Source organism: Protopterus annectens, chromosome 9.part0 (genome assembly GCF_019279795.1).
Source record: "Protopterus annectens isolate FY-2018-M chromosome 9.part0, PAN1.0, whole genome shotgun sequence".
Classification (NCBI taxonomy): domain Eukaryota; kingdom Metazoa; phylum Chordata; order Ceratodontiformes; family Protopteridae; genus Protopterus; species Protopterus annectens.
The window spans coordinates 408264569-408336657 of NC_056743.1; positions in this window are offsets into that span (position 1 = coordinate 408264569).

Below are 72089 nucleotides of genomic sequence, written 5' to 3' on the forward strand. Positions count from 1 at the left end.
GGCCAAAAATAACTGGTCAGATTTATGAAAGGGTTTAGTCCTGTGTAAGTAAAAACGGATTTGCCTATGGATATCTAGGGTATGTAGGCAATACTCTCCTCTGTTTGAATGATTGGGAAAGAAAACTGGCAATCCAATGGCTTGATTAATGGACATTTTCAGAAATCACTTTAGGCAGAAATGACGGATTAGTTCTCAGAGACACTATCTCTATGAAAAATCAAGTATGGACTCTTGATACATAAAGCTTGAAGCTCAGAAATACGTCTGGCAGAAGTAATGGTGACCAAAAACAAGGTTTTCCATGACAAATACTTGAGGTCGCAAGAAGAGGCTGGTTCAAAAGGTGACATTGTCAGAGCTTGTAAAACTAATGATAAATCCCATGGTTGAATAGGTTCTCTAAAAGGTGGCTTCAGATGATTCACACCTTTTATGAAGGTCTTACACAATTTATGGAACATAAGAGAGGAATCTTGGACACCCTCATGAAAATTAGAAATTGCAGCCAAATGAACTCTAATGGTAGAGGCCGATAGACCCGATTGAAAATGGTCGGCCAGATAGTCTAGTATTATCGACACTGGTGCTGAAAAGGGGTCTACTTGTTTATCTTTCAGCCAACAGGTAAATCTTTTCCACTTGCTCAGATAAGTAATTCTAGAGGAAGACTTATGAGAAGCAATGAGAATATCATGTACTGGTAAAGAAAGATCATTCTGCCTGGCAATCAAGGGAATTGGAGGAGCCAAGCTGTGAGCTTCAGGCTGTTCAGGTTGGGATGAATAAGGTTCTGTGGATGAGAGATCAACTCCAGGGTTGGATGGAGAATCCATGGTCGATCTAGTAGGTGAGGCCAAAGGAAGGGGAACCAAATCTGTCGAGGCCAATATGGTGCTCTGAGGAACATCTTTCTGTTCAACTGATGGGCTTTCTTCAGAAATTGGGGAATGAGGGGAAAGGGTGGAAATGTGTAAAGAAGACACGAGGGCCAATCGTGGACTAGAGCGTCCCTGGGTGACTGTCCCAGAGGGGGAATCAGGGCGAAGTAGTTGCTGCATTTGTAGTTGGTTGGGGATGCAAAGAGGTCGCAGCAAGGACAACCCCAGCGGTGGAAGATCTCTGCCGCTATCAAGGGATTCATGTACCACTCATGAGGTTGAAGAATGCACCTGCTGAGTCTGTCTGATATCATGTTGGAACTCCCGGGAATGTGCGTTGCTAGAAGAAAATGGTTGGTAGCCATCACCCATTGCCATATCCTCATGGCCTCTCGACAAAGGGGTTAAGATTTGGTTCCACCTTGTTTGTTGATATACCAGAACGCTGCCATGTTGTCTGATTGAATCGCAATTGTCCCAGACAGCAGCAGGGGATGGAATGCTTGCAACGCCAGAAGCACCGCCCTCAGCTCTAGAACATTTATATGCAGATGGGCCTCCAGTTCGGACCAAGTGCCTTAGACTGTCTGTCCCTGACAAAGCCCCCCACACCCACCCCATCACTGTGGCCTTGGGTTGCTGCGGGGAGAAGGGGCGAGACCATTGTGAGAGATTGTGTGTCATCCACCAAATTTAAATCCTGTTTGCACCTGTGGGTTACTCGAATCATGGCTGAAAGAGGATGCTGAAAAGGATACCATTGGGTGAGCAGTAGCCATTGTAGAAGCCTCATGTGAAACCTGGCCAGAGGAACAATGGTGATGGAGGCTGCCATGGAACCCAACAGCTGTAGATCCAAGTGAGCTGTGGATTTTTCCCTTGAAAGGATTGGAATTAGTTGTTGCTTTATCCTTAGAATTCTGTGCTCTGGAATAGCAGCTCTGCAGTTTTTTGTGTCCAAGATAACCCCTATGAATTCTGTCAACTGAGATGGGGTGAGATTGGATTTTTGCCAGTTTATGGTTATGCCTAGCCTTTGAGCAGCGAAGAGAGAGTATGCTGGGGCTTTTCCAATAGATGTCTGGTGGGGGCGGAAATGAACTCAATAAAACAATGGTGCTACTGCCAACTGCATGTAGTACACAACGATAACACACCAAAAGAATTTATTCCATAAAGCTTTCGGGTCTACACACTTCATCAGTACAAAGCAATAACATTACTACAACATTTAAATAGGAGAGATCATATAGTCACATGCTTCAGCCCATCCCACCACCTAATAAACAGCCAAATCTTAAAAGGACAATACATCATTTAAAATCATACTAAAATTCTATCTATCTAACTATAATATTACAAAAAATATAATACTTAATCAATAAATCAGTATTTAAATACCATACTAAAAATATCTTACAATTATATTGCAAGTGGTTATAGTGTATTATAATAAATATATAAATACACATATAAACATGTATAAAAAACATATATAGAAAAACCTTGCAACCACCATCATATACATACATACATATAAGTACCATTATACACTTTTACACAACATTTCATAACTATTACATAAACATATACTTTATGCATTATATGTATCTCATAATCTTTCCCTTTGCCTCTTTACTAGTAGGGGCTTTAGGCTGACGGCATTATTTAGACCAGGGAACACATCTGCCTGAAGTCTAATAATCCATTCTAATTCTTTTAATTCTAGACAATTATTAATATCCCCCTTCCTTAAACTAATATCTATTGTAGCCAATACCCTAAATCTAAAAACATGCTTTTCGCCTTTATCTATAACGTGTTTACTCAAAGCATTTGTCAATACTTTCCTCCTAATCTCCGATTTATGCTCAGTTATTCTCTCTTTTAATTTTCTAATTCTTTTGGTGTGTTATCGTTGTGTACTATATGCAGTTGGCAGTAGCACCATTGTTTTATTGAGTTCGAGTTACTGTGGTGTATACTGTCTGCACCTGTTCGTTAAGGAGAGCTTCAGCCCTTGGTGAATGTGATATTTAGTTGGATGTTTGGAAGTTTTATCTAGGATTAATCCAGTGTTTTTGCAGTTATACCATGGAAGTGGTAAGACAAGAATCAAATGACTCAATTAAGAAATTATGGAGACTTCAAGAAAATCCTTTACTGAAAGTAATTTTTGATACAGTTCCTGAACAGCAAATAATGAACAATGAAGTAAAAGAATTTAAGGAGCAGCTTTTGTCTTTGGAGAAGAAAGTACAAATTTATAAGCAGCTTCAGTGGCAGAGGCTGAGTTTTCAGGCATACTTGGAGTTGGGTATTGTGCCAAGAGGTTTAAGAATATTAAAAATGCCCTCTTATGGCAATACCTACAATGAACTGTTGATGCAATGGCAGCAGTTAAATCTCAAATTAAGTGCAGACTATATGAAGTTAATGAACACTTTCTTTGAACCAGTAGAAAATAAACTCATAAAAGAAATTGAGCTGCTGGAATATAAAATCACGAGTATGTCCTGTTTTAATGATTCATTGGAACTCTATCAGAACTTTTTGACCCGTATTCAAGCTTTAGATATGAAGCTGCAGCAGAGGAAAAAGAATAAACTGCAGAGAGATATGTATGATTTTAAGCAAAATCACATTTTCTCTTGGCCGAGAGAAGAGAATAGTACTTCATCTCAAAAAAGAATGCAGCGCCCTATTAATGATAATAAAAATAAGAAGTCGAATCTTTTAGATCAACTTGATACCTTCGAGCAGCAGGGGAGAGTAATGGGGCCTGATGCACATAAGAATAATCATATAGCAGCAACTGCCGTGGCTAATACCAGTCCTGCTCCTTCAAATGACAAAGAAAATGAAGTACGTGAATTACCACTAACTGATGGTGAGACTGACGTCAGAAAAAATGACGCTGTGCGCCCGAAAACGAGAACCAACATGGCGCCGAGTGGTATGGATATGAGCAAAAGAGCATTGCAAAGGGAAATAACATCTTTTTCCCCTTTTCACCTGAAACAACCAGAGAAGGTTGTTTTACAGATACAACAGAAGGATTCTTATTCATCGCTACAGCAGCAGCAACAGAATGCGTCTGGGAAGAGAAAAAACAGCAGTCCACTGGTACACAGCAAATTAAGCAGACGATAAGGAAATTTGCTAAAGGTACTTTGAATTTGTCAACAGTTGAGCTAACAGATGCTCAACTCCCACTTTTGAGTAAAGGTCTTAAATTTATCCCCAATATGAGGGATGGTATAGTTCAAGCAATACTGGATTTAAAAATGTTTTTACGTAGTGTTAGTCTTAAATTAATATTTATAAATGATGAGTCCCATGCACCAATATGCAAGAGACTGAGTGTATTTATGCTTATACTATGCCCTGTATTAATCGCTTTCTCTAATATAGTTGAACGTGAGTTACGTTCATACTATAAAGGAAATGTAGCCAATAAGAAAGTATATAATATAACTTATTTAGAATATCTAGCTTTGAAAGAACTGCAAACTAATGATAAAATAATAATTAAACAAGCGGATAAAGGGGGAGCAGTTATTTTCATGGAAAAGGACTTTTACCTTAAGAAGTTTAATGAAATGTTGAATGATGTTTATACCTTCAAAAAAATTTCATATATGGAAGTACAGAAAGTAATCGCTGAGGTAAACATGGCAATTTATGAGCTACAATTAGTAAATGATTTGAGCTTGGAATTGTTTAATTATTTGAGTGTTCCCTGTCCAAGAATAACTCAAATTTATGGTATTCCAAAAATACATAAAGATGTTATTAATCCACCCCTAAGACCTATTGTCTCAGGTGGTGGATGGATAACAGAACCTATTTCGAAATATCTTCAGAATGTGTTGGGGCAATATATGTGCATCTGTAGTACTGTATTAAAAGATACAAGTGATTTTTTGAACAGTCTTTATGTATGGCAGTTAGATTATGATGTAGATGAATACATCATGGTCACTTTAGATATTACTTCACTGTTTACAGTTATACCTAATGTTTATGGAATTAATGCAATACGGAATTTTTTAAACAGTGAAGTGAGAATGTATGGAAGGGAAATTTAAACTATATGTGCCCTTCTGGAAGTGGTCCTAACGCACAATGTTTTCATTTTTGAAGGGAATTTGTTTTTGCAGCTCACGGGTGTTGCAATGGGAACACCAGTTGCAAACACCTATGCTAATTTGGTGTTATATGAATGGGAGAAAAAAGTGATATTAAATAAAAACAATCATCTTAATGAAAAAGTGGTATTTTATAAAAGGTTTGTGGATGATTGTTTTTTATTATGGAAAGGCTCCCGTACAGAGTTAGAAAGTTATATACAATATTTAAATAAGTCAACTGATTTTTTAAAATTTAAAATGGAGTTGTCTTCTGAAAGTATACATTTTTTAGATGTAACCCTATTCAAGAATAATAATAAATTTGAGTCAAAAGTGTATAGAAAAGAAGTAGATGCGTTGAGGTATATAAGTAAAGACAGCATGCATGCCCCCCATATATTTAGAGGAGTTTTGAAAGCACAGTTTACTAGATTAAGTAGGCTTAATACAGATGAAAGTATATTTAGTGAACAGGTTAAAATTATGGCCCAAGAGTTTGAGAATAGTGGCTATTCGAAACAACTTATTAATAAAGCGGTTGAGGAAGTGAAAAGGGAGAGGCAGACTAAATTTAAACCAGTCTTGCAGGGAGGTATGACAATGCATGAAGATGGCCCACGTGAAGATAGTTAGATATTTAACAACTTATAATTTAAATACGCGTGGAGTGAGCACTATAATAGAGAAGAACTGGCCCATTTTATTAGCTATGTCTGAAGTTAGATCTATAGTGGGGGACAAACCTAGTTTTGGATTTAGAAGTGCCGAAACATTAAAACGAAAATTTTGTTATAAAGATTTCCGAGAGAAAACTAAGACCAAAGACAGGATAATAGGCACAAGGAAATGTTACAATTGTTCTTGTTGTAATGACCTATATGAAGGAGAGAATATTTTTAAGCACCCCACTAATGATGAAGTATTCACATTGATAACAATGACCACTTGTAATGAGGAAAGAGTGGTCTGTTTGGCTACATGCACATTATGTGCATCTTTCTAGATAGGCAAAACTATTAGAAAATTAAAAGAGAGAATAACTGAGCATAAATCGGAGATTAGGAGGAAAGTATTGACAAATGCTTTGAGTAAACACGTTATAGATAAAGGCGAAAAGCATGTTTTTAGATTTAGGGTATTGGCTACAATAGATATTAGTTTAAGGAAGGGGGATATTAATAATTGTCTACAATTAAAAGAATTAGAATGGATTATTAGACTTCAGGCAGATGTGTTCCCTGGTCTAAATAATGCCATCAGCCTAAAGCCCCTACTAGTAAAGAGGCAAAGGGAAAGGTTATGAAATACATATAATGCATAAAGTATATGTTTATGTAATAGTTATGAAATGTTGTGTAAAAGTGTATAATGGTACTTATATGTATGTATGTATATGATGGTGGTTGCAAGGTTTTTCTATATATGTTTTTTATACATGTTTATATGTGTATTTATATATTTATTATAATACACTATAACCACTTGCAACAGAATTGTAAGATATTTTTAGTATGGTAGTTAAATACTGATTTACTGATTAAGTATTATATTTTTTGTAATATTATAGTTAGATAGAATTTTAGTATGATTTTAAATGATGTATTGTCTATTTAAATGTTGTAGTAATGTTATTGCTTTGTACTGATGAAGGGTGTAGACCCGAAAGCTTTATGGAATAAATTATTTTGGTGTGTTATCGTTGAGGGCAGAAATGAGCCAGTCGTCTAGTTATGGAAACACCTGGAATCCTTGAACTCATAAGTGAGCTGTGACAACTGCCATGCACTTTGTGAACACTCTTGGGGCTGTAGAGAGTCCAAAGGGCAGCACTCTGAACTGGTAGTGACTGGCTCCTGCACGGAAGCGCAGAAATATTCTTGATGGCCTGTCCACCTTTATGTGGTAGTACGCATCTTGAAGATCTATAGAGCACATCCAATCATCTTTTTCCAAAAGTGGGAGGACAGACTGTATTGTGACCATCCGGAATTTTTGTACTCTCACAAACTTGTTCAATACACTGAGATCCAAAATTGGTCTCCAGTCCCCGGTTTTCTTTGGCACCAAAATAGTCTTGAGTAGAATCCGGATCCTATCTGGTATGGAGGGACTATTTGGATGACTCTCTTTCTTAGCAGCTTTTCTATCTCTAGTGCTGCTTCTTCCCTTTGACTGGGTGGAATGTCTGCAAGATTTTTTGAAGGGACAGGACAAAGATCGAAGGGGATATGATAACCTCTGGTTATAATCCTTTGTACCCAAGAATCGGTGGTGATGGTTAGCCAGGCAGAAGGATACAAGGAGAAATGTCCCCCAACCACCTCCAGAGGAAAGGAGTTGGGCCGCTCTTCAAGAGCGCTGGTAGAAATGACCAGGGAAAGAATCCCTGGAACCCTGGTTACGCGGACCCCCTCTGCCCTGAAAGGAGCATCTTCCCTGTGAGTTTCCCCCTCTGCCTCTGGGGGAGAACTCGGCCTGTGCGTCATGGAAAGGACCCTGAGATTTCTTGAACCATATCTTCCCACTCATTTGGTTTTGAGAGAAAGCACGTTGAGGGGAAGAATAACGGACACCTATGACAGAAAGGGTCTTACCGTCCTGTTCACATCTGGCCAGTGCGCTTTTAACTTTGGGCCCAAACAACGAGGAGGCCTCAATGGGGGCATTAAGAAAGGAAGACTTAAAGGGGTCCGCGAAGTTGCACAAGCGCATCCAGGCGTGTCGTCTCAAGACCGCAGCTGAACCCGCTGCTCTAGCTGCTCCTTCTGATGGGTGAGATATCAGTCGCATAGTGGAGTTAGATATAGATTCAATGGTGGCCAGCTGAGAGGCCACTTTGTCACGGACCTCATCAGACATGACACCAGCCAAGGTTTCAGAGAGCTCAGACACCTGATCCCTTTGAAGCCTGGTAAAATGTGCCATATAATTTAGGGACCTGATAGCAAAGGTCGCTGAAGTAAAGGTGTGCTTCCCTATCCTGTCCAGGGCCTGGGACTCTCTGTTAGGCGGATGGACAGTCTGGCTTTCTTCTTCTGCCAGATACTTTTTTGTTGCAGCCGCCACCACCAAAGCATCCACAGGAAGACCTTTGGACCAATGAGGATCTGAAGCAGGAGGGGACAAGATCTTATCTGACCTCTGGGGAATAGCTTCGATGGTATCAGGAGCCTTCCAAGCACGCTGCACGATGAGCTGGACAAGTTCAGCGGCAGGTGCAGTAACCCAGGATGTAGGGGGCCGGGTGCAAAAGGCCTGCAGGAACACAGATTCCTCAGAGGTCGGATTAGAGGACTGCCAGTCACCTTTCTGTTTCAGGATTTCGAGGATATCACCAAAGGATACCTCAGAGGGTGACTGAGGGGATCCTTCCCCCTCATCAAAATCTGTGTCTTCGGTGAGGGACTCCTCTGTGGAGTCAATGTGCTTCCTCTTACACAAACTTTTCCGGTGGACCTCCTCAGCTGGAGAAGACAGTGGAAAAAGGGATTTTTGAGGGAATATGTCCTGCGGCCCTTGCACCCGGTGTCCACTAGGTGCGAATTGTGGAACCAGTGTACCAGAGGAGGATGGAGGTCTAGACAGTCCGGTATCGCCAGCAGCAGTGAAAGCCTTCTCCATCAGCTGTAAGGCTGGTCCACCCGAAGAGGAGTGCATGTCAAGGACAGGGGTCACCCCTCCCCTAAGTGGCTCAGCCTGCCAACCCAGAGTCCCTGGATGGCTGTGGAGCAGCAAACTATGCGTGTCACAACTGACATCCTGGGTCATAGCAAAACTTTCCTGCCATGAAGGCAACTGTGGTTCCTTAGTGAGATCCATAAAGGGAACCGTAGAAGGGGAAGACTATGCTATATCCATGGACTTCAAAGGCAATGAAGGAGGAGAATAAGAAGGGGTCTTTGCAGATGGGTGATCACCTCCCAAGGAAGGATAGTTCCTGAGGGGTGGGATACCTCTGGCCAAGAGTACCTGGTCCACAAGACGCAGCACATCATGTTCGGAAAGGCTTCTAGTGGACCTCACGGAGACTAAGGGAGAAACGGGCCTGTCCACAGAAGAGGCAGACTCGGTGCCCATCTCATTTGACTGCACCGAGGACAATGGTGCAGAGAGTGACTGAACTACTGTTGTCTGCACTGAAGAAGTCATCTGTGCCACGGTCATGGTCTGCACCGACACAGGGAATGGTGCCAAAGTGGTTGTCTGTGCAGAAGCTGGAACCGAGAAAGCTGGAGTCAACAATATAGGCATCAGTTTTGAGGAAGATCTCAGAACCGACACGGTCAAGGTCTGCGCCGACTGAACAGTCGGTGCCAATACAGTGGTAACGGTCTGAACTGAGGAGCCCCTCAGTGCCGATATATAGAAGGCTGCAGGAGAAGATGGAGCCGAAATCACTAATAGAGCCAAAGGTCTAGGCACCAAAAGCACTGGGGCTGATTGAGTGAGCTCTGGAGCCGAAACTTTAGCCTTTTTAGGTTTTGGTTGGCGGGAGTCCCCAGCCGGGGATGAAGGCAAGGATTTAGCCTTAGTAGGAACATCCAAGGTTTTCTTATGGGCTCTAGGAGGGGTTGAGGCCTCCGACCCAGAAATAGCCTCTGAAAAGGGAGATTTTAGAAGTCCCTTCAGTAACAGCTTGTTTTTCCTTTTCAACAAGGTCCTATTAGAAAAGTTCTCACAAATAGTACAGGGTGGGTCAGACAAATGGGAATCTCCCAAACAATAAACACACAAAGAGTGTGCATCAGAAGTAGGCAGTTTGTGTCCACAATCAGAACACTGCTTAAATCCCGGACTACCTTTCTTATCTGCCATGACAGCAAATTAAATAATAGAAAAAGTACCAGCAATGGTACAAGAGAGTACCCGAAGGTATGAGAGAATAGGGAAAAGATTACCAATGATGGTAAAGAGAGAATACCTCGCGGTAAAAGTGGTAAAGAAAAAAGCAGAAAAACCTGAAGAAATTATGAACGCTAGATGCGATAGGGTAAAAGACAATAAAATATTAACTTTTCTGACAGAAAAGTAATCTGTAAAACTATTAAACAACAATTGACTGTACTTAGCTCAAGAGAAGTAGCTTGACACGGCCAAATGGCAACGTGGCAAATGAAATCTGAGGTAACAGGGAGAGGGGGATTGTGAGTAAGAGTTTAGCTCGAGAGTTTGAAGCTGACGCGAGCTTGGAACCGATACCCATGGTTATGGAATGACCGAGGATTAACAATATCAGATTTTATGTTATGTACTGAGCTTCAAGAATGTAACCACAGTGTACCCTACTGGAAAAGAACAAAAATGTGTATAGACTATATACCTGTGCAAATGTATGCTTTAATAGAAGTTGGAACAAACAGAGTTAACTTGCAAACTCTAAAAAAATAAGTTAAAAGTGTTTTACGATGTGTATAAAAGCTAGTTTCAAGGCAGCAAAGAGACAGGATATCTAGAGCTAGGAGTTTCTTTCTATTGTCTTGAAACAGAAATAATTACGAGGTTTCAAATGTAAAAGTGTTTAACTGTTTTATGACTTCCAGTTCTAGGCAAACTTCTGAGAGATATGTACCTCTGACACACAGGTGCTAAATTCTAAGTTTCTTTTAACCTGGGAATTGAAGGCAGGTGACAAAGAGTGATGTCATCCCAGCTAACCCAGCAGTAACGTGTGCTATTAATTTAACTTATTCACTCCAATGCAGCTAAGGAAGTTTGCACTGTAACTTTCAATGGGTGGAGCCTTAACCTTTTGACAGAATCAAATTATGTCTTGAAATTTCAAACAAATGTTCATATCTCTGGAACCATAGGGGTTATGAAAGAAGTATAAATGGCAAACTCTTCAGCGTAAACATTTTTTTAATATAATGGTAGTATTCTTTAGGTTCTAGGTTATAAACAAAATTTTATAAGTCACAGTAAACACAGTAACAATTGCATTTGTTATATTTTGTAAACAACTTACAATATCTCAGCAACCAGTCAAGTTACACACATACTGTCAACAGCATTTTATTCATTTAGCTGAGAGCTATCACATGAGGCTAAGGAGTTCTGTCTGTGTTACTTGTTTGTTGAGATATTTAGAAAAATGTGAAAATTGTATCTATATAAATTAATATCATAAAAACACCAGTTAATATCAATTTACCTGCACTAGACAGAGGTCATATATTAATGCAGTTGAGTTTGCCATTCTGAAAGCTTTAAGATGAAATCTTTTAAAATATTGTACATATCATGGTTTTGGAATTATTGATGCAAAAATGAACAAGCAATATTTGAAGCCTAGAGGCATCAGTGGGAGTTAACTGTAGATGCACCTGGAGGTGTCACTCGGATGTAATGAGTTAAGAACTGTCTCAGAGGGTGAGTCTGTGCATTTTGCATCTTGTCTTGGATCTAGAAAAATCCATTCAGCACTTCTCATCTGCATTTGCCTTGCTCTGTAAGTTATTTAGGCCAGAGTATCTTTTAGATATAGATAGGAATATAGTAAAGATTAGTTTCGATGTTTTCTGCATTTATATGAGACTGTCATGCAATGTTGTTTTAAAATATTTCCTGTGATTCTGAACTCCGTAGTCACGGTGTTGAGTTATTGAATATTGTCTGGTTCTTTTATTGTTTATTATTAAATATATTTAAACCTTTTAATCGTGGCTGGTTTGTTTACAGATATTTAAACTCTTAAGAGTACTTGCATATGTATTTGGTGACACTGTATAGGCCACTCCTAAATAGGCTTGGTCTTGGTCACACTTACCATTTGGATAACATAACAAAGTAAGATTATTCACCCTTTGAGAAGGGCCTTATAGTAGCTGATAAAGAGCTGGTTGGTGGCAGTGATGGCTACCTTTTAGTCTGGGCAGAAGGAGACATGGCTAGTGGGCCTGTGCCAGCCTTTCCCAGGAATGTGTGTGTGTTTTATATAAATTAAATCTCAAAGAGTGTGTGTCAGCTACTTGGGCAGGGACACGGAGCACTGGTTGGACAGAAAGGGTGCTGGAGATTTTGGCTGACCGCTTGGCTCAGATCTTAACCCTACAGCTGTGCCAGTGGGGAGTCTTTTTGGGGATCTGGACAGAGAGAGGTAGAAGCCAGCCCCAGACTGACTTATCTCTGCGTGTACTTAAGGAAAATTGTACTTTACTGTGTTTTGTACTTGTCATCCTCCCAATGTGCACATCCCTCATTGGTGCTAGTGATGAGGATTGAGGTTCCTTGATTACTGGGCCAGTGCAGGGGCATGACATATACTGTAAAGATTTTATTTCACAGGCCTGAATGCAGCCACAGACTCAATGTCTGGGCTGGGACCCTGGTCTTATTGTCCTTAGTGGTGAACTAATTGCTACCCTGGGGTGCCACAGAATGGCTTGTTAGTCTCTGCAGGAAGGGTGGAAGGAGTGAAATTGTTTTACAGTCTCTAGATGCTGGAATCAACCTTAGCAAAGCTCTGTTTGTGAACTGTGACGCATCTGTGCTAGATTCTGTCTCAGTTTCTAGTCACATGGGTAGTGTTGGAACCACAGAATTAGGTGACCAGATGTGATATCATTCTGTAGTCGGCACTGAAATTGCATTTAGATACTAGTGAGAGATGTGACAGATGACACTCAGCACTCTGTTTAGGAACTGGCAAGACCACTCACTCACTTCATCTTGCCTTGCTTTAGTAATTAACTTAACTAGGGAAAATATAGTGAGATTAGTTAAAAGATATCTGTCTAAGTATTTCCTTCTGTGTTATTTTTCATATTTCCTGTCAACTAAAACTCTAGTGTTTATTGTAAATAAGACATTCAGTATTTTCACGTTTTCTACTTTACTATTTATTATTAAATATATATATAACTTTCATTGTGGCTAATCTTTTAGAAAAATATTTGAACCTCTTGAGAGTACATGCTTTTATTTGGTGGCACCTGTAGCATCATGCTCCTAAAAGTCTTGCTGATTGGTTAACACTTCCATTTGTACAAGTGTTAATTTTACAGAGAGTAATTGGGTACCCTGGTAAGAGCCTTAAAGTAGCTGGATGGTGGCAGTGGATCTACCTTATAGTCTGGGTGGAGGTGGCAGAGCAGGTAAATCTGTATCAGCCTTTTCCAGGTGTGTGTGTGTGTGTGTGTGTGTGTGTCAGCTACATAGAACAAGGACATAGAGCACCAATTTCTGACTTATTTGGAGCCTGGAGAGAAAATCCAGCTCCAGGATTGGAGTGTGCTCCCTGTGTGCTCTTAATGGACGTAGTGCTTGGTGCAGAGATGCATCTGAAAATGCTGTCCGTATCCTTGATTACTAGTCCACAGCAGGGATGTCACAGGGGCATTCTGGCTTAGTGCCATAATATGGATGAGAGAAGTGGAATCTAATTTTGCTACTGTCTGATGACATTATGCAGCATTCTGGAATTACAGAAAGTTAGGGATAGACTGTCTTCAGACAGCTGCACATCTCTAGGATGAGTAGCTTCTAGTGTTATAGCAGATTTTTCCCCTAAAACAGTGACAATAGTGGGGGGTAGGGTTCGAGCAACTATCCAAATCTAGACTTCCTGATGACAGCATGCATACAACTTGCTGGCTAGAGAATTATTCAGGTGCACTAGGCCTGCTTAATTGTTACAGCTAGCTTCATTCAGATAACTCAGTTCCCTGGCCTCAGTTTTTCTCTGTTTGTTCCAGGATCTTCTGAAGTACCACCCACATAAAAACTTCCAGCTATCCACTACACTATCGGCAGAGCAGCATTTTTTTCCACATGGAAGTTTAACTTTGACCCTTCAATCTTCCTATTCTTTTCCCTCGTTTTTTGTATTGACTTGCTCATGTATGCAAGCACAACTCACTGTTTCAGTCACAGAGAAGCTTTTATTTGATTGGCAGCCATCAAAGCAAACCTATGTGTAACTAAAACAACCATCAAAGGAAACCATTATGCAAATGAAGTATCAAAATAAAGTACAGCCAGTCAGAACACTTCATTATTTATATTAACGAAGCAGCACATATTGTAGTAATATCTTGAAAGCAAAATTGGTGCCATTTTTCCCTTTTTAAAAATCCCATCCCCCTTTCTTCTAATCAGGTGTACAATGCTGCATGCTGCTTTTTCAAATTCATTTAAAAATTCTTTGTATTATTCCTCTACTATCATAAAATGCAAAGTAAAATGTTTCAACAAAGCCCTAGTACAGCAATGGTGAACTATGACAGGCATGTCAAAGGTGACGCATGCCATGACGTTTTGGATGACACGCCAGTGATCGCCAACAACCGAGTTACCAAAGACACAGCTTTTGCATTCATTGCTCGTGTGAAGTGTACTGAATTATTTTGTGCCAGGAGCTTTTGACATGAGAAACCCAAAAGACTCGCCATCATTGCTCTATTATAATAAATTTCCCATTCAACAACTGTATTACTTTGACCACTTACACAATAACACTAAGACTATAATAATTCAGTTATACGTAGAACAATTTATTTGAGGATATTTTACCTTTTCACAGCAATGCTGACCCATCATTTTTTTTTAAAGTGCAGTGGGCTATTTCCCACTCCTGCAATGATTTTAAATGCGATATATACTGTTTCCTTACCATCACAAGGTGCAAAGTATTTCAGCCAAACTTGGGTAAAACTAGTTTATATACTCAACTGTATTAATTCTACCACATACAGAACAACATCTGGAGGCAGTATCAATTTAACTGCATATAATACTGGTTATTGGCTGGTGGCTGTATTAATTTAACCATTCACAAAGCACTTTACCCACATGTATACAACTACTGCATACACCCTTTCTCTACATATCAGTATAATGTTGTTTTTCCACTATTATTTTAGAATGCTGTATGATGCGTCCCATGATCATAAAATACACTAGAAAATGTTTCATCTTATCTCACATAAAACTACATTCCTGTCTCCTGGCTATATTAATTCTACTTTTCACAAGCTAGCATTTGTGGGCTGCATTAACTCTTTCAGCATACTTTAGCTTATATGTGGAGGTTGTAGTAATATAATCAAACAGAGCACCTTACCTGAGGCCATCTTACTTCAGCTGTACATTAACATGACCTTGATTGTTAATCACACAATACAACCTGATGAACAATCAGCACCATGTCTCCATGATCAGCTTTGTTAACAAGTGCAGTAAACAATAAAAATAATACAGCCTCTATATGTTTTGTTTTACTACACCTCCAATGATATTCATATCGTGCAAATAAAGTGAACATTTTGTTTTCTATATTTTATATTACTCTTCATTACTGGCTAATGGACAGATCTAGCAATTAAAGCCGTTCTGCAACTATTTTAGATTTCCGAGTGTATTTTATGTAAGCAGAACAGAACAAGGATTAATCTAGGAGACCTGCTGCCCAAAGCTACCCCGTGGTTGTTTTCAGTTCTTGCTTTAGAGCTTGCTTACTTACATTGTTTCTTTCCTTTTCATGTTGTTTTACAGACATTTGTTTTATCTATAATTTGCTTCTGACTTGATGATTTAAAAGAAAGATTTTGTTTAGGGTCTGTTTGCAAACACAACTGTATTCTTAACCAACTAAAGGCTTATCACTATATGAATTCCTGAAGTTGAGAAGTAACATTTTTACTTAAGCAATACAAAATAATGTTTCAGCACTGAAACCTGCCAGCTAAGGTGCCTTTGACCATTTTGGATTTCTTGGTTTATAGTTTACATACTTGCATTTTTTTCTTGACTTTTTATCCTGTTTTATTGCAGTTGGTTTTACCTTTCATTTGGTTTTCTTTGAGTTTTTAAAGACTGCAAAAGGATTAGCCTTATCTGATTTGTGGGAAGAGTCAAGTAGTAACATTTTTATTTCAAAAAAGTGGAATGAGATGGAGTATAATCTTTGAAACTAGCCAGCTAAAGCTACTGTATGACTATTTTGGATTTCTTGGTTTCTTGTCTATACATAATTTCTTATCTTTTTCTATTGCTTTAGTGCACCCTGGTTTACTTTATGTTTTTTTCTTGGTTAGGGGCAGTTAGCAAACATTTGTGCTTCATTCCTGGATTGCAAAATGTTCAACTGAAAAATGCTAAGCAAATATTTAATCTAACAGCCCTTTCTAGTGCTACTTGAAGGACTCAGTGAAGCAATATATGTACCTAAAATTTGGAAACAAGCCTACATTATATACCTTCATAAAAAAGAAGTCTCAGCTGACATATGGAATTTCAGGGTTGGTGCTATATTTCCTCATTAATGGCCCTCAGAAAACATATACATAACCAGTACAAATCACCTAATTAAAAATAATCTACTTTCTCCCAGTCAGTATGGCATCTAACAAGAATACAGAACTGAAACAGTACAACATATTGTCCAATATACAAAAAACTAACAAAGCAAGGAGGGGAAACTTAATATTAATCACCTTTTCCGGACTTGTCTAAAGTGTTTGACACCATGTCACATCAAATACTCATAAAAAAGGATCAACTACCATTATCAACAATCTGTAAAACTGGTAAAAGTCCTAGTCCTCCTTCATGTCCGTATCAAAGACCACATACTCCTCCTTCATGTCCGTATCAAAGACATACTCCTCCTTCATGTCCGTATCAAAGACCTACTCCTCCTTCATGTCCGTATCAAAGACCTACTCCTCCTTCATGTCCGTATTAGTGTTTCACAAGGGTCAGTTCTAAGTACAGTGTAGTAAAGGGAATCTTCCCTTTCTGCACTGTACTGCATTATAGTGCAGTCTTGGAGTTGGTATATTTAAAGTGTGGGGGGTGGGGGGCTTGCCCCCCTGCTTAAAACAGTCAGGAAAGTTTTTTTTTTAAATCTTTTCGAAGTTTTACAACTTTGAACATATGGGTTCGACCATATGGTTTTCGAAGTTGTAAAATTTGGACAACATAATAGGAACCCTAAAAATCCTTCTAAATTGTGGATATCATCACATTTATGATTCAAGTATTTCACATGGCTTAATTTGCTGATACCTGGTTTATCATATTCAGGATCGAAAAAGTTAGAACAAGAGTGTACGACAAAGAACCGGTACCGAATGGGATGCCTATCAGTCCATACAGTCGTACACATGCACACACGTACAGTCTCTGTGAGGAAGCAGCTCTGTACCACCTATTTTTGTATTTGTGATCCAAGCCAGATGGCTAAAAAGAAGAAACCAGCAGAACTTTTAAAGGTTTACTTTGTCACGAAATAAACCTTTAAAAGTTCTGCTGGTCTCTTCTTTTTAGCCATCTGGCTTGGATTACAGTTCTGCAGTTTGTTGTGCTGCTTAGTTTTTTCTATTTATGCATTTATTTAATTATCTGAGCTGTTGGCTGCATAATCCCAGTAAACATGGAGCCCTTTTGTAAGGGATGCTTGGAAATTAAGAACCACATCATACTAAATAAGCAAAATGCAGTCTCTCTATATAAACTGAGGGATAACCATGGCAAAGTTGGCATTGTAAGATGTAGTACAATGCAGGAACCTATTTCATATTAGGTCTATAACTATTAATAATAATATAAGTTATGTCATCTGGTATGGCAAGCTAGGAGAAAGATCCTGGGCAAAGTTAAGTAGCAGAATCAAGAACAATGACATCATAGACAGAGTACAGTGACATGCTGAAGCAAAAGGTACAAGTCACAAATGCAGATTAAATTCTCTGTTTAAAATATATAGGGTCATCTTGTTCTGTAAAGCTGTGTGCACAGTACATATAGAATGCAAGGTACAAATACACCACCCTATATCCTATGGTGGGCTGACCAACTAGAGCTACACTAATTGTTTTGTAAAAATAGCTAAAATGTGGTCAAGGACTATTAATATAATATATACAATTCAAAAGTGTGAAAGGTACAGACATGCAGTTTACGTATGACTGGTCATCACAGAAAAATATGCAGACCTGGGAACCATGAGTTCTTCACAGCAAGACACATCCAAAGTCAAGGGTCAAATGATAGCACATTACTCTGGGAGCGTGTAATGATAGCACATTACTCTGGGAGCGTGTAATGATAGCACATTACTCTGGGAGCGTGTAATGATAGCATATTACTCTGGGAGCGTGTAATGATAGCACATTACTCTGGGAGCGTGTAATGATAGCACATTACTCTGGGAGCGTGTAATGATAGCACATTACTCTGGGAGCGTGTAATGATAGCACATTACTCTGGGAGCGTGTAATGATAGCACATTACTCTGGGAGCGTGTAATGATAGCACATTACTCTGGGAGCGTGTAATGATAGCACATTACGCTGGGAGCGTGTAATGGTAGCACATTACTCTGGGAGCGTGTAATGATAGCACATTACTCTGGGAGCGTGTAATGATAGCACATTACTCTGGGAGCGTGTAATGATGGCACATTACTCTGGGAGCGTGTAATGATGGCACATTACTCTGGGAGCGTGTAATGATGGCACATTACTCTGGGAGCGTGTAATGATGGCACATTACTCTGGGAGCGTGTAATGATGGCACATTACTCTGGGAGCGTGTAATGATGGCACATTACTCTGGGAGCGTGTAATGATGGCACATTACTCTGGGAGCGTGTAATGATGGCACATTACTCTGGGAGCGTGTAATGATGGCACATTACTCTGGGAGCGTGTAATGATAGCACATTACTCTGGGAGCGTGTAATGATAGCACATTACTCTGGGAGCGTGTAATGATGGCACATTACTCTGGGAGCGTGTAATGATGGCACATTACTCTGGGAGCGTGTAATGATGGCACATTACTCTGGGAGTGTGTAATGATGGCACATTACTCTGGGAGCGTGTAATGATGGCACATTACTCTGGGAGCGTGTAATGATGGCACATTACTCTGGGAGCGTGTAATGATGGCACATTACTCTGGGAGCGTGTAATGATAGCACATTACTCTGGGAGCGTGTAATGATAGCACATTACTCTGGGAGCGTGTAATGATAGCACATTACTCTGGGAGCGTGTAATGATAGCACATTACTCTGGGAGCGTGTAATGATAGCACATTACTCTGGGAGCGTGTAATGATAGCACATTACTCTGGGAGCGTGTAATGATAGCACATTACTCTGGGAGCGTGTAATGATAGCATATTACTCTGGGAGCGTGTAATGATAGCACATTACTCTGGGAGCGTGTTTCTTGATGCAGTCTGTTACCAGACAAGCTTCATGATAAAAAGACTCAGATCTGAGTTAGTCATCAGAAACTACACTTTACATTGCATGACAGGTGATGAAATGTTTAACGAGGCACTGTTAACAGTATGATTTTGAAAGCTGGACAAATGACAAAAGGAATGAAAACTTATCATAAAGCAGCTTTCTTTTTTTCCAGGACGACAGAAGCATAACTTCATAATTACTGTGATGTTACAAAGTGTCTGAAGTCAGTAAAATATCAGTTCTCATTCTGCTGTGTGCAATGTATGTTAAATCTGAAGCCAAAGTGATTCTGCATTTCTTGCATCAAATAAGATACGCATTTTCTATTCACTATCATCTAGTTAAGCCCACTGGACATGTGAATTACTTTCCAGGGGCAATCCAGGGCATCATCTGTTTAAGTGACTTGCTCAGTCACACAGTAGACAGACAGAGATGCAGGGAATCAAACCCTGTATCCTGGACTACATAAAGCAGCTTGCTATACACTCAGAGCCTTAATGTTCTACACTGACAGATATTTATTTATTTTGCAGTCTGAAAATGACAGTAGAAAGGTGAAGTCGGTATAGAGAGGTTTGCATTAGTATAACCATCAATACAGAAACAACTAGGTGTGTGTACACTGAAAACGTAAACGATTTAAACAAACCTTTCTCTGCAGCAGATGCTCTGAAAATAAACCATTTTTAAACAAGATTACGCTTATACATTATTGTGTAATACTGAACATTATTTTTCTTTCACTCTAAGGAGGAACCCAGATATTGGGATCTGAAAAAGGACTACTGCTACTGCGTCTTCAAGACACTATGATGGTTTTATATTACTTCATTCACAGTTACATCATCAGTACCTGTTGGGCTGTGCATTCTGTAAACTTTTAACCTGCATCTAACAAAATGCCAAGCATTGCTGCTTCTTGAATTTTGTTGAGATTTGGTTTGTTATGTCTGTTTTTACTCTGGATATTCTGTAATGTAATTGTATATCAGCTCTAACATGTTTTGCCTGATTTCCTCTTGACCCTTATAATTTCCTTACTCTTTGACTGTTATGTTTTTTGCATTATTCCTGCTGCAGTACTTTATTTGGAGGTGTAATCTCTCCTGGGCTCTCAATGCTGTTTCAGTGGCGACATCTAATTATCAAGCTATAAGTCAAGTCAAAGTAAACGATATTATTGTTATTGTTATTTAGACGCCTCAAGTGAAGTCTAAACAACATTATGTGCATCATGCTCAAACTGAGAAGACAAATACATACATACAGTACACATGCTTAGAAGAGAGATATGCATACATACAGCAATATGCGTATCAGTCCTAACATTAAACTTTCTCTTAGTTATATCATTACTACAATTATTCTATATTATTCTATAGCAACTGATTGTGCAATAAGTACAGGTGCAATAAGGAACCAGTGTAACTCTCATGTTCTCTATATTATGAGAATATCTAGCGGTTGTATTGCACATGATTTTCTTGTAAACTGATAGGTTGGTTGTGTTGTCTTATTTTTGTTGCACTATTGTTTGGTTATCACAAGATGTGTCATCCCTGAGATTAATACTAGAGTTCAAGAGTCTAATCACTTGAGGGAAGAAACAGTTTTTGTTAATTACATCATGAGATATAAATAAGGAAATGAATGCAATTTCAATTTAAGACTGAATCATGTGACTTAATTGTGCTTGAGGATGATCTAATTTCCAGAACACTGCTGCATGCAAAAGCATAATTAGCAACTAGTGCACAGACCGCACAGACGTGTTTGACATCATGCTTTACAGGAAGTAGTGCACAGACCGCATAGCTTTGCTTATGATATCACGCTTCACAGTAACTAATGCATAGTCCGCACAACTGTTTATGATATCACACTTTGCAGTAACTAGTGCACAGACTGCACAGCTGTGTTTATGACATCACGCTTTGCAGTAACTAGTGCACAGCTGTGTTTATGACATCACGCTTTACAGTAACTAGTGCACAGACCGCACAGCTGTTGATGACATCACGCTTTGCAGTAACTAGTGCACAGACTGCACAGCTGTGTTTATGACATCACACTTTGCAGTAACTAGTGCACAGACCGCACAGATGTGTTTATGACATCACGCTTAAGTGCCAAATTCTTCCTAACATCTTTTATTAATATTAATGTAAAAATAAATAAATACATTATAAAGTAGATATTCTAACTCTCACATTTTTCCAAGAATATCTTATATCAGAGGCTATTTAAAAGTATGACACCTGTATTCTAGAAATCCAGTTCAGTATTCTGCCCCAAAGCCTGAACAATTTTCATGTTGTTATGCTTGAGCTCTTTTGAAAGATCCTTATGAACACTATCGTGTGCATAACTGTAAACAATTTCCTGTCTTTGCTGACTAGTAAATTTCTTTAATATAGAAATATTCAGTATCAATAACTGTGCTAATTTTTTTTAAATATTCCTTGAATCACTGTTTAGTTTCCTTACTGTATATCTAATCACAAATAACCCAGTCATTTCTATAACACTGTTCTTCAAAATAATGTTTTCATACTTATGTTAACTGGGATGTTCAAAATATCCTTTTCAGCCACAACCCAGAACATCCTTCACCACAGTACACCAGTTTGCTACCTTTGGTCAAGCTCAAGGCTGGGAAAGGTCTTCAGGCCAGTCCACCTATCCAGTTTATAAATGAAATAAAGTAAAATAACAGGAAACACTCATCAATAAATGCAGCTACCTTGGGTGCACAAAACACAAATGCATTCAAATGACAGAAATAATTTATAAATAAAAAAATAAAAAGTATCTTGATGTGATACGTCTGCTATCCTCAAAGCAATTGACATGCAAAGGATTACATCTATGTAACAGCCCCAAAAATCACATAAAAATTACATTTTCTACTTAAAATATAGAAAATCAATAACATTATTTGTCTTTAACATTTCTATATATGATTGAGGAAATTCTACTATTCTTTAAATTGCCTCAAAGAAACATGACTGTAATATAGTTTGCTAAAAATAAGCATAGTCCTTCATCTTGTTTCTGGTAAGCCATAACAAAATATATCCTTCTTCCTTGTAAGCATGCTCTGATGTCATTAGTATTTACATCCCCTGAAGGATCTCTATTACTGTAATATTCTGCTGCCAAATTCTACATGGCAAGCAGTGTGCATTAGAGTGCACATTGTAATAGGGCCATACGAGTACAAAAGGCTTAAAAAGGATGCACTGTGAGTTATGAAGCTCCTTTCCTGTTAACCTGTCTTTTTCACTATTTAAACGTGTTTAAGAACTTTCTGAATACAGCTTCAACTTTATCCAATAAACAGCAAATGATAACTCCTATTTTTCCAGTAGCTTCACATTTGAAAACGACTTGAGGGTAATTCACTCTTGGTACATTTCATTAGATTTAACACTAAATGTCACCTCAAAGCAGGAGGTTTCCCAGTTCTATTCTCGGTCAGGGTGCCTTCTGTGTGATGTTTGCATGTCCACCCTGTGTTCACATGTGTTTCCTCCAGGTGTTCCAGATTCCTCCCACATTCCAAACACATGCAGTACACATGCAGTAGGTGGACTGGACACACTGAACTGATCACAGGTGTGAATCTGCATACAATTGTGTGATGTGGAAAAACTACTGTTGCACGGTTTGCCACCGGGTAGTGTAAACCTTGGCTCTAGATGATGGTCACTGTTGAAATGATACCCCAGACCCATGTGCAAAAATGGGAAAAGGGAGTCTTGTATGTAGCATTTTAAATACTAAGGTTTCTATTTACAACACATCATCTTCACCTCAGTTATATGACTGCTTGACTACAGAAATTCCTCTGTACCAGCCACAGAATCTCCCACCTGTTAAAACCTGAAACAATGTAACAAGCATCACCAGTACAAGGGTGCCAAGCATGAGAATATAGCCCCTACATATTAAGGAAAGATTTTCTCACCACTACAAGGGTGCCGAACATGAGAATATAATCCTTATGTATTAATGAAGGATATTCTCAGCAGTACAAGGGTGTCAGACACGATAATATTGTCCCTACGTATTAATGAAGGATATTCTCGCCAGTACAAGTGTGCCAAACATGACAATATAGCCCCTACGTATTAATGAAGGATATTCTCACCAGTACAAGGGTGCCACACATGAGAATATAGCCCCTACGTATTAATGAAGGATATTCTCACCAGTACAAGTATGCCAAACATGAGAATATAGCCCCTACGTATTAATGAAGGATATTCTCATCAGTACAAGGGTGTCGAACATGAGAATATAGCCCCTATGTATTAATGAAGGATATTCTCACCAGTACAAGGGTGTTGAACATGAGAATATTGTCCCTACATATTAATGAAGGATATTCTCCACAGTACAAGTGTGCCACACATGAGAATATAGCCCCTACGTATAAATGAAGGATATTCTCACCAGTACAAGGGTGTTGAACATGAGAATATTGTCCCTACATATTAATGAAGGATATTCTCAGCAGTACAAGGGTGCCAAACATGAGAATATAGCCCCTACGTATTAATGAAGGATATTCTCACCAGTACAAGGGTGTTGAACATGAGAATATAGCCCCTACTTATTAATGAAGGATATGCTCAGCAGTACAAGGGTGTCAGACACGAGAATATAGCACCTACAAGGGTGGGAGGGTGGCATAATGGTTAATGTGTTTACCTTAGAAGCACAGGGTGCAGGGTTTGATTCTCACAGGGGGTAATTGGCTAGGCTTAAAAATAGTCCATGAGGGCAGCTAGCCTAGTACTAATCTATGAATCTATGAATCTATGAATACCTACATATTAATGAAGGATATTCTCACCAGTACAAGGGTGTCGAACACGAGAATATAGCCCCTACGTATTAATAAAGGATATTCTCACCAGTACAAGGGTGTCAAACATGAAAATATTGTCCCTACATATTAAGGAAGGATATTCTCGCCAGTAAAAGGGTGTGAAACAAGAGAATATAGTTCCTACGTATTAATGAAGGATATTCTCACCAGTACAAGTGTGTCAAACATGAAAATATTGTCCCTACATATTCTCACCAGTACAAGGGTGCCACACATGAGAATATAGCCCCTACTTATTAAGGAAGGATATTCTCACCAGTACAAGGGTGCCACACATGAGAATATAGCCCCTACTTATTAAGGAAGGATATTCTCACTAGTACAAGGGTGCCACACATGAGAATATAGCCCCTACTTATTAAGGAAGGATATTCTCACCAGTACAAGGGTGCCACAAATGAGAATATAGCCCCTACTTATTAAGGAAGGATATTCTCACCAGTACAAGGGTGTCACACATGAGAATATAGCCCCTACGTATTAATGAAGGATATTCCCACCAGTACAAGGGTGCCACACATGAGAATATAGCCCCTACCTATTAAGGAAGGATATTCTCACCAGTACAAGGGTGCCACACATGAGAATATAGCCCCTACTTATTAAGGAATGATATTCTCACCAGTACAAGGGTGCCATACATGAGAATATAGCCCCTATGTATTAATGAAGGATATTCCCACCAGTACAAGGGTGCCACACATGAGAATATAGCCCCTACTTATTAAGGAAGGATATTCTCACCAGTACAAGGGTGCTGAACACAAGAATATAGCCCCTACGTATTAGGGAAGGATAGTATAGCAAAACTTAAACTCTGACAGGCACTATGATAGCATGAATTTACAATTTTGGTACCAAAGACTACTAAGATAGGAGACAATTTTTACTTTGTCCACTCTAAATAAAATCTTAACTGCCTATACACATCTATGCAACAAATAAAACATTTTGGTTTATTGAAGTCTTTTGGCAAAAAAAAACAAAACAGGAATATTCATTGTAGACTGATTCACTGAATGCTACTTGTATAAAACAGGGATTATATGCAAGACAAGTATATATTAATGGAAGACCAGATGTGAGGTTGACCATACAAGGCCTTGAGCTCCAAATTCCACCCAGCAGCGGAAATGGCTACCAGAAAGACAACTTTCCAAGAAAGGTATTTCAATTTTACCTTGAAAGCTGTTTTGAAAGGAGACAGAGAGTTAATTTTTCTAAAAGAAAACATAAGTGCCAAGAGTTAATGTCTCTTTCAATGGAGATCTAATTAAAGTGTACCTTTGAGGAATAACCAGCTCACTTTCAGAGATGCCAAAGAACAGTTATATAATCCTTCATGATGCACTGAGAAGGCTGACAGATCGACCTTAATGGAAGTGTAATTAATAGCCTCAAAAACCTGAACAAGGTAGTCCAGAAGTGTTGGTTCAGGAGTAGAAAAGGAGTACAGCCTGTGCAAGGTGTCCCAGACTGAAAACGGTGTAGACTCACTCATGTTTTAAGTGTTAGGCTTCTGAGTAAAAATTAGGATTTCTTCAGCCCTGGGGCAGTAGGCATCATCCCTAGCCATCAGAGAAAGGGAGAAAAATCATCACTGGGCATCAACAGAATTATGCAATCAACCTGATGGAGAGAGGGTCCAAGTGAGTCTTGCCAGATAGGAGAGACTGAAGGGCCTCAGTCTGATGCGATTCTGAAGAAGGTGAAGCCAAATCAAGGAGACCCGCACATGCCGAGGTTAAAATATTTATAAAAATGATCTTGGCCCAATCATTGACTTTCTGCAAGAATCAGGAAATCATAGAAAATGGGGTACAGGCATTGAGTCTTCTAAATGACTATAAACCCTGTCAGCATCAATTCCCGTGTATAGTTAATACATCGTCAGAAGGCAAGTTATTGATCTATAATTCTTAGGGTAGCTTGCAGGTTCACTCTTAAGTAGGAGCATTGTTTTGCCTATTGTTAGCCAGGTTGGTGTCTGTTCGGGGTGCGCATATAAATAGTTCTTACTCATGGCTAAATCCTCGTGCAAAGATATTAATACTTTTAACCAAAGGTTAGGTACTGCATCTGGGCTTGGTGTTTCCAATGAAAGGCTTTTCTTTATTTTGTTTCAGTCTCTCTGGCTTACTTCATCCCATTTCATATCCTGCACCTTTAAACTTCTTATTCTTTCTTTTATTTCTTCTATCCATTTATCATCTCAGTTATGTTCCACAGGATGTTTATAGATACTTCTCCAAAATGTATCTCCTTCTGCTTTTTTTGGCAGTCTTTCAATTCATAGGTTCACAGTTTCACAGATTAATACTAGGCTAACTGCCCTTGTGGGCCATTGTAAGCCTAAGCCAATTACCCATGTGAGAATCAAACCCTGCACCTTGCGTTTGTAAGCAAACATCTTAACCATTATGCCAACCTCCCACCGTCCCTTATTTCCCAGTTCTCTATAAAACTTTTTTGGGTCATCAATAAGTTGCTTATTTTGTACTTTTCCTTTATATTTATCTATGTATCTTCTAAGTTTTTCCGCCTGTGCTGAAATGTTTTATTTTATTTGCGATAGTGCATAATAGATCCTGGTTTGTTCTAATATGGTGCATTGCTTTAATCATCTTTCTTAGCATTTTTGTTGATCTATTCCCTCTTCTATACTCTTCTAAGAGTGACACTTCTTGTCTTAATTGCTTTATAGTTTTTCTCTATTTGGTACTTCTATGCTAGTATTCGATTTTGCCCCTTCCTTTCCCTCTCTACCCTGTGTTCTTGTGGTAGAACTTTATCAGTTATTAATTTAGCAGCACAGTAATATATCCTGTTTACTTCTGTTATATCACATGGATTCCCATGGCAGTCCTAATTACTGCATTCATTTGTTTTATCAGACTTCTGACTTTTTGGGTTTTATTGACCTTCTGTGGTCTATTTCTTTCATTGATCTTAATATATCTATCCATGTCTATTAAATCAAGCAACTCTTCTCTTAGCTCATTTTCTTCCCTTGTTTTCCGTTTCCTGCGGGCATTCTATAGAAAGTTCTATAGCATCTTCCTGTGGCACATTCTCTTCAATTTCATCCTGTGCCATCCGTTGCTCTGTCATATCAGAACTCACTGGCCTATCACTCCTCAATATTGACTGCATCAGAATTTCCTGTTCCTTCCCATGCTGTCTAACTTCAAATGAACATTTATACTGGTTTCCTGTGGGCTCCAAAATATCTTGATAGGGCAACTGACCAATTTCTTCCTGTTCCAGTGGTTTGCCCTTAATTTGGATCCTCATTGCTCTATCCCTGTTGTGATGCTTTCTGCATTCGATTTTTTACATTGAATCCTTCACTTTGCAGGTACTCCTTAACCTCGGTTTCTGTTTCTTTAACTTCTCCATTACTAATATCCTTTTCTACTTTACAATACAAAAAATAAGACAGAGTAAAGTTTTCCATGTCCAGATTCCTTTGCTTGTATTTCTCTTCAAATATCTTTGGTGCTGCTCTTTTTGTATTGGTTAGTTTTGCTTTCTCCTTTGCATAAATATTACACCATATTAAATCTTTCTTTCCCTTGTCCATGTTTCTTCTTCAAATGTTTCCTGATCTTCCTGTTTCTCCTTACTTTGGGGACTCACTCCGTCATGCTGTGATGTAATCTGTATTAGACCTACACCAAATCCTTCACTTTGCAGGCACTCCATAACTTCAACTATTATTTTTTTAACTTCTACCTTACTAATCTTCTTTTCTACGGTTCATCTTTGTAATATTATTTTTTTATTGTAAAATTTTCCATATCTGGATGCCTTTGCCTGTACTTCTCTTTGAATATCTTTGGGGCTGCCGTCTTTATACTGATTAATTTATCTTTCTCCTTTGCATAAATATTGTGCCATATCAAATCTCTGTTTCTTTCCCATGTCCATATTTCTTTTTTATATTTTTAAAATATCTCTAGGTTTTCTTGTTTATATTTTCACACTTCCTCAGAAGCTTCTTCCAAACAGATCAAATTTTCTTGATCTATATACTGTTTTTCACAAATCTGCTGTATATTATTTATTTATTTGCAGTTTGTTGCCAAGATGGTCCACTGGTCCACAAGGAGCCCATTTTCAATGGGAAGAAAAGCAAATTATAACAATAGATAATATAGTAATATCAAAAATGGAAAAAATGCAAAAGCAGGCATTCATTAAGAAGAAAATAAAGTGATTAAACAATTACATTTAGGTACAAAATCTGTTGATTGCAATAGGTGCTTATTACAGTGATATGCAATTATATTTATATACAAGTGTATGAACACATTTTCATTTGAAGCTTCTGACAGTTCTTCTTGCAGAAGTATTTTTCTTTCCTCTAATTTCTCTCTTAATTGTTTTGTATATCTTGTGTCTGGAAATTCTGGGCTTTTTGCATAATAGTAATACATAATTTCTTTCTTATCCTCAATAGTCCACTCTATCACCTTTATGGCTTCTTTGGCCTATCAGTTTTTGTGACTTTTGTGAATTGCTACTTCCTTCTACAATGGGGGGGGGGGCATCCTCCCCCCTGGGCCTGGTCTGGCCCCATTGTAGGAATGTTTCTGTATTTTCGGTATTCTACATTGTCATTTTTTCCAGTCCTGGCATCAGTGTGCCTACCAGGATTGGGGACTTTTTTTATCCTGGGTCTTGTGCACCCAGCTATCTCTTTTAATTTTTGACCTACTTCTGTCCATGATAGATCCTACATAAATATGGTCTATATATCAGTGTCGCCTTGGTGAGATTTTGTGAAAACAACGTCCACCTCGCGAAGGTACTCATCAAGACTTGAGGATGAATTCAGTTTCAGCACTACTACTCTCCCTTGCTTGCTGACTTTAAATCTCTCCATTCAGACCCCATGGTTCCATGTGGTATTTTCACTACTGAATATGAAGAATTGCACAAGTAATATAAAAAGAAGTTATGTACTCACCATAACGTTCCATGTGAGTTTTTCCTCTTGCCTTCATTCTTAGTGATGGGTTCGGAGCCGATCCTCGGCTCCAACTCGGCCAACTGCAAAAGCTCGAGGTCTTCAACCAGCTCGAGGCCAACTCCCTATCCCATGATGTAACTTGATCTTCCCTCAGATCTTGTTTGCTGCCAAATGGCTACCTTTAAGTATAAATATGCCACTCTAAGAACTGGATAAGAGACAATGCCCATAAATAAGAGCGGTCAAGTAGACTGTATGGGGGTTGGAGATTGGGGCATAATAATGAAGGCAAGAGGAACAACTCACATGGAACGTTATGGTGAGTAGATAACTTCATTATGAAGTTGTTCTATCTTGCCATTCATTCTTACTGATGGGTAGCATCCCAAGCACCAGCTTTCTTGGGTGGCTCATGGGAGAATGTTCTTCAGGAAAATGGAACCAAAGGAAGCCCTGTCCCTGGAGGCCTTGTCTACTTTGTAATAAGTGATGAAGGTATGAAGCCTTGACCAGGTGACTGCTGCACAAATAGTATCTAATGGTAACTTAGCAGAGAAGGCTGATGAGGTAGATACAGCTCTAGTAAAGTGGGCCTTTATTTTTTATTGTAATGGAGCATTCACTGAACTGTAAGTGAAAGAAATACAATCTGATAACCATCTCGACAAGGTGACATTTGTCACTGCAGCACCTTTTTTTGATTCCGAAAAGGAGACAAAGAGCTGTTCTGTTTTCCTGAATTGTTTGGTTCTGTCCATATAAAATCGGAGTTGCCTATGAGCATCAAGTTTGGGCAGCATGAGTTCCATCTTATTTGTATATTTAAGGAAGAAAACTGGCAATTCAATAAATTGGTTGAGATTTGTCTCTGAACAAACTTTGGGTAAAAATGAGTGACTGTCATTATGGAAAATCAGATAAGGAGTCTTGATGGTCAAGGCCTGTAACTCAGAAATCCTCCGAGCAGAAATGATAGCTTTTAGGAATATGGTCTTCCATGAGAGATATTTCAAATCACAGGATGAGGCTGTCTCGAAAGGAGGTAATATAATTCAGGAAAGAACAAAATTTAGATTCAATGGCATGGCTGGAGTTTTGACGGGTGGTCTCAAATGAATAGTACCCTTGAGAAAAACTTTAGAGTCGATGTGACATGACATTAGAACCTTGGACACCAAGATGAAAGTTTGAGATTGCTGCTAATTGAACTCTAATGGTAGCGGCTCCTTCACTGAAAAGTTTAGTCACAAACTCCAGAATAGATGAAATTGAAGCTAGGTAAGGATCAATATCATTCTGAGATGCCCATATAGAAAAGCCCCCGATGAATGGGTCAGAAGATCTGGAACTGGGTCCAGGATCCAAGGCTCTTCCAACAGATGATGCTGAAGAAGGGAAACCAAATCTGACGAGGCCAGTAAGGGGCTATTAAGATTATGGTCCTTCACAGAGGCTTTGCTTTCTGTAATACTTTGGGTATAAGAGAGAAAGGAGGAAAAGCATAAAGGAGACCCAGGGGCCAATTGTGCACCAGTGCATCCCTTGGGGCATCCCCCAGCGGGGGGATTAGGGCACAATAGCTGCTGCATTTCATGTTTGTAGGGGTTGCAAAGAGATCGCAGAAAGGCTGGCCCCACCTGCGGAAGATGCTTTCCACTACCTGTTTCTTCAGGGACCACTCGTGAGGCAAGAGAATTGCCCTGCTTAGCTTGTCGGCTATCAGATTGGATTTCCCCGGGATGTGCATTGCTATCAGAAAGCGCTGGGTGGAGGTTGCCCACTGCCATACTCTCAGGGCCTCTTGGCACAGGGGATAAGATCTGGTTCCTCCTTTTTTGTTTATGTACCAGACCACTGACAAATTGTCTGTCTGAATTGCAATTGTTCCCAGAGGGAGAGAGTCTTGAAAGGACTGAAACACTAGGAGTACCGCTCTCATCTCCAGGACATTTATATGCAGATGAGCCTCGTGCTTCTTCCACGTGCCTTGGGCTGTTCTTCCCTGATCATGCCCCCCCTCCACCCTATCAAGGAAGCGTCCATGGTCACTGTGGCTATAAGAGTGGTTAGAACAAATGGGTGGCCTAGAGATACTTGTTGGGATGTCAGCCACCACTGAAGGTCCTTCTTGCAGGTATTCGTTATTATGATTTTGTGACACACCGGAAATTCCTGAAAGGACCATTGAGAGAACTGGAGCCACTGTAGTACTCGCATGTGCATCCAACCCAGAGGAATGGCTATGATCGCTGCCGCCATCATTCCTAGCAATTTGAGTACCATTGAGACTGGGGATTTTGTCTTTGGAAGCAGGTTTAGGATTTGTTTTCATAAAAGACAAATTCTTTCTGGAAGAAGGTTTAATGTCATTGTGATTGTATTTAGTTCTGCTCCTATAAAAACGGTCCGTTATGATGGCAACAAGGCAGATTTTTCTGAGTTTATGGTAATCCCCAATTGATTGCTGAGATTTAAAGTTGTGTCCCTTGCATGTATGAGTTGATGCCTGGTGGTGGCAGTGAGGAGCCAGTTGTCTAGATATGGAAACATCTGGAATCCCAAACATCTCAGGTGAGCTGTGACTACTGCCATGCATTTGGTGAACACACTGGGGGCTGTAGTGAGTCCAAAGGGCAGAGTGAGAAATTGGTAATGACTGGCTCCTACCCGGAAGCGTAGATGATCCCTGGATGGCCTGTCCATTTTTATGTGGTAGTACACATCCTGGAGATCTATCGAGCACATCCAATTGCCTTTCCCCAGAAAGGGGAGTATCGACTGCAGCATGACCATCCGGAACTTTGTCTTTTTTACTGACTTGTTTAGTCTGCTGAGGTCTAGAACAGGTTTCCAGTCCCCTGTTTTCTTTGGAACTAAAAAGAACCTTGAGTAAGTTCTGAATCCTCTCTGGTCTGCTGGGACTGGTTGGATGACTCTTTTTTTCCAGCAACCTTTTGAACTCTATGGCTGTTTGTTCCCTGAGACTGGGTGGAACGTCTGGCATTTTTTTCACAAGAGGGGGTGGTGTGGCAAAGAGAATTGAGTATCCTCTGGATATGATACTTTGTACCCAGCTGTCTTCTGTTATTTTTAGCCAGGCATCTGGGTACAAAGAAAAGTGTCCCCCAACTGCCTCCAGAGATGGACATTAGAGCTTTCCAAAGAACTGATCTCTGTCACCCTAATTCTGCGGACCCCCTCTGCCACGTGGATGCGTCTTCCATTATTTCCCCCTCCTCTGCCTCTAGAGGGGATTTCATCATGAGCGTCCTGGAAAGATCCTTAAGATTTACGGAACCACATCTTTCCACCTCCCCTCCCTTTGGGGTAGGGTCTAATCAGGGTAGAAAAATGTACTCCAACGGTAGACAAAGTTTTTCCATCTTTCTCACTCCTGGTAAAGTGTTTCCTTCACTTTTCGTCCAAAAAGGGATGAGCCGTCAAAAGGGGTGTTACTAAAGGAAGACTTAAAGGGTTCCACAAAGGAACATAGGCACATCCAGGAATGTCTCCTAAGTGCAATTCCTGTACCAGCTGCTCTGCTCATTCCATCAGCTGCATATCACACCAGACGATGGAAGAGTTCACAATAGAATCAAGAGTAGAGAGCTGGGAAGTTACCTTGTCAGAAACCCCTGCAGCTACTGAACCCTGTAGGGTACCTACTAGCTCCTTCAGGAGATCCCTTTGCAACCTAGTGAAATGTGTGAGATAGCTCAGCAATCAAAGGACAAAAGCTGCTGAACTAAACATACGCTTCCCATACCTGTCTATAATCCTGGACTCTCTATTAGGAAGATGAGCAGATGTAGAAGTTTCTGATAGTTCCCTCTTAGTGGCCACTGTCACAACCATGGTGTCAACAGGCACTCCTATAGTTAGAAAGGTTTTGTCTTGAGGGCAGGTTATAAATTTATTAGGCCTCCTGGGAACAGGCTCCGTGGTATCTGGGGACTCCCATGCCCTCCGAGAGAGTAACTCAATCAACTCATCGAAGGGTGGAGACACCCAAGAGGTGGAGGGTTGAGACCCAAAAGCCTTCAAGAGGACTGACTCATCATCGATAGGGTTTAGGGATTTCTAGCCACCCCTCTGTTTAAGGATTTCTAGGATATCTGTGAATGAGATATCCTCTGAGGGGGACCGTGGGGACCCTTCTGACTCATCTAAGTCAGTATCCGAAGTGATGAATTCCTGTGGGGAGTCCAGATGCTTCCTCTTGCAAAGTCTCTTCCTGGGAACCTCTTCAGTGGGAGCTTCTGGAGAGGTCTCAGAAGAGCATGGTTCACCCGATAGGATTCCCTGAGGCTCAGGGTCTCTAACCTTTTAATGAAGTGTGTGTTGTAGAGGCAGACACCAGTGCTTTAATGGAGGGAGCTGCTGGTACTGACGGTGTGGTTGACAGCATGGACAATACTCCCATGGCCTCAAAAGCCTCTCGGTCCCAAAGAGAGGAATTCCCCTGATACAAGGGACTCTCCTGGCACCAGAACAGAGGGCTCCGAGCCCAAGGTCGGAGCTGAGCTCACTTGAGCCGAAGCCCCGAGAGGCAAAGTCAGAACCGACAAGTCGGTCCAATTATCCTCCCCGGACCTGACCGGACAGCGTTGACTCCAAGATCCCTTGGTCGGCACCAAAGATATCAGGGCAGTCAGGCCCGAGAAACCTAAGGTAGGTGTTGGGCTCCACGATCATCAGTTCCAGGCTGTCCGGCTCTGAAACTTTGAGGCAGATCGGAGGAGGAACAGAAGACGGTGGGGGAACTTGTGTCAGCTCTAAAGTCCAAGGGGTCGGTACAGATAACATTTTTGCAAGCGCCGGTATCTACAAAAGCCTCTTCACCACATGGTCCACATCCATATCAGAAAGTCTACTTGAGGCCTGAGAAGAATGTGTGGATGAAGCCACCAACTGTAAGATGGGGGATTTAAATGTAGGAGATACCGGCTCCAATGTCGGGGACCGGCTCCTAACCCAAACAACAGTCGGCTCCGTTGGCTATGGAGCCAATGTTGAAGCTTTACTCAATATGATTTTTGGAGTAGATGGACTTTTTCTTGGCTCCGAAGAACTAGAAGACGTCTTAGAGGGTCTGTTCATCCTTACCCAGTGCATCTTGGAAGGAGGATTTTAAAAGACCTCTATCCATAAGTTTTCTTTTTCTCACATGCAACACTCTAGCACTAAAAGAGTGGCATATTGAACAAATTTCTTGCAGGTGCACTTCACCCAAACAATGCACACAGTCGGGTATGTCCATCAGTGATGGACATCTTTTGCCCACATCTTGGGCATTTTTTAAATCTAGACTTGGATTTCTCTTTCTCTTGATGAGACATCCTATCAGACAACAGAGAAAAAATCTCTCTCTCTCACTAATATATATATATATATATATATATATATATATATATATATATATATATATATATTTTTTATATAAATAGTAAGGGGGTGGGGGTCACAGCCCCCCACAATGGAAGTTCTGGTATCCGATAATGGTTTGTTGGTAATAGTTATTCATTGCACTTGTAAGAATGCATCTTTATACTGTAAAACGTCTATGATATACACCCCCCATACTATATATTCTAACTCCAGGGTCACTCTACAGTGGGAAATAGGCCATATATCATTTTCGACTAAATGAGTGTCGGTGAAATGAAGCGTCAGTGAATTGGGCCTGCTGACTTGGTTGCCGGTGAAATGAACTGTCGATGAAATGAAGGTGACCCATATATATATATATATATATATATATATATATATATCAACACAGCACACTACTCTTAATAATGCAAGATCTCTAAACAATTACTTGCCCTGTAAAAAAAAAAAAAAAAAAAGGCTCTAACACCACACAACTATGTGAGAAGAAATATAGGATAAGGAAAGCTAAAGGCCTAAAAACATGGCCACTTATCTAAGTTATTTAAATCTCTAAATAACTAGCAATTTACCAAAAATACACAATGCCCTGTAACTAAAAGGGCTCTGACTAACACCACACAACTATGTAAGCGGAAAATGAGATAGGGAGAACTAAAGGCCTAAAGAGAGCCCACTAATGTAAGTTATTTAAACTACCTAAGAAAAAACTAGCCAATACCAGGAATACACTTATAAGAAGGCTAATTACTATAAGGAAAGGAAATTTATTATTAAACTATCTAATTTAAGCTATGTAGCAAATTTTTAAAGAGAAAAAAGCAATAACTTTCACTGACTAGAGCTGGTGATCATCCGATCAAGTTGCAGCGGCAAACGAAATCTGAGGGAAGATAAAGGTGCATCATGGGATAGGGGGTTGGCCTCGAGGTGGTTGAAGACCTCGAACTTTTGCAGTTGGCTGAGAAGCAGCAGAGGATCGGCTCCGAACTCATCAGTAAGAATGAACGGCAAGATAGAACAACTTCACGTGGATGGTTCTATGTGGTATTTCCTGTATTCAGTGGTGACATTTTTATTTTGGTTTTAGCCATTTGATACCACTTTGGTTACTCCATTTTGCTTGTTATCCAGTTCTACTTCTTGGAAGTCAAGGGCCTCCAGCTGACCAAGTTTGCAGTTGAGTGCAAACTAGTTAGAGCAATCAAATCCCACGAAGAGAAAAATATATTCAAAAAGGCATGACACAGGTGTCAGAGCCATGATGTAAACTGCAAAGCAAAGAAATGCGTAATAGTATGCTTTGTAAAGACATCCACTCCCTGGAAATTATGGCATTGATAACTCATCCATAAGAGTAGACCCAGTGGTCAGGGATTTGGAAACACATGTAGGCAGTCATCTGGCCTTTGACAATCACATGTCTATGGCAGTGAGAAAATCATTCTACTTTGCACAATTTATAAGCAGGGGTATGACATCTAGGTCCAAGGATGTCATTGCTGCTTTGTACTCTGCCCTCATCAGGCCAATTATTGAGTGTAGCACACCCTATATGTATCTGCCTAGATATTTGCAAGCACTGGAGCATTTATAGAAGTTTCTCACAAAAAGACACAGGCTTTAAACATTTCCTACATGGACAGCCTCAAAGCCCTATTCCAGTAATTGTTATACTACAGACTGCTGTTGGCAGTGAATGTCTGGGCTACAAAGCAACATCTGATCCAGGGCTGATAGGCTCGTTGTGCATCAGCAAAAAAAAAAAAAAAAACAGAAAAACCCAACCCAGTGACTTATATTTCTGCAACATAAATAGCACATATTGGAGGGACAGGTATGCGTCTCTCTGACTAGTACTCCTCTAGAACAGGCTTCCCAGCATGTGAAGCACAGTTCTACCCTAACCAAATTCAAGGATAATTTGGATCAGTGGATGAGGATTTGAAATTTAACCCTGGTCTGACACCTCTGACAGACTGCTTGATCACCCATTGTCATTGCCTCTATCCAACCCTTAAAATGGAAGCATGGCTAGGCTTAGAAAGGCCCCTAAGGATGATAGCCTAGCAATAACCTATGAACTTATCAGCAAACCCATTAGTACCAAATGACAGTTTTAAGCAGTGATACAATCACTGTAAAGTTCATTTCAATAGATTAGAGTGATCAACAAGAAGTAAAAAGATGGAGACCTTCCCAAGTACAGAAATAACTCCAAAAACAGTAAGCTGGGCAGAGAAATGATGTTTTAGGTTCAGACTCAAAGAAAGACTAATTCTCCACCAGCTGCATATATATAGAATGAATGGATCTCCAAACATAGCCATCTTATGTGCGTGTGACACGAATGTTAAGAAACTCACTCACAGAGCAGAATGAAGCAAAGCTTGAGAGTTGAATCTTGGAATCCATTTTGAGAACACAGCTAATGTGTTGTGATTGGAGTGACCTGATCATAGTTTTTTTTTTGTTTGTTTTAATAGTATATGGAACTTTAGCTTCCCAAATGTACTACTAGTTATGAAAAGTTTAGGATGGCATGCAAGGTGTTTTATAGCTTTAACAGCATTACCACAGTTATTGTGCATTATCACATAAGTTTTGCTCTGACGAATGAATAGCTATGAAAACAGCTGAGCATTTATAAAGTTGTCTTTGCTTCTTCCCACTGGCAATATTCTAGTGGAAGAAGAGCATAAGAGTGCTGTAAGGTGCTTAACACTGAGGATTATGAGCGGGTTGATTATCATAACCCTATTATGTGTTTGAGACATGGATGCCAAGAAATTCATCTTGAGATTTGACTCTTGCATCCATGTCAATAACATGTAATAAAGGGTTACTATCAGAGACCCAATGCATCCATGTCAATAACATGTAATAAAGGGTTATTATCAGAGACCCAATTCATCCATGTCAATAACATGTAATAAAGGGTTATTATCAGAGACCCAATTCATCCATGTCAATAACATGTAATAAAGGGTTATTATCAGAGACCCAATTCATCCATGTCAATAACATGTAATAAAGGGTTATTATCAGAGACCCAATTCATCCATGTCAATAACATGTAATAGAGGGTTATTATCAGAGACCCAATTCATCCATGTCAATAACATGTAATAGAGGGTTATTATCAGAGACCCAATTCATCCATGTCAATAACATGTAATAAAGGGTTATTATCAGAGACCCAATTCATCCATGTCAATAACATGTAATAAAGGGTCATTATCAGAGACCCAATTCATCCATGTCAATAACATGTAATAAAGGGTCATTATCAGAGACCCAATTCATCCATGTCAATAACATGTAATAAAGGGTCATTATCAGAGACCCAATTCATCCATGTCAATAACATGTAATAAAGGGTCATTATCAGAGACCCAATTCATCCATGTCAATAACATGTAATAAAGGGTCATTATCAGAGACCCAATTCATCCATGTCAATAACATGTAATAAAGGGTCATTATCAGAGACCCAATTCATCCATGTCAATAACCTGTAATAAAGGGTCATTATCAGAGACCCAATTCATCCATGTCAATAACATGTAATAAAGGGTCATTATCAGAGACCCAATTCATCCATGTCAATAACATGTAATAAAGGGTCATTATCAGAGACCCAATTCATCCATGTCAATAACATGTAATAAAGGGTCATTATCAGAGACCCAATTCATCCATGTCAATAACATGTAATAAAGGGTCATTATCAGAGACCCAATTCATCCATGTCAATAACATGTAATAAAGGGTCATTATCAGAGACCCAATTCATCCATGTCAATAACATGTAATAAAGGGTCATTATCAGAGACCCAATTCATCCATGTCAATAACATGTAATAAAGGGTCATTATCAGAGACCCAATTCATCCATGTCAATAACATGTAATAAAGGGTCATTATCAGAGACCCAATTCATCCATGTCAATAACATGTAATAAAGGGTTATTATCAGAGACCCAATTCATCCATGTCAATAACATGTAATAAAGGGTTATCAGAGACCCAATTCATCCATGTCAATAACATGTAATAAAGGGTTATTATCAGAGACCCAATTCATCCATGTCAATAACATGTAATAAAGGGTTATTATCAGAGACCCAATGCATCCATGTCAATAACATGTAATAAAGGGTTATCAGAGACCCAATGCATCCATGTCAATAACATGTAATAAAGGGTTATTATCAGAGACCCAATGCATCCATGTCAATAACATGTAATAAAGGGTTATTATCAGAGACCCAATTCATCCATGTCAATAACATGTAATAAAGGGTTATTATCAGAGACCCAATTCATCCATGTCAATAACATGTAATAAAGGGTTATTATCAGAGACCCAATTCATCCATGTCAATAACATGTAATAAAGGGTTATCAGAGACCCAATTCATCCATGTCAATAACATGTAATAAAGGGTTATTATCAGAGACCCAATTGCACTTCTTTGTAGTGAATGGAGCTTTAACTATTCCTTGTACTACTGGTTACAGAAAAAACACAAAGTGGTTTGCAAGCTTTTAAATCTGTACTGCACTTAGTTAATCCTGTCAGAAAAGACAGCGTAGCACAGCTTCTTATGTTCACACTCACTTTGCCATGCCTCGTAACTGCCCAGATTTTTGCCTCACATGTTTGGTCTGTTCCTTATAAAACTTTTTTTTTTTTTGACAAATCATGGGAGAATTGAAGTGACTAAATAATGATGTATATTTCAGTTTCAGACTTTGTATCTTCCAGAAAATACACAGCAACACAGATCCTGTTATTCTAATGAATTTCTAGGTTAATAAGAGCAACTCAGGGCCATGTTATTGGTACAGATGGCAGACAGAAACAAACCTGTTTTTTATTCTGCTGCTATCATTTGCTGGTCAGTAGAGGCAGATTTGACTGCCTGGCATGAGACTTAACCCTAACAAGTTAAGCAGGGATTACTTAAAATTTGTTAAGATCAGATCACACTATCGTAGCACTTAAGTGATTTTACTTTTTCTGGATATTGGAGTGGAATCGCTATCCTACAAGCTTGTCTTTTTTAACTCGGTGCCTAACCATGGTGCTCCATGTATTACAAACGTTAATCAAGGAATTACAGCTAGAAACTTTGGTGTAATCATGCTCGCCCTGACATAAACTTTGCAACTCTGCAGACCATCAGCAGTATGGAAATTACCCCAGTAACAGCAACTATAGCCTTTATCAGCAGGTTTGGGGATATTCCCACACAGTGCAATGAAATGGAAAGGGTGCGGAAATAGATGTAAAGTTATATTACAGGACAGCAATAGCAATAGTTGAGGGGAACCATGTCATCCACTTAGATGGGAACTATGAGCTGGGTACCACCAAAAATATGGCTCTGGTAGAAATACAGAGAGACAATTTAAATATTTTGGTTAATTTATTATGCTTTGTTAACCAGGTTAGTCCCACTAAATCAGCAGCCTCTTTTCAGGGGAGACCTGACACGATACTCATATTGACTTGGGGAAATCTAGTCAGCGTGCCAGGGAAACTACCCTGCATGTATCAAAAATATTTCTGGATATTTTGCATCCACCTGAGTTACTCCAACTGAGGCAGGTAGGACCTCATTTTACCATCTCATCCAAAAACAGTTAATTAAACAAGTAATTTAAAGTAAGAATTTTGTGTGCACGTGTGTAACATTACAAGTCACTGGTTTGTGAAATTCCTTACAGAACAAAACCCAGGTGAGTGGCTTGTCACATGATTGTGCCCAAACAAAGTCACATTTTGCAGCGGAGTATCTTTTGGCATTAATGTGTGAATGACCACCATAATGTCATGGTCAGTTACTTATCCTTTTCAGGCTCTCTCAGTTTACTGCTGCTTATTTCTTTGTCCCTGTTCAATCTCCGTCATAGTCGCAGCCTCCACCTGATAGCCCGTCCTTCCGAGAGATCCATCAGGCACACCTCTTAACCTCTCAGTGCAAGAAATCTGGACAAAGACAGAAAGAGGCCCCAAAATAGGGACAGATTTTAAATATTGTTCCTATATACTTAGAACATTGGTAGAATGACAGATTTTGAATTATATATTTTCTGAAGGATATGATATCTGAAACGCAAATGTCTGTCATAACTTAGTATTATTTAGTGACTCCAGAAAACCACAAATTTTATGAGGAACAGACCAAAAATAAGAGGCAAAAATCTGGATATAATGTGAAAATCTGGACAGAGGTATGCCATTACAGATGCCAGACAGTTTTTTGAGACTTCATAATTCAAAAGTCATTTCAAACAAGATGTTTATCATGGGCTTGGACTAATGTAATTGATTAATTTCCACTCATATCCTGTCCTCCAAACCCCCCCAAACTAGGTTTCACTGCACAGACCATACTTGCTTTTTCAGTCCTTGGTCCCAAACTGTGGGAATTTATCCATTCTTTTCTTAAAGATCATTCCTCTTACCCCATTTTCCATTTACAAATAAAAGCACATTTCAAGACTCCAGGAAAAGGCAGCTGCTATCTCTCTGGTCATATAACTTAACATCTTCATTCCCTTCTTCGGTCACTGTGCATCGCTCTGACTCTATTTCTGACTGTATCTCTCTGGTCATATAACTTAACATCTTCATTCCCTTCTTCTGTCACTGTGCATCGCTCTGACTCTATTTCTGACTGTGTCTCTCTGGTCATATAACTTACCATCTTCATTCCCTTCTTCTGTCACTGTGCATCGCTCTGACTCTATTTTTGAATGTGTCTCTCTGGTCATATAACTTAACATCTTCATTCCCTTCTTCTGTCACTGTACATCGCTCTGACTATTTCTGACTGTGTCTCTCTGGTCATATAACTTACCATCTTCATTCCCTTCTTCTGTCACTGTGCATCGCTCTGACTCTATTTTTGAATGTGTCTCTTTGGTCATATAACTTAACATCTTCATTCCCTTCTTCTGTCACTGTGCATCGCTCTGACTCTATTTCTGACTGCTATCTCTCTGGTCATATAACTTAACATCTTCATTCCCTTCTTCTGTCACTGTGCATCGCTCTGACTCTATTTCTGACTGCTATCTCTCTGGTCATATAACTTAACATCTTCATTCCCTTGCTCTGTCACTGTGCATCGCTCTGACTCTATTTCTGACTGTGTCTCTCTGGACATATAACTTAACATCTTCATTCCCTTCTTCTGTCACTGTGCATCACTCTGACTATTTCTGACTGTATCTCTCTGGTCATATAACTTAACATCTTCATTCCCTTCTTCTGTCACTGTGCATCGCTCTGACTCTATTTCTGACTGTGTCTCTCTGGTCATATAACTTCTGTCACTGTGCATCGCTCTGACTCTATTTCTGACTGTGATTCTTTCAGCGTGGCAACTCTTATTTCCACTCCATATATAATTCATGTATGCATCGAATTTTTCAGACATTCTGTATATGTCATTTATTTATTGCCTTTATACCTCAAGTCAACTATGATATTTGCTTTGTATATAACCTAGGCATATTGCATTTTGTCATTCTCTACTGTCGTGTCTGTTGTGTTTGCCCCAATGGACCAGTGTTCCACCCTGGTTAACAACTTCAAAATAAAATAAAAATGCAGAGAGAGACACTTTTGGCGGTTACGCCCCTTGCATGTATCCATTATAAAGTGAAAATGAAACAGCTATACTTTTATGCATTGATCTATAATGTTTTCAAACTTGCCAACGTACTACTACTCACTGCTGTTGATGAGAAATTTTGGTTTAAGCATTTAAGAAGACAAACTGTAACAGAATGAGAAAATGTAGCTCTTTGTAGTGAATGACTGCAATCACTTCACAAGTACACCTCTATTAGTTTTTGGCAGAAAAACTAGTCTCCTTAACTTCAAGAGGGCTTTGTTGTGGCAGGCTTTTTAAACTATGCCTTCAAAGAAAAGTCTGCATTTGTAAATAAAGACAGACTACTCGGTCATGGAACTTCCTTCATCTTTGTTTTGTATAAGACTGAAGTAGGTTCTCACAATGAGAAAACAGAACACTGAATAATGGAAGACAGATGGAGAAGAGAGAGATCTGAATTCAGGATATGAGAAGATTAACAGCAGCTAGAGGAAACCAAATTGTGGACAGAAATCAACAAGAGAGAACAGCAGCACAGATAAATGGGTAGGGGTTATGTTATTGGTGTGGAAGTTAAAAGATTGGACAAGGCAGACAGACACTTGATTTGGAGCTACAAAGAGAGTTAAGACATTTTTTAATACAAAGGAAATAATGAGAGAGTTTAGAAGTTTTTGCAAGGATCTGTACAGGAAGTGGGAAGGAGAGAGGCGCATGATCACAGAATGGGAGGGTCCGATAGGAGTATGGTAAGAAGGGTTGGTGAGGAGTCGTATGAAGAAAGGGAAAGCAGATGGGACTAGGTGGAGCCACACTAGTTTCTATAAAGTGGTGTCAGTACGGCTTGGGGAGAAAATGGTTCAGTTGCTTAACAGTGTACAGAGTGAGGATACAGGCCATTCAGTCTTCATACGACAGGCAGAGAAGGAGGTGGGTAACCCAATGAACTACAAACACATTTCTTTGTGTAGCATTAAAATGAAAATACATGTAAAATACCTGGCAGAAAGGTTAGATGTGAATTTACTTAAAGCAGTGAAAGCTTCCTAGACAGGTTCCACAACAGAACAAGAAGAGCTCATTAATGAATTTTGTATGATGGTGGGGAGAGGAACTGGTAAGGGTCGATATCCAAAAAGCTTTTAACTCATTTATCAGGAGATTTTATGTTCTGGACCTTCAGTTAGATAAAGGGGGGGGGGGGTTCTGTTAAAGGGAGTAGAGGCAATTTAAAAGGATTCTTGAGTGTGGCTCAAGGTTAATGGGGACATCTCTGAGACAGTCAGGCTATAAAGAGGGATTAGGCAATTTTGCTGTGTGTGCAGTGAAAAAAAAGAGTAGACTAAAGAAAGACAAGATAACAGCATGTAGGGATGATGGAGGTTGGGAAATGCTATTTTTCAAAAAGACATGCAATTAGTATAGCCTAATGGTTAAAAATGTAGAAAATTATTAATATGGAAAGTATGACAGGGTGAGGTATGAGGTACAGAGCAGGAGCTATGGGGCATGTAGTTTGGTAGACAGAGTCACCTGCTTGGCAGTTAGTAATTATATGGGAAGGAGGTGTTATTGGGGGGGTAGAGAAGTGAGGACACAAAAATACGATAAATGACTAAAACAGGAATGTTTTTAAAACATAATTGAGGAAGTGGGGAGAAAGAGAAGTATATTATAGTTTGGATCCACTGCCATAGCTGGGTCATCTAGCACATAGTGCCTGTACACAATCTGTCACCCCTCAACTTTAAGCTGAAGAATAAAAAAAAAAAGTAAAAAAAGGTCCATTCCCCATTCTAGCAATTTAGCATTCTTACCTAGATCTTCCCCTCAAATCCAACTTGAGAAGCTAAAAACAAAAAGTCTTTTGTACTTTTAAAAAAATGTAGCAGACCACTTGTCACATTTGTAGCAAGCAGCTTGTTACAAGTTATAGCACACACAGAGCACTGAAGAGAGTACTTCATTCCAGGCAACAAACGCACTACTGATCTGAATTCAGAAATGTCAATACAGAAATAAATGCTGGTACTGTGCTATCAAGCAATTAGCATCTGACAAGTGTGCCCCCCCCCCCCAACACCTTACACCTCTTCACCCCACCATAGCTACACATCTGTGTGGATCTACAGGAAGCAGGACAAGCAGAGGAATACGTTACCTTTGAATGCCTGGGTAGGAATTTGTCTGTGTAATAGGAGATTTGTTGTTGCACCATAAGATAATAAGGAGACCAAGGGTTAGCATAATAGAAGATAAGAATTAAGCAGATGGGGTAAGTGTATTTTCTAAGGACTGGGGCAGGATCAACAAAGGGTGAATAGGTGAGATCTAAAGGCACTTAGGTGAGGAAGAAGGAAAAGGTGCCATGAGGAAGTTAATGGGAGGGTGGGGGAGAAATAGAAAGATGTGGAGGGGGTACAGCGTGGCAGGAAATCTGTAATACGAGTAGGTGGTTCAGGCTATTCATGTTGGTAAGGGATCTTCATTTGCAATTAATTCATAGATAGTACAGAACTCCAAAAAGGCTATGGGAGGGTGGCCAGTAGGACTGAGTTTTGGAAGTGTGAGGAGACAGATTATTTACACATGGAGGACAGGCTGAAGTGGGGGCCATTTAGAAGGTGATTTATTTAAAAGTAGGTACTAGGCTATCTGCCCGAAGGCATTTATAAGCCTAGCCAGAATGTTGGCTTTCGCTGCCCCCTTAGATTAGTTCCCTGTGCCTCTGTCCAGCAGAGCCACTGAAGTGATCCCCGAGGTAAACTTTCTGTTTCCCGTCTACTCGTCAAGGTTTCTCTTAAAGAGCGTTAGCGACGAGCTCTGCCTAATGTAGATTGGAATCTTGTTCCAAAACATGGGAAGTCCCTGGGACAGGAATGTATCCCTCCAGCACGTCCTATTTATTGTTGTGGTGAGGTTTTTGTTATGCTTTCTTTGGGTGAAGAGTTAGGGGTATAAGTGGAAGAGAGGAGAAAGAGGAGAATTTCAGATCACAGAGGGATAAACAAGAAAGCAGGTTGCAAAAGGGTAGATAATGAAAGATATAAGAAAATTAAAAAAAAGTGTCATAAGTACATATGACTAACTTTAACAATGAAGCCCCCCACCCTAGCGTTTCTATATAAGCCAACAATTCCCCCAAGAGTAAGAACCCACTAGCCTATTCATTCTGCCCTGGAACAAGAGTCAAGCAGGAGTTCATTCATTCATTCATTTTTGTTCAGTTCTCTAATTTCTGCACTGCAGCTATGGCTTCCTTGACTTCCTCCTTACTGCTTGCATGGCAGGATCTTTAATGTACCCTGTTTCAGATAAACTGCTATATACACGCCTTAGGAAAAGTGGTTATCACAGCCCTCACTCATGGATCATCTGTCACTCTTGTAAAATATGTAGCCTTTCATGTTTATACCTTTAAATGTTGAGTGAGCTACAGCGATCCAAATGTCATGTGGTACACAGATGTGCTAGATAAGTCAACTGAATATAGCCTTTTTGGAGGTTAGGCCACACTTATTTCTGTGTTATTAAAAGTGCCCTTATATGACACAGTGTCAGTGCAGTATATTATGTTTCAGAACAAGAAAAATATCTGCTGACATTTAGAAATATATTTACCGTCGAGCTTCTCAGTGTTTAGATGTACATCAGTATAACAGGATGGCGCAGTGGTGCAGCGGGTAATGTTGTCACCTCACAACAAGAGGTTCTTTGGTTAAATTCTCAGCGGGGGTGCCTTTTGTGTGGAGTCTGAATGTCCTTCATGCGTTCATGTAGGTCTCCTCTGGGTACTCTGGTTTCCTCCCACATTACAAAGACATGTGTCTGGAGCATTTCTCCATGGGCCTCTCCTGAAAATTGGCTCATTCCAAGTCGGACCTTCCTGGTAAACAAATGTTAAATAAATAAATAAATAGTGGAAATATGGTTCAGTCGGATCATTCTGAAATACCTGTGCTAAAAGAAGGTTTATGTTGTCTTTCGGCTTTTCCCGGTTAGGGGTCACCACAGCAGAACTCTGGACTGCTAATGATTGGCAGTAGATTTTTACGAACGCCAAGGTGCCAGCTCGACGTTCAACCTTCAACAAAGGCATGCCCATTTACGCATGTCTTTCGAACGCCCACCCAACAGCGGGGAAGGCATGCAGACTCCACACAGAAGACACTCCACGCGCTCCAGCCGGGAATCGAACAGGAGAACCTCTTGTTGTGAGGCAACAACGCTACCGCTGCATCACAGAGGAAGTAGTGCTAAAAAAAGGTGACTTACTTAAAAACCATACACTTTGGATCCAGAACTGTTATTTAGCCCTGCACTGTGCTATGGAAGAAGCCGTACAAGTATTCACCAGTTCTACCTTTCATACTGGAGAGAAAAATAAGAGACAGATTTAAAAGATGAAGTCAGTAACCACTGCCAACCTGTAAATATTGCCATTAGCTGTATTCTTTTCATGAATACAAGCCTAAGCAGAGACAATACAGGCCTGTTACTGAGCTGAATAATAATGTCAACGACCATGGATTCAGTGCTCTTTGTGATCGTCTGATAAGACATTAATAAGAGGAGGTATAATGGACAATGAAATCAGGGAAAGGTTTTTAAGACAAACAAACATGACCTTATCAAAGCTGTGGATGTTTGCAGAGGAAGTGAAATTACTAAAGCTGTTAAAGGAAGTGAGAAAAAGCAAGGCAATGTAGGAGTCAAATAAGAAAAAATGATCAGTGAAGACTGAATATGTTAAGTAATTTCTATGAAAACAGTCATGTGGAGATCCTGAAAAAGGCTAGACTATGCATTATCATTAAGACTGGCAGCAGATATGCATGCAATATCTATTCTACAAAAATGTATTGTACAAAGTGTAAATGAATCTAAATGTGGTTGAGCCGAAGCATGAAAATAAACTGTAGCTACTGCAGAAGTGACGACTTTGTACATTAAAATAAAATGCATTTGAAGCAGCGACACAACAGTGCAAGGCAATCTGAAAACAACGCTAAGAACTGACATACAGACCTTACTGGCATGATACACAGCTTGTTTATAAGGCAGAAGTTATGCACCTTGACTTAACATAGGGAGTAGAGGTTAAACCCCATCGTTATGCCTATTTCCCTAATCTTACTTTACAGGAAGTGATGCTTATGATTTAAATACTTCAGGTGAGGAAAGTTTATCTGCAAGGAAATGTATTCATTAAATCTTAGGTAACTACCCAGACAAAGAAAACCTGTGTTTATACTGTAAGTTATTGCTGTCTGGGATAACATGAGACTCCTGTAAAACTCATTAAGTTTTACTTAAATTTACAAACGGTCATTAAAGTGCCAGGTTTCACTTCTTGCAGTCATTTCCTCCTTCAATGTCTTTTCTGATTTCTTACTTTCCTCTAATGCATCACGAGGCCATTAAAAATATTACTTACTAAATATACGTTTGTTAGCGATTGATTGTTGATGTAGATACAACACTGGAAGGAACCTCAAAATGTGTTGGTGAAGTGTCCAAATCTCCCACCGCATTCAATACACTGACAGGTTCATTTTGTTAATTGTTATTGTGTTGGCTGCAGCTCTAGGACTTCTTTTAAGAACAAGGGTGGCTTGCATAGGAATAATCCAATGACTTCTACACAAATAAAGTACAATGACTTCTACACAAATAAAGTACTAGGACTTCTACACAAATAAAGTACAATGACTTCTACACAAATAAAGTACAATGACTTCTACACAAATAAAGTACCATGACTTCTACACAAATAAAGTACAATGACTTCTACACAAATAAAGTACTAGGACTTCTACACAAATAAGTACTATGACTTCTACACAAATAAAGTACAATTACTTCTACACAAATAAAGTACAGTGACTTCTACACAAAGTACAGTGACTTCTACACAAATAAAGTACTATGACTTCTACACAAATAAAGTACAGTGACTTCTACACAAATAAAGTACAGTGACTTCTACACAAATAAAGTACAATGACTTCTACACAAAGTACAATGACTTCTACACAAAGTACTATGACTTCTACACAAATAAAGTACAATGACTTCTACACAAAGTACAATGACTTCTACACAAATAAAGTACTATGACTTCTACACAAATAAAGTACAATGACTTCTACACAAACAAAGTACTATGACTTCTACACAAATAAAGTACAATGACTTCTACACAAATAAAGTACTAGGACTTCTACACAAATAAAGTACAATGACTTCTACACAAATAAAGTACCATGACTTCTACACAAATAAAGTACTATGACTTCTACACAAATAAAGTACAATGACTTCTACACAAATAAAGTACTAGGACTTCTACACAAATAAGTACTATGACTTCTACACAAATAAAGTACAATTACTTCTACACAAATAAAGTACAGTGACTTCTACACAAAGTACAGTGACTTCTACACAAATAAAGTACTATGACTTCTACAAAATAAAGTACAGTGACTTCTACACAAATAAAGTACTATGACTTCTACACAAATAAAGTACAATGACTTCTACACAAAGTACAATGACTTCTACACAAAGTACTATGACTTCTACACAAATAAAGTACAATGACTTCTACACAAAGTACAATGACTTCTACACAAATAAAGTACTATGACTTCTACACAAATAAAGTACAATGACTTCTACACAAATAAAGTACTATGACTTCTACACAAATAAAGTACTGGAGCCATTTCATTTTTTTCTCTATTGCTTCTCCTCAATACAGTGTAAGCAGCCGAACTTTGAATTATCTCTTGAAGTTTGCCCGACTGGTAAGTACATGTCAGCGGTCTTGTGGCCCCATGCAAGTCTAATTCTTACCCATTCAACTGTAGTCTGGGTTAGAAAGTGACCAACATATGAAATGGTTCTAGTTATAGCCAATATTTAAGTTTTTATATTAGTTATTTGTTTGGATCCGTTAGTTATGATTGTTACATGAATTAAACAGGCTTTTATCCATGGAATGTGGGTTTAAAAGCTTACTTACTAACCTAGTAATACCTTTGGAAGATCTGTCTATTAAATGCCAGCCTCATCTGGTCCCACAAACAGTCACATAAAGCTGCGTATTACTTTGGCAACTTACCAGTTTACAAATATAGTCCTAGAGATCTGACTATTACTGCTGGCCTCTTCAGTTCCCACATACTGCCCCTATGGATTTGGCTATCACTACTGCACTTATAAATTCACACTCACAGTCTGTATGGATCTGGTTATTATTGCTGGACTTAACAGGTCACACTTGCAGGCCTATAAACTGTGTGTGTCATTCCTTCTGTTGATAAAGTGGTTATTTTTTATCATCAGTAATGTGCTTCATTGACCGTCAGTAATTAACAGTAACCTACGCAGAACAAGATGACAAAAATGTTAAACTGTTAACTTGATGAATCTGCCAAATTTGACAGTTAAGATTAGTAGCCACATTTAATTTTCCAACACAAGACACTCTTGAGCTCTTTATATTTGTCAGTATTACAAGTTATGACTTTGTTTTTAATATCTTACTGCAACATTTTATTCATTAGCACTGATGCCCTAGTCATATCAGTGTTAGTAGTATCCTTAAAACATATTAGTGGTCTTTTCAAGCTACAGTTATATTTAAACTACCTATAGGAATACTTTTTTCATATATCATCTTTGACTTCCTTTAATTGGTGGCCCTCAGTCTAAAGCTACGGAAAAAAGAAGTCCTCTCTCAAGCCAAGGAACAAAAAGAGCAATTCTTATAGTTAAATATAAATACAGTCTAAGTATTTCCAGTTCTTGTTTGCTCATTTAGTGGATTCCGCTCTTCTCTCTCTTCCATATCCTGCCTAAGGTATACACTTTAACTTAGGCTCAATGGCTACCCCTCAGTTTCAGTGTTTAGAAAGTTACTGCAGTAGTAATAATAGGCATTTCTCACTAAATAAGCAGGGCTGATATGCTTTATTTGCCAGGTGCTAGACACAAAATGTTTTCTCTGTGTACATACTTTGGTTATTTGATTAATTTTTTCAGTGTGTTTATTTTAGATAGATATTTGAGAATTACTGTAGGATTTATTTACAAACTAATGGTAGATAACAGGGATATCAGGATCCAGTCCTGGAGTGGGTGCTGCCTTAGCTATTTTAGCAAGGAACTGGTCATTGTAAAATTTATACCAATGTGACAACAGTTCTGTCTACAAACTACATGGGCTGATTAGGTGATCTTTCTAGCATTGCAAAACAAAAGGTCAAGACCGTTAGATAATACTAAATTGTACTTTAAAAAATGTAATGCTCCTTTAATGATGGAGGTTGCAGTTGACAATTTCAATGACCTTGCCCATCAGGATTAATTCATAGTGCTTTAATGGAATTGAAATTCCATCTCGGATATCATTATTTTGGCATGTACTGTATAATATTGATGTTCAGTGTCTGTATTTTGGAAACACGACTGGCTCTCATTCAGACTCTGAGGGACCCCGGATCCATTTGCAGCTGGTACCAATAGTTCTAGCTGTAGTTTTGAATTTAATCATTAAAGAGAACTCTTGTTAAAATATATAATACTATACAACACCCAAGTGGATGTTTTGTTATATCACAATGTAAAATGCTGAATGTGATTCATCCTTTAGCGTTGTTTCTGATTGTGCTCATTTGTCAAAACAAAGTACTTTTTTCAAGATTTATTATGCCTTTTGCACAGTTGAAGAACCATCTCTTTATTATCATGGGTGTCTGGAACTTCAGTTTAAGACTGCTATTAGACAACTAGGTTCTAGACTACTTTCACAAAGCTGATAGTTTGGCATATTACAAAAATATATGATGGCTATGGCCTACATAATTTGAAATATAAGAAAATTCCCCCCAAAGAGCCAAGTAAACATTTTTTAGATGCACATAACTCCTGGGCAGGATTAAGCTATTTTCTAACCTCCAGATCTTTAATTTGTTCAATTAAAGATGTGCTAAAAGGCACACAGCTGTTTCTGTTATCACTCCTAAATTGTTCTCTACTTTTTTAAATTATCATTAACTAAGATTAATAGAAGGTTGAAACTAAATATTGTCAACAGTGAAATGGTGGGTGAAGCAACCAGGCTGGAGTTCAGGAAATTGGAATCACAAGTGGGTAATCATTCACTGTTCAACATCAGATGGGCAGCACTGAAGATTAAATTAAAATGAACATTAATTAGTTTACTTTCCATACAAAAGACCCAGGGCCAAGTGAATACTGCCTCTTGACCAAAAAAAAAAAAAAAAAATCCTGGTTTTGGACACAGAACTGCAAAGATCTTTTCATTTGAAGAAATTCATATACATGTTAAATCTTTTCCATCTAGACTTGCATGGTTTTCTAGTAATGGGTTTCCTAGCCTCCTGCAGAACCCAAAACACATCCTCAGAAAACAGATGCCTAAAAAGGATCAAAACTCTTTCACCCACAGTGTCATTTGAAGACGGAATAGGTGAGTATGGATAAGAGATCCCTTGCCTTATTTGAGACACTCCACCCGGTGAGATTACTTGTGGTGATTGCTCCTGGCCAGATGAAAAAGTAGGGGAACCAGTACTGTCTGGGCAGAAAAAGGGGAGGAAAGGCATACAGAAACATTCCCTTCCAAGGAAAAGGCACAGCATGCACTTTCCAAGTCAGAGGTGCTGGTACTCTCAAACAGAATAGAGGATGTTGTCTGTTCAGAGGGGAGATAAAAAGGTCTGCCTGAGGAATACCCCACTAATGGCCTGTCCAGAAACACATCTCTGTGAAGCATTAATTTGTAAGCCTGTGTACTGGACCTGTTTGGGCAGTCCGCCACTAGATTGTGATCTGAAGGAATGTAAACTGCCTGAACAGACACCTGATAACTGATGACCAGATCCCAGGCTTGAAGAGCTGATCTGCAAAGGGGGTAAGAAATTGTACCTCCTGCTTGTTGACATACCACATAATAGCAGTAGTATTGCCAGTGAAGAGTTTCAGGGAGCCAGGAAGAAAAAGGCAATAAAAGGCCTGTACAGCCAGAAGCAGAGCCCTCATCTCTTTTATGTTGATATGGTCTGACCTCTGATGAAGAGGCCAGAGAGCCTGAAGTTTCAGAGTGCCACAAGAAGCACCCCACCCGAGATTTGACATGTATGTGAACAGTTCTTGGGAAGGAACTGGAGCTTGAAAGGGCAGTCCCAGACTAACAGAAATTTGCTAAATATCTGACTGGATCTTGATTTCAAGACACGGAAGCAAAGGAACATGGAACTCCAGTGGGTGGCAATGTTGAAGCCACACTGATCTGAGGTACCATTGGAAATTCCTCATATGGATCCTGGCCAGAGAAAGCATGGAAATGGTGGAGACCATAAACCCTAAAACCCTGAGAAATTCCAAGGCTGGTAGACAGGACAGAGGAAGAGATGACTGGAAGAACATTATCAGAGACAAAACCTTGGGAGCAAGAAGTGGCCAACTGTGAAATGGTCTAAATCCTGCAACCTAGAAAAATATGATCCTGGGAGGGCATAAGCATTTCTTGAGACTGATACTGAACCCCAAACTTTGTAAAAGGCAAGTGATAAAGTGAACATCTTGTAGAAGACTGCTGGGAGAAGGAGCCTGAATAAGCAGGTCATCTAGATAAGGAAATATCTGTCTCATTCAAAGCCTACAAAAGGCAATGGATCGGAGTTCTCACACATTCCTGAGGCTTTTCAAATGTCTGCTCAGAACAGTAGAAAGGCCAAAGAGCAAAGCAGAGAACTGAAAGTGAGAGTGAATAGGGATGTGAGGATGGGTATCCCTGAGATCTGGAGAGACCAAGAAGATCTGGGGAGAAGAAGAGGAAACAAAGTCTGAAGAGACAACATCCTGAAAGAAGGAACCTTGTGAAACCTGTTAAGGGGAGAGCGGTCCGGAACTGGTCTCCAAGTTGCCTCTTTCCGAAGAATCAAAAAGATCCTGGAGCAAAAACCTTTTCCTACTTAGGTAGGTGGAACAGGCTGAATTTTGCCCTAATCCAAAATGGAGTGCAAAACCTCTGGGAAAAGAGAGTTGGTCTGGAGGGGGCTGTGGACAAGGGAGGGCTCCATATCCTGAAATACCCCTGATGAATGATAGATGGCACTCGAGTCTGAGGTGATCTGTTGTCAGTTTGGGAAAGGTGGAGAGCCAAGGGGGCCTGGCCGAGGGGAAGAGGAGGGAAAATGTCATCCAGACACAGGCCTGTCTGAATGAAGACTTCTGAGGAGTAGAAGGATGAATACACCTGGACCCCTTCCTACCTGTGGAAGGTTGACAAGTTTGCCTATGAACAAAGGTAATTCCTCAGAAAGTTGGATACAGTGGAGATGAAAATATGTTAGCGATCCTGCATGGCCTTATTCTTATCCTGGACTGACTTGAAAAGATCAACAGCAGCTGTCCCAAAAAGATTTGTATTATCCAGAGAAGCATTCAAAGGTTTGGCCTTAATATCATTAGGCAAGGCCTGAAGACAAAGCCAAGAGTAATGCCTCATCACAGAACTAAAAGCAACAGCCCTGCGAGAAGCATCAGCAGCATCACAGCTGAAGCTTTCCCTTCTGAATCAGGCTGATCAGACACAGCCTTAGCTACCTGAGGAAGGACAGCCAAGATGCACCTGGTCATGTGGGTTTGATAATGACAAGGTGGCTGCAGTATAGACTTTTTAACCCAAGCTTTCCATAACTCTACTATCCTTATCAGAAGGAAGGAGCTTAGAAAAAGTAAATATTGTGGGAAGAAATAGCCAGGGAATTGTTACAGCTAGGCTTGTATAGGCCCTAGGGCCGATAGCCTAGTACCAATCTATGAACTTATAAAAGGTGAAAGTTTAGAAGGCATATCAGTTGAGACTGAAAACACACGAGGGTCAGCAGAAGGACAGTTAAGTGAGAACTTGCAGTCCTCCGGTACGTTGTAGAACCTGTCAGGTTTCTTAGGAGCCGATGGCTGAGATTTAGGAGCTACAGAAGCAGCAGAAAAGGTGTCCAGAAGTACTGTCAGCACAGGAGGAATTGCAGACGGCTTAGGAGACTCCATTTGTAGACCTGAGAGCAATCTCATTTAAAGTACTCCATCATATGATGAATAGTATTTCCAAAGGATAAGTCTTCAAAGGGGGAATCTGGACTCAAAGAATCCTCTTCCTCTGAACCATAGTCTAGAGGAGAAGGAATTTAAGAGGAGTATGCAAGGGATTCCTCACCAGAATCTAGGTCCTCAGCTGAGAAATACCATTCCCTTGTCCTCTTAACAAGTGTGGAAAACCAGAGAGGAGTAGGACTAATACCCCCTTAAGGAGGCTTCATGGTCACCAAGTCACTGAACAAGTCTTAAGTAGGCTCCTGCTATTCGCATTCTGTATCTTTAGCAATAGGGTTAGCATGCTTGTTTTTTTGTTTTTTCTTAAGTAGGACATCCACCTTAACAACCCGCCGTGGCTCAGTCTCTTGGCGGGATGCAATAATCATTGTAGGAATCTCCTTCTGGAATAAGATATGAGGAATCTCCCTTGACCCCTTGGAAATAATCAGTTGTGGTTCCTCAACAGCTGGAGCAGATGTCTGAAAAGCCTCAGGGGACTTAGAAGAAAACTGATCCAAGCCAGCCTCCAATGAGGGTGGCAGAGGAATCCGATGTAAGCACCAGATGTTCTTCACGGCTTTCACTACCTTCTAGAGAGATGTCTGGTGGAGGCTGGACAGCAACTGGATCAGGCCCAGACATTTTGGCCTTCTTGGAAGACAGCTGTCCCTTGGGATGTGAAGTTCTGCCATAGCATGCTAAGCCAACAATTTAAGACACTGTCTTTTGAGGTCAATGGAGAAAAAAGATAAGCGACTACGGAGAGCCTTCGAGACAAACGCTCAACAGGTAGAGCACTAAGCAATGGTCATGAGAAGCACCTAGGCAAAAAAAGGCTGGTAGTGAAGATCTTTATGGGGAATCTGCCTCCCACATTGACATTTTCCCTTCTTGAATGACATGAACACAAGTAGCAGCAATATTGAGGAAAAATATAGAGAAGAAACCCAAACAGGACACTTATCTGAAGACGGCTTGGTAACCAGCACAACAGAATGGCATTCAGACTGACATTTGATAATGGTGTTCAGACTGGTGGCAAAGTTGTTGTGAGTATTTGCATCCCTACATCACTTTTATGCCTACACCCCTAGGTAGGGAGGATATATGTGATTATGTGATGTACAGTGCCCAATAAAATCCAAAGGCTTTTGTATACTGGCTGGATGGTGGGCTATCCTTAGCAGGAGATCTCTTCAGTGAAGAATACTGCAACAGTGATATGGAAGGAGATCTAGGTTCTTATCACTGGAAACAAAGAGTATCTTAACCAGTCAAAAATACTTTCCTTTCTAAACCTACTGCTGATCTCTTATATGAACTATTACCTGAATTCCTTGATTAAAATATTACGATAATGATCAAGCCCACGGCTAATTAAAATATTACGATAATGATCAAGCCCACGGCTAATTAAAATATTACGATAATGATCAAGCCCACGGCTGATTAAAATATTACAGTAATGATCAAGCCCACGGCTAATTAAAATATTACGATAATGATCAAGCCCACGGCTAATTAAAATATTACAATAATGATCAAGCCCACGGCTAATTAAAATATTACGATAATGATCAAGCCCACGGCTAATTAAAATATTACGATAATGATCAAGCCCACAGCTAATTAAAATATTATGATAATGATCAAGCCCACGGCTAATTAAAATATTACGATAATGATCAAGCCCACGGCTATCAGACTAAAATCAGTCATTGGCACTATTTCAGGTATTTATTGTGAGTTCAAGAAAGGAAGACAAATACAAATGGACAACAATGTAGAAACTAATAACGCATCATAGGACGATAGTATATAATAATGATGCTGTCTTTGCACTCAATGCCCATAAGGCATTATATAAGGTGTGCATACCTTGTATAAGTCAGCTTTTCGCCAAATGATACTTTCCTTCTGCTGTTTATTCTGACAATGTATAGAGTATGGCATCCACTTCTATTTCAATAAATGTTTTACTGTAGTCACTGTAACAATAAATGTTTTACTGTACTTCCTATTAGACTGATTCAGGTACTAGACAAGGCTGTATTTATCTCCATATCTTTTATATTGTCTTTTGAAATATTTCAGTCACATTCTCTTAACTGTTTTTCTAATTCTTTTAACCTTACGCCATCCACTGTCACTAGCTAATCTAAACTCTCAGTTACAGGCACCTTAAGTTCTGGAAATCCATAGGGATCTCTAGTAGTTCCAAACATTTTCCCTCTATTTTCATTAAAGGCAATCTGCTCAATCACTCTTCTCTGTTATAATCTTCTAAGATGATATTGTACTGTACAACTACCTATTGTATAGGAAAAAAAACCCCTCTTATCTGACTTTAATTAGCTCTGGTGTTGGCTAACCAATAATAAACTCTGCCTAACCCTCCACAAAACCACCACCATGCTCTTCCAACCTAATAAAATTCCATTCTCTCCAGCGTTACTTATCTAAACCAGTGGCACATGAACCAGCCAGATGTGCTTCCTGTACGTTCAAGAACTCCTTTCAATCTTCAGAGATGTTTTGTATAAAAATAAATGAAATGGGCAGAAGGGAGGGAGGAGGACAAAGAAACAGTACAAGAAACATCTAGTATCAGAGAAAGAAAAATTGCAGGGTATGAAGTGCAGTGCTCTACCACGGCACCCACCTATCTCACCAGTAATGGCTGCAATTGTTCCACTGGCATGAATGGAAGTAAATGTCACTAGACCAACATCAGGGAATTATAACATCCAGTCTCCCTTACCAGATATGAGTCAGTGTTACCTACAGATAGAAATAAGCAGCACAGACAGGAGGAGAGAAAAATGCTAAACTGGAGCAAGTTTAAAATGGCTTCTACGTGAGATTCCAACAGATGCCAGAAAAAGGCCATCAAGCAGAAGCAAGGATGAGGGAACTTCCAAGTCTTAGGATTTTAGATCATAGTAATAAATGCCCCAAGTCATTCAGAGCACTGTCTTATTATGATTTCACCCTTCTTCATATCTCAAATGTGTCTTCTCAATTTCTTACTTAAGTGAGAAGCCATATTCCAGAAACCAAGAAAACGTTATTTGTCTATGGTAGGCCCACTTTGCCTCCTCCCCCCCTATCTGCAGCTGATCATCAGCTGTCAGCAGTTTCTTTATTTGTTCATATTGTATACTGGACACACCTTAGCCTCTGCTGGGCTCAAGCTAAGCAACGTCCAGGACTGGAGAAGAGATAGAAGAGACTGGCGCAGCATTATATTGCTATCGAGTGTGTCCTAACCTCTCCCGCCCCTTGACAACTTAGTAGGCACCACTTACTCATTACATTGGTAGCTGCACGCTCAATTTTGCACAAGCTCAACCTCCACCCATGTGATACACCTGATTTGCAGTTCAGTGCTTGCCAGGCTCATAATGCTGATATACTGCACCAAATCTAGGCTGCCCCCCTCACCCCAGGATAGGAGGGACAACATTGGCTGCTTACTCCCCTGCTCTAGCACATGTGGGGCTGTGTTGCAGTGATGGTTTTATTCCTTCTGTGCAATGGGGTTGTTGCTCTGAGGCAGACACAGTGTTAGAAAGTTTTGCATGGGTAGGTATCTAAAAGTGAATGAGAAACCAATGTATTCCTCCAACTCTAGAAAATTATGAAGTGGGAGTGTTCAAAGCTTCAGATTATTGTGGTACTACATCCTGACCTTAATTTTTTTAAGCATTAGTAGCTTCAGTAGTGGCTAGTAACTATGCCACTAGTTTTAACAGCTGGACAGAGTAATCACAGACAAAGCAGATTACAGTGACATTACACTGCACAGGTGCAAACATCTAAGACAACTTTAGAATCCTATCCATTCTAACAAAACATGGGAAACGCAATCCATCTGACTGTATCTGCCACCTGAGACTTTGGGTTCAGCATGAATGACTGTGTGGCACCTTTCCATATGCAGGTGTTCCAGTGCTGGATCTTCAAGCATGCACATAGCCAAGGGGTGAGTAATTGTGCAAGGCCCACCATAAATCCCGAAGTTATGACACCGCATGCAGCTTATCTGATCATCCAGCTTTTCACAAAGGACAGTTATCTGTGCTACAACCCAGACACTGGGGATGCACAAGGCAGTGCATTTCTTCGTGCTGGTCCCAAGCCCAGATAAATGGGGAGGGGTACGTCAGGAAGAGGATCTGGTGTAAAACTTTTGCCAACTGATATATTCGGACAACAATACAGATTTCCATACTGGATCGGTCGAAAGCTCAGGTTAACGACAACTGCCACCAGTACTGTTAGCCAACACGGTGTTGCTGGAAACTGGGCTACTGTTGGCCAAAAGAAGAAGAGGGGGAAGGCATGTCCAAAGGCAGGAAGAGAGGAAGAAGGTGAGGAGGAAGGTTAGGAGTGTGGTAGCGAGGGTAGGAACATTTAAAGTTGGCAGTATGACTGATATAGGGAGAGAGCTAGCTGATATGATGGAGAAAAGGAAGGTTGATATATTGGGCATGCAAGAGACCAGATGGAAGGGGAGTAAGGCCAGGTGTATCAGAGGCGGGTTCAAATTGTTGTATCATGGTGTAAATGGGAGGAGAAATAGGATAGCGGTGATCCTGAAGGAACAGTATGCCAACAGTGTTTTTGAGGTGAAAAGAGTGCCAGGTAGAGTGATGTTTATGAAGCTGGAGATTGATGATGTGATGATGAATGTTGCTTGTGCATATGTTCTGCAAGTTGTTTGTGCGATAGATGGGAAAGAAAATTTTTGGAGCGAGTTGGATGAAGTGGTGACAAGTGTACCCAAGGGTGAGAGAGTGGTGATTGGAGAAGGTTTCAATGGGCATGTTGGTGAAAGGAACAGAGGGGATGAAAAAGTGATGGGTAAGTAGGTCAGATGGTAGTGGATTTTGCGAAAAGGATGGACATGGCTGTGGTGAATACTTATTTTAAGAAGAGGGAGGAGCATAGGGTGATGGGCAAGAGTGGAGGGAGATCACACAGGTGGATTATATCCTATATAGGGGAGCCAGTTTGAAGGAGATTGCAGACTGTAAAGTGGTGGCAGGGGAAAGTGTAGTTAGGCAGATAAGATGGTCGTCTGTAGGATGACGCTGGTGATCAAGAAGAGGAGGAGGAGTGTAAGGGCAGTGCCAAGGATCAAATGGTAGAAGTTGAAAAAGGGTGATTGGGAGGTGGAGTTCAGGGAAGAGTTAAGACAGGCACTGGGTGGCAGTGAAGAGTTACCAAACAGTTGGGTAGCTACAGCAGAGCTGGTAAGGGGGACAGCTAGAAAAGTGCTTGGTGTGACATCTGGACGGAGGACAAGGAGACTTGGTGGTGGAACAAAGTAGTACAGGAGAGTATACAGAGAAAGAGTTTGGCAAAGAAGAAGTGGGATTGTCAGAGAAATGAAGAGACTAGACAGGCGTATAAGGAGATAAGGTGTATGGCAAAGAGAGAGGTGGTGAAGGCTAAGGATAAGGTGTATGGTGAGTTGTATGAAAGGTTGGAAACCAAGAAGGGGAAAAGGACCTGTACCGATGGGCTAGACAGAGGGACCAAGCTGGGAAAGATATGCAGCATGTAAGGGTGATAAAGCGTAATGAGGGAAGCATACTTACAAGTGAGGAGAGTGTGTTGAGCAGATGGAAAGAGCACTTTGAGGGGCTGCTGAATGAAGACAATGAGAGAAAAAGAAGGTTGTATGATGTGGGGATAGTGAATCAGGAAGTGCATCGGATTTACAAGGAAGAAGTAAACATAGGTATGAAGAGGATGAAGAATGGAAAGGCTGTTGTTCCAGATGACATACCTAAAATCTTGGAAAGTGACAGGATGCCTGAGGAGTGTTTTGGTACCGATTTTTAAGAATAAGGGTGATGTGCAGAGCTGTAGTAACTACTGAGGGTTAAAACTGATCAGTCACAGCATGAAGTTATGGGAAAGAGTAGTGGAAGCTAGGTTAAGAAGGGAGGTGATGATTAGTGAGCAGCAGTACGGTTTCATGCCAGGAAAGAGCACTACCGATGCGATGTTTGCTCTGAGAGTGTTGATGGATAAGTATAGAGAAGGCCAGAAGGAGTTGCATTGTGTCTTTGTGGACTTAGAGAAAGCATATGACAGGGTGCCTAGAGAGGAGTTGTGGTATTGTATGAGGAAGTCAGGAGTGGCAGAGAAGTATGTAAGAGTGGTACAAGATATGTACAAGGGTAGTGTGACAATGGTGAGATCTGCGGTAGGAGTGATGGATGTGTTTATGGTGGAGGCGGGATTACATCAAGGATTAGCTCTGAGCCCCTTCTTTGCAGTGGTGATGGACAGGTTGACAGATGAGATCAGACAGGAGTCCCCACAGACTATGTCTGCAGATGACATTATGATTTGTAGTGAGAGTAGGGAACAGGTTGAGGAGACCATGGAGAGGTGAAGATATGCTCTAGAGAGGAGAGGAATGAAGGTCAGCAGGACTAAGACAGAATATGTGTGTGTGAATGAGAAGGAGGCTAGAGGAATGGTGAGGATGCAAGGAGTACCGCTGGCAAAGATGAATAAGGTTAAATACTTGGTATCAACCGTTCAAAGTAATGGTAAGTGTGGAGGAGAGTGCAGGCAGGGCGGAGTGGATGGAGAAGAGTGTCTAAAGTGATTTGTGACAGACTGGTACTAGTAAGAGTGAAACGGTAGGTCCACAAGAGGGTAGTGAGACCAGCTATGTTATATGGGTTGGAGACAGTGGCATTGACAAAAAGGCAGGAGTCAGAGCTGGAGGTGGTAGAGTTAAAGATGTTAAGATTTGCATTGGGTGTGACGAGGATGGACAGGATTAGGAATCAGTATATTAGCAAGTCAGCTCAGGTTAGACTGTTTTGTGACAAAGCCAGAGAGGTGAGACTGCGTTGGTTTGGACATGTGCTGACAGGAATGCTGGGTATATTGGGAAAAGGATCTAAGGATGGAGCTGCCAGGTAAGAGGAAAAGAGGAAGGCCTAAGATAAGGCTCACAGATGTGGTGAGAGAGGACATGCAGGTGGTTGGCGTGACAGAACAAGATGCAGAGGACAGGAAGAAATGGAAACAGATGATCCACTGTGGCAACCCCTAATAGGAGCAGCCAAAAGATGAAGTAGTAGCAGTAATCTGTGCTATGATAAAAACTGTACCCAAGTTTCTCTTTTTTAATTTCCCCAAACACTTTAGTTTTCTAATATTGTGACAGGAATGGACCCCTTTCAAAACTCAGCATACAACAGTGTTTGATGCTCGCGAAGAACGCTCTTCTTAGCACTTCCAATATACACACAGTTCCTTCCTTCTGCTGTTTACATGATGTTGCATCTATTGGTAGCATATTTAAGCAAGCACAAACTTTATTAGTGCGGTTGTTCCAGCTACTGTTGGAACTGTCTGGGTCTCTCTTACCAATTGCTCTAGTTTCTGTTTGCACATCCTGGTATTTTATGGCTGCATGTCTCTTGGTATATAGGACACTAGAATCATTGGCTGTAGCTATTTCAATGATTAATGTTACTTTTGTCCTTTTTTTGTACTAGTATACCTGGTTTTCTTGTATCAATTTTATTAACTGTTGGTACTGATATGACAGTGCTTTATGGTTCACATTATTGTGCCTTTCAGTATACAAACCCTCAGGCAAAAGTATAACACAGCTAGCAAGATCTGCAACTCTTTCCAGTTTTATTTTACAGAATCTGCATTTGTCTGTTTCTCTCACTTTTTCTATAGACTTTGTACATAATTACATCTGTACCCAACTATCTTGGGTCACCATTATTAGCCTTTTGTCTTTTGGTTTAATTTCACCTCTCTTTAACCATTCCTGTGTCAAATCTTGCTTGATGTGGTAGTTGTATGAGTTCTCTGTACTTGCCATTGATTTTATGGGCTTTCCAATTTTATTATCATTGTATTTTCCTTTGTTTTTGTCACTTTAAGCTGTGGTCCGATTCTCATTACCTTCTGGTTTGATTTCCATTCCCATTCCTTTGTGAAATGCTTCTGTTATACTAAAAATGTCATGTTAAACTTCTCTCCATGCTGCATCCAACGACTGCAGACCTACACTAAAAATGTCACGTTAAACTTCTCTCCATGCTGCATCCCATGACTGCAGACCTACACTAAAAATGTCATATTAAACTTCTCTCCACGCTGCATCCCATGACTGCAGACCTACACTAAAAATGTCATATTAAACTTCTCTCCACGCTGCATCCCATGACTGCAGACCTACACTAAAAATGTCCTGTTAAACTTCTCTCCCTGCTGCATCCCATGACTGCAGACCTACACTAAAAATGTCACGTTAAACTTCTCTCCATGCTGCATCCCATGACTGCAGACCTACACTAAAAATGTCATATTAAACTTCTCTCCACGCTGCATCCCATGACTGCAGACCTACACTAAAAATGTCCTGTTAAACTTCTCTCCCTGCTGCATCCCATGACTGCAGACCTACACTAAAAATGTCATGTTAAACTTCTCTCCACGCTGCATCCCATGACTGCAGACCTACACTAAAAATGTCATGTTAAACTTCTCTCCACGCTGCATCCCATGACTGCAGACCTACACTAAAAATACCATGTTAAACTTCTCTCCATGCTGCATCCCATGACTGCATACCTACACTAAAAATGTCATGTTAAACTTCCCTCTATGCTGCATCCCATGACTGCAGACCTACACTAAAAATGTCATGTTAAACTTCTCTCCACGCTGCATCCCATGACTGCAGACCTACACTAAAAATGTCATGTTAAACTTCTCTCCATGCTGCATCCCATGACTGCAGACCTACACTAAAAATGTCATGTTAAACTTCTCTCCATGCTGCATCCCATGACTGCAGACCTACACTAAAAATGAAATGTTAAACTTCTCTCCATGCAGCATCCCATGACTGCAGACCTACACTAAAAATGTCATGTTAAACTTCTCTCCATGCAGCATCCCATGACTGCAGACCTACACTAAAAATGTCATGTTAAACTTCTCTCCATGCAGCATCCCATGACTGCAGACCTACACTAAAAATGTCATGTTAAACTTCTCTCCATGCTGCATCCCATGACTGCAGACCTACACTAAAAATGTCATGTTAAACTTCTCTCCATGCTGCATCCCATGACTGCAGACCTACACTAAAAATGTCATGTTAAACTTCTCTCCATGCTGCATCCCATGACTGCAGACCTACACTAAAAATGTCATGTTAAACTTCTCTCCATGCTGCATCCCATGACTGCAGACCTACACTAAAAATGTCATGTTAAACTTCTCTCCACGCTGCATCCCATGACTGCAGACCTACACTAAAAATGTCATGTTAAACTTCTCTCCATGCTGCATCCCATGACTGCAGACCTACACTAAAAATGTCATGTTAAACTTCTCTCCATGCTGCATCCCATGACTGCAGACCTACACTAAAAATGTCATGTTAAACTTCTCTCCATGCTGCATCCCATGACTGCAGACCTACACTTAAAATGTCATGTTAAACTTCTCTCCATGCTGCATCCCATGACTGCAGACCTACACTAAAAATGTCATGTTAAACTTCTCTCCACGCTGCATCCCATGACTGCAGACCTACACTAAAAATGTCATGTTAAACTTCTCTCCATGCTGCATCCCATGACTGCAGACCTACACTAAAAATGTCATGTTAAACTTCTCTCCATGCTGCATCCCATGACTGCAGACCTACACTAAAAATGTCATGTTAAACTTCTCTCCATGCTGCATCCCATGACTGCAGACCTACACTAAAAATGTCATGTTAAACTTCTCTCCATGCTGCATCCCATGACTGCAGACCTACACTAAAAATGTCATGTTAAACTTCTCTCCATGCTGCATCCCATGACTGCAGACCTACACTAAAATGTCATGTTAAACTTCTCTCCATGCTGCATCCCATGACTGCAGACCTACACTAAAAATGTCATGTTAAACTTCTCTCCATGCTGCATCCCATGACTGCAGACCTACACTAAAAATGTCATGTTAAACTTCTCTCCATGCTGCATCCCATGACTGCAGACCTACACTAAAAATGTCATGTTAAACTTCTCTCCATGCTGCATCCCATGACTGCAGACCTACACTAAAAATGTCATGTTAAACTTCTCTCCACGCTGCATCCCATGACTGCAGACCTACACTAAAAATGTCATGTTAAACTTCTCTCCATGCTGCATCCCATGACTGCAGACCTACACTAAAAATGTCATGTTAAACTTCTCTCCATGCTGCATCCCATGACTGCAGACCTACACTAAAAATGTCATGTTAAACTTCTCTCCATGCTGCATCCCATGACTGCAGACCTACACTAAAAATGTCATGTTAAACTTCTCTCCACGCTGCATCCCATGACTGCAGACCTACACTAAAATGTCATGTTAAACTTCTCTCCATGCTGCATCCCATGACTGCAGACCTACACTAAAAATGTCATGTTAAACTTCTCTCCATGCTGCATCCCATGACTGCAGACCTACACTAAAAATGTCATGTTAAACTTCTCTCCATGCTGCATCCCATGACTGCAGACCTACACTAAAAATGTCATGTTAAACTTCTCTCCCTGCTGCATCCCATGACTGCAGACCTACACTAAAATGTCATGTTAAACTTCTCTCCACGCTGCATCCCATGACTGCAGACCTACACTAAAATGTCATGTTAAACTTCTCTCCATACTGCATCCCATGACTGCAGACCTACACTAAAAATGTCATGTTAAACTTCTCTCCATGCTGCATCCCATGACTGCAGACCTACACTAAAAATGTCATGTTAAACTTCTCTCCATGCTGCATCCCATGACTGCAGACCTACACTAAAAATGTCATGTTAAACTTCTCTCCATGCTGCATCCCATGACTGCAGACCTACACTAAAAATGTCATGTTAAACTTCTCTCCATGCTGCATCCCATGACTGCAGACCTACACTAAAAATGTCATGTTAAACTTCTCTCCATGCTGCATCCCATGACTGCAGACCTACACTAAAAATGTCATGTTAAACTTCTCTCCACGCTGCATCCCATGACTGCAGACCTACACTAAAATGTCATGTTAAACTTCTCTCCATGCTGCATCCCATGACTGCAGACCTACACTAAAAATGTCATGTTAAACTTCTCTCCATGCTGCATCCCATGACTGCAGACCTACACTAAAAATGTCATGTTAAACTTCTCTCCATGCTGCATCCCATGACTGCAGACCTACACTAAAAATGTCATGTTAAACTTCTCTCCATGCTGCATCCCATGACTGCAGACCTACACTAAAAATGTCATGTTAAACTTCTCTCCACGCTGCATCCCATGACTGCAGACCTACACTAAAAATGTCATGTTAAACTTCTCTCCACGCTGCATCCCATGACTGCAGACCTACACTAAAAATGTCATGTTAAACTTCTCTCCATGCTGCATCCCATGACTGCAGACCTACACTAAAAATGTCATGTTAAACTTCTCTCCATGCTGCATCCCATGACTGCAGACCTACACTAAAAATGTCATGTTAAACTTCTCTCCACGCTGCATCCCATGACTGCAGACCTACACTAAAAATGTCATGTTAAACTTCTCTCCATGCTGCATCCCATGACTGCAGACCTACACTAAAAATGTCATGTTAAACTTCTCTCCATGCTGCATCCCATGACTGCAGACCTACACTAAAATGTCATGTTAAACTTCTCTCCATGCTGCATCCCATGACTGCAGACCTACACTAAAAATGTCATGTTAAACTTCTCTCCACGCTGCATCCCATGACTGCAGACCTACACTAAAAATGTCATGTTAAACTTCTCTCCACGCTGCATCCCATGACTGCAGACCTACACTAAAAATGTCATGTTAAACTTCTCTCCATGCTGCATCCCATGACTGCAGACCTACACTAAAAATGTCATGTTAAACTTCTCTCCATGCTGCATCCCATGACTGCAGACCTACACTAAAAATGTCATGTTAAACTTCTCTCCATGCTGCATCCCATGACTGCAGACCTACACTAAAAATGTCATGTTAAACTTCTCTCCATGCTGCATCCCATGACTGCAGACCTACACTAAAAATGTCATGTTAAACTTCTCTCCATGCTGCATCCCATGACTGCAGACCTACACTAAAAATGTCATGTTAAACTTCTCTCCATGCTGCATCCCATGACTGCAGACCTACACTAAAAATGTCATGTTAAACTTCTCTCCATGCTGCATCCCATGACTGCAGACCTACACTAAAAATGTCATGTTAAACTTCTCTCCATGCTGCATCCCATGACTGCAGACCTACACTAAAAATGTCATGTTAAACTTCTCTCCATGCTGCATCCCATGACTGCAGACCTACACTAAAAATGTCATGTTAAACTTCTCTCCATGCTGCATCCCATGACTGCAGACCTACACTAAAAATGTCATGTTAAACTTCTCTCCATGCTGCATCCCATGACTGCAGACCTACACTAAAAATGTCATGTTAAACTTCTCTTCATGCTGCATCCCATGACTGCAGACCTACACTAAAATGTCATGTTAAACTTCTCTTCATGCTGCATCCCATGACTGCAGACCTACACTAAAAATGTCATGCTAAACTTCTCTTCATGCTGCATCCCATGACTGCAGACCTACACTAAAATGTCATGTTAAACTTCTCTTCATGCTGCATGCCATGACTGCAGACCTACACTAAAAATGTCATGTTAAACTTCTCTCCATGCTGCATCCCATGACTGCAGACCTACACTAAAAATGTCATGTTAAACTTCTCTCCATGCTGCATCCCATGACTGCAGACCTACACTAAAAATGTCATGTTAAACTTCTCTTCATGCTGCATCCCATGACTGCAGACCTACACTAAAATGTCATGTTAAACTTCTCTTCATGCTGCATGCCATGACTGCAGACCTACACTAAAAATGTCACGTTAAACTTCTCTCCATGCTGCATCCCATGACTGCAGACCTACACTAAAAATGTCATGTTAAACTTCTCTCCATGCTGCATCCCATGACTGCAGACCTACACTAAAAATGTCATGTTAAACTTCTCTCCATGCTGCATCCCATGACTGCAGACCTACACTAAAAATGTCATGTTAAACTTCTCTCCATGCTGCATCCCATGACTGCAGACCTACACTAAAAATGTCATGTTAAACTTCTCTCCATGCTGCATCCCATGACTGCAGACCTACACTAAAAATGTCATGTTAAACTTCTCTCCATGCTGCATCCCATGACTGCAGACCTACACTAAAAATGTCATGTTAAACTTCTCTCCATGCTGCATCCCATGACTGCAGACCTACACTAAAAATGTCATGTTAAACTTCTCTCCATGCTGCATCCCATGACTGCAGACCTACACTAAAAATGTCATGTTAAACTTCTCTCCATGCTGCATCCCATGACTGCAGACCTACACTAAAAATGTCATGTTAAACTTCTCTCCATGCTGCATCCCATGACTGCAGACCTACACTAAAAATGTCATGTTAAACTTCTCTCCATGCTGCATCCCATGACTGCAGACCTACACTAAAAATGTCATGTTAAACTTCTCTCCATGCTGCATCCCATGACTGCAGACCTACACTAAAAATGTCATGTTAAACTTCTCTCCATGCTGCATCCCATGACTGCAGACCTACACTAAAATGTCATGTTAAACTTCTCTCCATGCTGCATCCCATGACTGCAGACCTACACTAAAAATGTCATGTTAAACTTCTCTCCATGCTGCATCCCATGACTGCAGACCTACACTAAAAATGTCATGTTAAACTTCTCTCCACGCTGCATCCCATGACTGCAGACCTACACTAAAAATGTCATGTTAAACTTCTCTCCATGCTGCATCCCATGACTGCAGACCTACACTAAAAATGTCATGTTAAACTTCTCTCCATGCTGCATCCCATGACTGCAGACCTACACTAAAAATGTCATGTTAAACTTCTCTCCATGCTGCATCCCATGACTGCAGACCTACACTAAAAATGTCATGTTAAACTTCTCTCCATGCTGCATCCCATGACTGCAGACCTACACTAAAAATGTCATGTTAAACTTCTCTCCATGCTGCATCCCATGACTGCAGACCTACACTAAAAATGTCATGTTAAACTTCTCTCCATGCTGCATCCCATGACTGCAGACCTACACTAAAAATGTCATGTTAAACTTCTCTCCACGCTGCATCCCATGACTGCAGACCTACACTAAAAATGTCATGTTAAACTTCTCTCCATGCTGCATCCCATGACTGCAGACCTACACTAAAAATGTCATGTTAAACTTCTCTCCATGCTGCATCCCATGACTGCAGACCTACACTAAAAATGTCATGTTAAACTTCTCTCCATGCTGCATCCCATGACTGCAGACCTACACTAAAATGTCATGTTAAACTTCTCTCCATGCTGCATCCCATGACTGCAGACCTACACTAAAAATGTCATGTTAAACTTCTCTCCATGCTGCATCCCATGACTGCAGACCTACACTAAAAATGTCATGTTAAACTTCTCTCCATGCTGCATCCCATGACTGCAGACCTACACTAAAAATGTCATGTTAAACTTCTCTCCATGCTGCATCCCATGACTGCAGACCTACACTAAAAATGTCATGTTAAACTTCTCTCCATGCTGCATCCCATGACTGCAGACCTACACTAAAATGTCATGTTAAACTTCTCTCCATGCTGCATCCCATGACTGCAGACCTACACTAAAAATGTCATGTTAAACTTCTCTCCATGCTGCATCCCATGACTGCAGACCTACACTAAAAATGTCATGTTAAACTTCTCTCCATGCTGCATCCCATGACTGCAGACCTACACTAAAAATGTCATGTTAAACTTCTCTCCATGCTGCATCCCATGACTGCAGACCTACACTAAAAATGTCATGTTAAACTTCTCTCCATGCTGCATCCCATGACTGCAGACCTACACTAAAAATGTCATGTTAAACTTCTCTCCATGCTGCATCCCATGACTGCAGACCTACACTAAAAATGTCATGTTAAACTTCTCTCCATGCTGCATCCCATGACTGCAGACCTACACTAAAAATGTCATGTTAAACTTCTCTCCATGCTGCATCCCATGACTGCAGACCTACACTAAAAATGTCATGTTAAACTTCTCTCCATGCTGCATCCCATGACTGCAGACCTACACTAAAAATGTCATGTTAAACTTCTCTCCATGCTGCATCCCATGACTGCAGACCTACACTAAAAATGTCATGTTAAACTTCTCTCCATGCTGCATCCCATGACTGCAGACCTACACTAAAAATGTCATGTTAAACTTCTCTCCATGCTGCATCCCATGACTGCAGACCTACACTAAAAATGTCATGTTAAACTTCTCTCCATGCTGCATCCCATGACTGCAGACCTACACTAAAAATGTCATGTTAAACTTCTCTCCACGCTGCATCCCATGACTGCAGACCTACACTAAAAATGTCATGTTAAACTTCTCTCCACGCTGCATCCCATGACTGCAGACCTACACTAAAAATGTCATGTTAAACTTCTCTCCACGCTGCATCCCATGACTGCAGACCTACACTAAAAATGTCATGTTAAACTTCTCTCCATGCTGCATCCCATGACTGCAGACCTACACTAAAAATGTCATGTTAAACTTCTCTCCATGCTGCATCCCATGACTGCAGACCTACACTAAAAATGTCATGTTAAACTTCTCTCCATGCTGCATCCCATGACTGCAGACCTACACTAAAAATGTCATGTTAAACTTCTCTCCATGCTGCATCCCATGACTGCAGACCTACACTAAAAATGTCATGTTAAACTTCTCTCCATGCTGCATCCCATGACTGCAGACCTACACTAAAAATGTCATGTTAAACTTCTCTCCATGCTGCATCCCATGACTGCAGACCTACACTAAAAATGTCATGTTAAACTTCTCTCCATGCTGCATCCCATGACTGCAGACCTACACTAAAAATGTCATGTTAAACTTCTCTCCATGCTGCATCCCATGACTGCAGACCTACACTAAAAATGTCATGTTAAACTTCTCTCCACGCTGCATCCCATGACTGCAGACCTACACTAAAAATGTCATGTTAAACTTCTCTCCATGCTGCATCCCATGACTGCAGACCTACACTAAAAATGTCATGTTAAACTTCTCTCCACGCTGCATCCCATGACTGCAGACCTACACTAAAAATGTCATGTTAAACTTCTCTCCACGCTGCATCCCATGACTGCAGACCTACACTAAAAATGTCATGTTAAACTTCTCTCCATGCTGCATCCCATGACTGCAGACCTACACTAAAATGTCATGTTAAACTTCTCTCCATGCTGCATCCCATGACTGCAGACCTACACTAAAAATGTCATGTTAAACTTCTCTCCATGCTGCATCCCATGACTGCAGACCTACACTAAAAATGTCATGTTAAACTTCTCTCCATGCTGCATCCCATGACTGCAGACCTACACTAAAAATGTCATGTTAAACTTCTCTCCATGCTGCATCCCATGACTGCAGACCTACACTAAAAATGTCATGTTAAACTTCTCTCCACGCTGCATCCCATGACTGCAGACCTACACTAAAAATGTCATGTTAAACTTCTCTCCACGCTGCATCCCATGACTGCAGACCTACACTAAAAATGTCATGTTAAACTTCTCTCCATGCTGCATCCCATGACTGCAGACCTACACTAAAAATGTCATGTTAAACTTCTCTCCATGCTGCATCCCATGACTGCAGACCTACACTAAAAATGTCATGTTAAACTTCTCTCCATGCTGCATCCCATGACTGCAGACCTACACTAAAAATGTCATGTTAAACTTCTCTCCACGCTGCATCCCATGACTGCAGACCTACACTAAAAATGTCATGTTAAACTTCTCTCCACGCTGCATCCCATGACTGCAGACCTACACTAAAAATGTCATGTTAAACTTCTCTCCACGCTGCATCCCATGACTGCAGACCTACACTAAAAATGTCATGTTAAACTTCTCTCCATGCTGCATCCCATGACTGCAGACCTACACTAAAAATGTCATGTTAAACTTCTCTCCATGCTGCATCCCATGACTGCAGACCTACACTAAAATGTCATGTTAAACTTCTCTCCACGCTGCATCCCATGACTGCAGACCTACACTAAAAATGTCATGTTAAACTTCTCTCCACGCTGCATCCCATGACTGCAGACCTACACTAAAAATGTCATGTTAAACTTCTCTCCATCCCATGACTGCAGACCTACACTAAAAATGTCATGTTAAACTTCTCTCCATGCTGCATCCCATGACTGCAGACCTACACTAAAAATGTCATGTTAAACTTCTCTCCATGCTGCATCCCATGACTGCAGACCTACACTAAAAATGTCATGTTAAACTTCTCTCCATGCTGCATCCCATGACTGCAGACCTACACTAAAAATGTCATGTTAAACTTCTCTCCATGCTGCATCCCATGACTGCAGACCTACACTAAAAATGTCATGTTAAACTTCTCTCCATGCTGCATCCCATGACTGCAGACCTACACTAAAAATGTCATGTTAAACTTCTCTCCACGCTGCATCCCATGACTGCAGACCTACACTAAAAATGTCATGTTAAACTTCTCTCCACGCTGCATCCCATGACTGCAGACCTACACTAAAAATGTCATGTTAAACTTCTCTCCACGCTGCATCCCATGACTGCAGACCTACACTAAAAATGTCATGTTAAACTTCTCTCCATGCTGCATCCCATGACTGCAGA